Raw genomic sequence first — 69,973 nt, 5'->3', positions numbered from 1 at the left:
CTGACCTGGGAAAGGGCAAGATCCAGCATGAGTGTCAGGAGATCTGGCACCCAGCCTTGACCACACACAGGACTGGTCAGCTGGGTAACCCAGGGTTGATCCCTTCCCCTCCCACGGCTCAGGTCTCTCCAAAGAAGAAAGGACTAGAAGCCAATCATGATTTACCCAGCTACTCCCCTCAGAGTATGAGGGGAGGAGTGACACCAGCCCCTCAGGACTCTTATCAGAGGCAAGTGTGATAAGACAAGGACCTAGCGCACAGCAGGCACTCAGGAAGGTGAAATAGTCTTTCTTTGTCCTCCTGGGCCCCAGCTGAGACCCTGATGCCTACAAGCTGGAGTGGGGGCTGGGTGGGAAGACAGAACAGTGGGCCTTTCTTGGTCCTGGAGAGGGGAGGTGGCAGACAAGGGGATTTCCCCGGAGGTTAGTGCTCAAGGCTTCTTGGTTGTTAAATCTCTTGGTTTCTTCTTAGTCCCCATCTTACTCTCCTCAGTAGCATCTGACTCTTAGGCACTTTCCTTCTGGAAATTCTCTGTGCCCTCAACTCTCCTGGCTTCCTCCTGCCCCTGGGTGGCTCCTTCTCAGTCCCCTCTGCCCCTCTTCCCTCCTGTAAATAAATGTTGGTGCTCCTCAGGACTTGGCTTCCTCTCTCCCTACCTACCCACCCTCCCTGGGTGACTTCAGCAGCCAGATGTGTCCCAAGGATGCTCCGATTACCCTGTGACTACAGCCCAGGCCTATTTCCTGCCATGCCTCAGACCCACTTACTGACCCACATATCCACAGGCACCCCAGGATTCATTGTTTTAATACCAAATCTGTTCATCATGAAATTCCCAAGTGATGATGCTCATGTCAGAGCAATAGTCCTCAGAATCATCCCGGGTCACTCCCTCACATCCCAGTTCTGATGATAGTCATAATAGCTAATTTCAATCACATGGAAGATGTGGTATTACACTTAATATGTTCTAGGCCAAATTCCAAGCATTTTACATATAATAGCTCATGTTGCTCCTTATAACAACCCAAGGAGGGAGGGCATACTATTTTTTCATTTTACAGTAGAAAAGACACTGAGGCACAGAGCTACTTGCCAAGGACACATAAGCCATAAGTGGCAGAGCCTGGATCCACACCAGTCTGGCCCCAGTGACCATTCTCTTACCCACAAGTACTGCCGATAGGTGGTTCTGCCTCCTTCATATCTCCCACCTCTGACTCACCAGACTCCTTGCCTAGAACTTTCTCTGTCTCTCAGTTTTCTCAACAGCCTCCTCACTGGCCTCCCTGACTCTAGTCTTTATCCCTCCAGCTCAACCACTTCACTACAGCCTAGGTGATCCTTTTCAGATGCTGTGACACCATAGGTCCCAATTGCCCTCAGTATAAAGTTGTAAAACCATTCTCCTCAGTACGGTTTACAGGGCTTTCACCATAAATGTATAATGTGTGTTACAAACCAAGATTCACGTGTACTGACTGCTTACTGTGTGGCTGGCAACCATGTTAAGCACTTTGCTTGCACCATTTCATTAAATCCTCACAAAATCCCTTGGATAGGTGCTTTCACTATCAATATTTCTACTTCACCAACAAGGGAAACACAGAGAGGTTAATTCTGTGGCCCAAAGTCATAAAAGTGGAGAGACTTAAGGTCTACACCACCCTCTAATGGCTCCTGGGGAGGGAAGCTTTTATGATGAAGCACCTCCTGGGTGCCAGGCACTGTACGAGGCCCTTTCCCTGCCTGGATCCCCGTAGGCCCATTTCACCAGCCTCCTGTTTCCCTGCCCTACTTCTGTATTCTGCTGCTCGAGCCACACTGCGCATTCCCTCCACTCACTGTGCCATTTTGTCATCTTGTGCCTCGGCTTGGAATTCCCTGCCTGCGTGCCACAAAGACCTTCAGAAGGGCCCAGACCTGGATGCCTCTAGAATAGGGTGGGCATTTGGCTAGAATGCACCTCTACAGCTGCACTGTGGCTGAAATACTGAAATCCTCCTGAGTCACTTAGCAAAAAGCCACTCCCATGAGTACTCCACCACCCCCAGCTGCCCTAGCCCCTGCCATGGGATTCCACCTTCTCTTCACAGCACAGCAGGTAAAAGGTTAATGCCCAGCCCAGCAGTGACCCTCTAGGCATAGTCTCTGATTCCCTCAAGGACTGTGCTCATCCCTTGCCCTGCGGCCCCCAGCCCTAAGGAGCCCCAGTAGGGCCCGCCGAGGACCATCGCAGCACACACTGACCCACAGGCACCCACCAAAACTGCATGCCCATCCTGACTCCTACATATCTACCTGGAGAGGTGGCCCCCTTGGTGGCACCCTGGTCGGCAAGTGCCCGATGTCCATCTGGACCCATGAGGCTAGTGCTCCCCTGCAGTTGTCCCCACATGGCCACTTGTAAAAATGGCAGCCTCTCAGGGAGCTGGGGAGAGGTGCGAAGAGCAGGCAGAGGGCACTAATGGGGGCCACTGGAGGTGGCTGCTGGGACTGCTCTTCTGCCAGTATGGCAGACGCTCCAATGACTTGGGATGGGTGGGGCTCTCAAGGGTCCAGCAACATGTTCACCAACTTGGTTGAGTGCCACTTCCACCTAACAGAACAAATTCACTGAAACTCACTAAACGCCCACTCAGCAAGGACATTAGTTTTATTATTACTCAAGTGAGAGCTTTCATTTATATGGCACTTGTTAGGGGTGCCTGAGTGGCTCAGTAGGTTAAGCCTCCAGCTTCAGCTCAGGTCAGCTCAGATCTCACAGTTCGTGAGTTCGAGCCCCGCATCAGGCTCTCTGCTGTCAGCTCAGAGCCCCCTTCGGATCCTCTGTCTCCCTCTTTCTCTGCCCCTCCTGGGCTCTTGTGTGAGTTTTATCTCTCTAAAAACCTGTGTGCCAGGTGCCACTGTAAACACTTATGAACTTGCTTGAGTACTATAACTATAATCATCACCCCATTGTGGAGAGGAGTATGTTAAGGCACAGAGGAATTATTTGAAGTGTACACACCCAAGGAACATTGTTGATGTTGATGGATAGTATCTGCTTAAGGAGACTACAAATCACCTAACGACTCTCAGTTTATTGGGAGAGCTTTGAAAGATAGGGACATCTTCCAAAGATGATAGCTACATCAAAAGATCCCCACAGTTCTCTAAAAATTAACAATTTACTTGGAAATTATTAGGATAATTTGATGAAAGAACTGAGTCTTAACTTATTTCATTTTCAAGTTGTTTTAACATATGCTTTGGTTTAGAACAAATCCCCCTCTTGCCAGGTCACACAGCTCCATGGACATCTGGCCTTCTCCACACTTAACTGCTGCTGCCTCCTGTTGTGGTTTGAAAATCAAAGAAAATATAAAGTTGTTAGTAAATTGATATAGTATTAATATTTCCAAATGGTTGTTAAGTATGTTTAATATCATAAAAACCCTCAGCCCTTAGGGTGGCTAATTTCCCCCTGAGGTGACCAGAACTTCCTAGCCAGCAGCCAGCAGCCAGCAGCCATGGGCAGCTTGTCTACTCCAGCTGACTAGGAGTATTTTTTCTCTGTGGTCTACACAAACACTGTCTTCTCTCAGGCTTTTCTCTCTCTGGTACTGCCTTTCCTCGTCCTTCCTACTTTTGGAAAACTCCTACACATTCTGTAAGACTCAGCTCCAACACCACCTCTCTGGGAAGCCTTCCCCACCCAGCCCTGTCCAGATGGTGCAAAGCCCTTCCTGCCGAGTCCCACAGCTCCACAGGCATCTGGCCTTCACCACACTCAGACCAGGAGCATCCTTAAGGCAAGTCTAAGTCAGATGTCAGATTCATCTTTATAATGAATCTGTCCCCAGGGTCCAGCAAAAGGCAAGACCCAGAGGAGCCCTCTAAAATTTTGCTAAGCTGAACTGAATTGCATTAGTTTGATCCCTGCCAGGGTGCGACCTATTATGTTTCAGCCTCCCACCTCCCTGGGACATAAAGCTGGATGCCTGAGGCCTTGAGGGTATCCCTGGGTTTGCTTTGCTGGGGAGAGAATAAGGTACTGTGAGCCAAGAGGCCTGTAGCCTCGGGGGGAAGCTGGAGACACCATGGGTGATCTCACCCCACACCCCTTCCACTCCTCCAGCCAACCAGACACACACACCCCCGGGTACCCGGCCCAGTAGCCCCATATCCCAGATGCCCACCTGTATACCAACCAGATGCCCAGACGCACACAGAACCAGGTGTCCTCACACATCATACACCCATGTACATGCCCAACCAACATTCAAAACCAAACCAGCCACACATATCTAGATGTATATGCTCCAACCAGTAACACGACTCATACACACCCAGCCAGGCACACACAGCACAAGCACATAACCAAACACAAGGAGCAACACAGCCAAGCATACACTTGACCAGTACACAATAAAACCACAGCAGGAGACACACATAAGCAGGCTCTGGTGTGTGCAATAAAGGAACCCAAACCCACCACCACACACTGATGGTGCACACACACACACACACACACACACACACAGGAATCCTCTCCATCATGCTGATTCACCACAGCAACCCCATTAGCCCAGATTTCCTCCTCATCAACCAGGGAGGGGCAGCTACTCTCTGGGGGCAGATTGATTTATCCAACTAATTAGCCCCAATTAATATTAATACACATTCTCAGGAACTGCAGCAGCTCGGGCAGAGAAGCTGCCCCTTGGGGCCATCAATCACCATCTAGGGGACGGCAGAGGACACTCAGGAACTCCAGAGCATGGGGACGGCACCTCAGGCACTATCCACAGCCCCCACTCCTGGGGCTCCCAGAGAGTCAGCCACCATCAACTAAAGTTGGGGACCCTAAGATACCACCCCTTGTAGGGTAGTTGGGGAGCCCAGAAAGGGGCTGTCACATCCTCCAGGCCCCACAGCAGAGCCCAGGAACAGTGCAAGGTCAGCGGCCTCTCCTTCCCACCCTGCTCTCTTCCACCCTAGGCAGGATCTGCTCCAACACCCATATCTCAGTCCCTTCACCCAGCCACAACAACTGCACCAGTGCCTTGAAATGTCACCACCTAAGCTGTCAAAAGCCCCTTTTAAGACACATAGCTTTGGGGCAACTGGGTGGCTCAGTTAGGCATCCAGCTCTTGGTTTCAGCTCAGGTCATGATCTCACAGTTCTGTGAGTTCGAGCCCTGCATCAGGCTCTGTGCTGGCAGTGCGGAGCCTGCTTGGGATTCTCGCTCTTTCCCTTGCTCTCTGCCCCTCCCCCACTCATGCTGTCTGTCTCTTTCTCAAAACAAACAAAGAAATAGACTGTAAAAAAAAAAAAAAAAAAAGACACATGGTTTCCTGGGAGGATCCCATCTCCAATGACCACCCTGCGCTTTGCATCTATCAGGTGCTGTCAAACATCTGCAGAACTCAGTGGGGTGGGGATGGGAGAGAGACTATGTAGACCAGGGTTCCTGTGTCAGTGGGGCTTGGGGGTACTCAGGGGCTGGAAGAGACCTGAAGGAGACCTCCTGCCTCCAACTGCTTCCATCAGTTTATCTTATTTCAACAAATAGCTCAAGAGAACACCCACCATGTTACTGAGTCTCGTGTGGGCACTGGGAGAACAATGAAAACACACTGCCCCCGACCTCAGTGGGCTCAAAGGACATGGATGGAGTAGGAACTGACAGCAGTACAAAAAGCCAGCACGGGAAGAGCTAGGGGTGGGGGACTGTCCTCCCTCCCCCATTGCCCCAGGCTCCTTGTCTTCTGAAAGAGACAGAGTAAGGGTCCTGAGGTGGAATCCACCCATTGGGATGGAGGGCTGGGGGCCTCACGTACAGATATCCACCCACCTGCTGCCGGAGACGCTTTGCCAGTGCCTCCATCTGCTGCAAAGCTACCACTCTACGCCTCTGTGCCCTGGGGATCTTGTTCCTTGCTGGAGTATGCTGCCAGAAGAACAGAGCAGCCCCCAGCAGGGCCAGCAGGAGCAGCACCAGCATGGAGTAAAACAGCCAAGCTACCCCGGGCATCATGGAACCTGTGTGGATACAGCAACTGCCTCCTCAAGAACACCAGCTGCTTATTCTCCAGCTAAATGCTAGAGCGCCCTCCCACATCTGAGGCCACAGGGGGCAGGGGGCAGGGGCCACACCGGGCTCTACAGGTGGTAGAATTCAAACTCCTCCCACCTAGTTCTTACACCACCTTTTGTCCTGGGGACAAGAGCCCTTGTGCCTCAGGCAACGCAGAGGAATAGGCCTTGGCAGAGACAAGCCTGGAGAGGAGCCCAAGCGTGCAGGTCGGCAGGTGACCAGACTCTGGACAGATGTCCTCACATCCTTCTCCCCCATCCCACCTCTCAAACATGGCACCAAAACCATCGTCTAACCCAGGCCAGTTCTTAATGGAGTTGCCTCTGAGATTTCCTGCTGCTTCCAGGATAACCGCCAACCCCCCTTAAAGTGGTTCACAGGCTACATAGAAGTGGACTGAGCAGGTTCACTCTGGAGGGTGTCTGGGGAGCAGGCGGAAAAGAAAGGAGGAACCCTGGGGGAGCAGGCAGGGCTCCAAAGGCATCAGCCTGAGGGGAGATGGTGCAAGGAAGTGAGGACAGAGGCAGGCAGGTGTAGCCTCACCTCTGCCTCTGTTCCCCTAGCTGGGCCCTTACTGCTGACTCCAACACAAGGCCACATTCCTTGTGATTCCAGCCTCCCCAGGCAATTGGTTCTCCCTCCTGGACTCATCTCCCATCTTCTCTTTGTTCCAGGAGCTCCCTACAGGCAAAGGAAGCAGTGGAGAGGAGGATTGAGAGGCAAGGAGGTGCAAACGATGGGAAGATATGGGGCCCCAGAGCAGGAAGGATTGGTTTGGGAGCCCTTTGGCTCTTCTTGGTTGTTTTGGCCCAGTCCTGTCTCAGAGGGGAGACAGGAGCAATCCATCACAACTGAGGCTGCCAGTCCTTGGGATTAGGAGAATGATAGTTCCACCCTCAAGACCAGGAAGTTAGAAGCAGAATTGGCAGTGGGGGGGGGGGGGGAGTAGGGGGAGAGCAGAGGGGGGTGCCTGGGTGGCTCAGTACGTTGAGCAACCAACTTTGGCTCAGGTCCTGATCCCCAGCCCCATGTCAGGCTCCCTCCAACACCAGGCATCACACGTGCTCTGCTGTGATGTGTCAGGCTCGCTGCTGTCTGCGTGGAGCCCGCTTCAGGATCCTCTGTCCCCCATCTCTGCCCCTCTCTCTCAAAAATAAACATTAAAAAAATAAAAAAGGATTGGCGGGAAGGAGATGGGTTTGTGGTTAGTAATGTTGAGTCTGAGCACCTGGGGGCTGCCCAGAGCCAGATGTGCAGTTTGCAACTGACCTGTCATGACCCAAAAGGTAACCCCAAGGTCATCCGCCCTCTGACACTCTGCGTCTGCTCCAACGGGTCTCTGGAACTAGCCCCGCTCATTGGCAAACTCCCCGTGTCCTTCCTCCTTTTTTCTGACCATTTCCTTCCCCCATAACCAGGCCTCCCTCACTGAATCCTGGCTCTGCAGATGGCTCAGCTCCCCCAGGCCATCCGACACCTGCACTCCTTTACAGCACCCTGAACCTTGCTACATCACCCTTCCTAAAGTTGCACCCCTTCATTAGCATATCACCCCATTTTATTTCTTCATTGCACTTACCATTAACTGAAATTATCTTGTTTACTTATTCCTTGCCTTCCTCCATAGAAAGTAAGTTCCATGAAAGCAAGGACCTTGTCAGCCCTTTTCAAAGTGCCTGGCACAGGATAGGTGCTTGGTAATACTTCTTAAATGGACAAATGATGGCCAGGTTGAGCCCTCCATTCCCACCTTTATCTCTATGTGTCTCTGCTGGCTCCTTCCTAGCAGAATTTAACATGCTTAAGTCTCTCCCATCTTTAAAAAAAAAAAGAGTCTCTCTGATTTATAGCCTTCACAGCTGCTGCTCTTATGTCTTTCCTCCCCTCCCCACCTAAGCTTCTCAAGTCTTCTGCACCTTGCTGCCTTTACTTCACCATTTGCTCTCCTGTGCCCAACCCATCTTGGCTTATGCCAAAATCATCCTAACCATCTCTTTGATGTTGAATCAGCAGCATTTGAAGCCCTCAGCCCCATACTTCTTGAAATATGGTCATTCTTTGGCTTGTGTGACAATGCAGTTCTTGGCTTAAATGTCAATTCCTGCAGGAAGCATTCATACAGGTGCGCGTGCGCACACACACACACACACACACACACAGGCCAGAGCAGGTCCCACTTGGTTTATTCTCATAAAATAAATAAGAGGGGCACCTGGGTGGCTCAGCCAGTTAAGCGTCTGACTTCAGCTCAAGTCATGATCTCACGGTTTGTGAGTTCGAGCCCTGTGTTGAGCTCTGTGCTGACAGCCTGGGGCCTGCCTCAGATTCTGTGTCTCCCACTCTCTGCCCCTCTCCCACTCATTCTCTCTCTCTCTCCCCCTCCCCCCACTCTCAAAAATAAACATCAAAATGGGGTGCCTGGGTGGCTTAGCCAGTTAAGTGTCCAACTTCAGCTCAGGTCATGGTGTCACAGTTCATGAGTTCAAGCCCCGTATTGAGCTCTCTGCTAACAGCTCGGAGTCTGGGGCCTCCTTCAGATTCTGTGTCTCCCTCTCTCTCTGCCCCTCCCCTGCTCATGCTCGCTCTCTCTCTCTCTCTCTCGAAAATAAACATCAAATGTTTTTTAAATAAACACTAAAAAGTTTCTAAATAAATAATAAAGCATTGATTCTGCATTATTGCACTTCTAACAAGAGTTTTTGTGTAATTATGCATTTGATGTCTCTTTGCTGGTAGAACAAAAGCTCCATGCAGGCAGTGACCATTTCTGATTGTTTACCCTGAGTATACTGTGGGAAGCATCCAAAATGTTTAGTGGGTGGAGGGAAGGATGAAGGGGTAGGCCGATGGGTGAAGTGAATGGAGGAGGATTTGCAGAAAGCCACAGGTGGAATATAGACTGGGAGTTATTTGTCTTAATGAGCACTAATGAAGGTCATGGTGGTGGATAAGATGAACATGAAGGGAGAAAGCCTGAGGGCAGGGATTGGCTGGGAGGTTTCCTGATGGGGACAAGAGAAGGAAGTAGTCAGGTGGGCAAAATGGGTTCACTAATAATGAGTCATCCAAACCTCCATTCAACAAGCCTTTACCAGGTACCTGCTGAGTACCAGGCACCATGGTGGGTGCTGGACACACAAGAGCAAACCCCACATGCCCTGACCCCGAGCTACCTAAGACAACACACAGGTCACCACTCCCAAAGTTATGTGTGGGAAACTGGGGGAAGGAGCAGGGGGCAGTCCAGGCTGGCTGGAAGGCTCAGGACTTGATTATGTGGCTGTCTCTTAAGGGTGCAGCAGGTCAGATTGCCCTGGCAAGTGGCCTGCAGTGATACATCCCAGAGTCCTTCCTCAGCCCTGATCTGATCAATATATTTATTGGTGACTTAGAAGTTAAGGAGGTCTTGTGCTCAGACTTGTGGATGGGCAAGTTGAGAGAGCAGAAAGAGTGACCAACAGAATCCCAAAGGCTCTCAGGGCACCTGGGTGGCTCAGCTGGTTAAGCTTCTGACTCTTGATTTCATCTCAGGTCATGATCTCGCAGTTCCTGAGTTCAAGCCCCATGCCAGTGCAGAGCCTCTCTCTCCCACTCTCTGACATTTCCCCTGCCTCAAAATAAATAAACTTAAAAAAAGAAAATCCCAAAGGCTCTCAATAGGCTGGAACCCTGGGATGACCTAAAAGATGATGCCTTAACAGGGACAAATAACAGGTATACTAAGTGTTCTAAACTCCAATATCACAACCCCAGAGAGAGGAAGGGAAGGTGGAAAGGGACATGACAGACCTCCTGTCAATCTACCTTAGCAGAGGAGCACATCGCATGGACCTTGCTTCTGTCTCCAGTGTTTGTGGTCACCTAGCCCAGAACTTGCCACCCTGAGGGTGTGTCGTCCATGTTCTTGGAATTGTGTTACAAAAGCAGAAAGTACATGAAGTTTGGAGTTGGCATGTGGCTTCAAGTCTCTCTAAGTCTTTGGCCCTGGACAAAGCAGCAACCCTTTCTAAACTTGTTACTCCACCTATAAAATGGAAGTAAGAATTCCCATCTTTTTCCAATGGGATAATAGGTTATCAACTCCACAGCCTAACAGATGTTGGAATCTATTAAGACATGGAGTGCTTCAGAGTATGAACAGGAGCACAAAGAAGCCCTTCCCACTCAGCCTGCCAGTTGTAAAGTCTACCCTCGCCTCAGATAAGTGGGAGACCTGTAGGTGGAAATGTGAAGTAGAGCATTCCAGAAACAGCAAGTACAGTGAGCAAAAGGTGTGGAGGTGGAGGTGTGCACAGTGTCCCAAGCACCACCCGAGGCCTACATGGTTAGGATGTGGATGGGAAGGAGACTTGCCAGGTCAGGCAAGACCATATAGGTCACAGCCAGAAGTCTGACTGAACACAAGTAATACTAAAGGTTTCAGACATAATAAGATTTGTGTTTAGAAAGGTCACCCAGGAGCATCTGGGTGGCACAGTTGGTTAAGCGTCCAACTCTTGATCTCGGCTCAGGTCATGATCTCCCTGTTCATGAGTTCGAGCCCCATATTGGGCTCTGCACTGATGGTGTGGAGCCTGCTTGGGATTCTGTCTCTCCTCTCTGACCATCCCCTGCCTTTGCTCTCTCTTTCTTTCTCTCTAAAGAAATAAACTTTTGGGGCGCCTGGGTGGCTCGGTCGGTTAAGCGTCCGACTTCGGCTCAGGTCATGATCTCACGGTCCGTGAGTTCGAGCCCCGCGTCGGGCTCTGGGCTGACAGCTCAGAGCCTGGAGCCTGTTTCAGATTCTGTGTCTCCCTCTCTCTCTGCCCCTCCCCTGTTCATGCTCTGTCTCTCTCTGTCTCAAAAATAAATAAATGTTAAAAAAAAAATTTAAAAAAAAAAAAAGAAATAAACTTAAAAAAAAAATTTTTTTTTAAAAGAAAGGTCACCCAACTGCCATATGAAGGACAATTGGAGAAGACCAGTCTGGACCTGGGGAGAGGGGAGAAGGCTGAGAACAGACAGTAGCCATGTGGTGCCCAGGGTCTTGAGGCTGCTGGACTGGTGGTCAGATAGGAAGGAGGAGGTGGCTGGCTTATGCTGTCACTCCTCCATGCCTCAGCATCATGGGGCATCAGGAAGAGCTCTCTGCCAAGGCTCTGACACAGAGTAACCCAGGTTTTGATGCTAATTCCCTTACTTCTAGCTGTAGACCTTTCTGTAAAAGGGGACAAAGATGCCCACCACAGGGTTAATAGGAAGATTAAATGACATGATGACTATAAAGTGCCCAGAAAGTAGATGGTTCATAGTAGGTATATGGTAAGTATCATTCAGACTGTCCTTCTCTCTTTTTCCTGGTCAAAAGTCACCATAGCACTCCATGCATTAAATATTCAGGGTCTTCACCACCATACCCGTCTGCCTCTCTTCCTCCTTTGTTTCAACAAACACCCTCCAGAATGTGAGCTCTAGGAGGACAAGAATCTAGTATGTCTCACTAGTCTCTGCAGTGCCAGCACCCAGTACACTGCTTGGTCCCTAGGAGACGCTCACTTGATATTCACTGAATTAAGCACCTTATAAGTGCCACTCCACATGCCAAGAAGATAATGGTGAGCAAGACAACGTGCAGCTTTCAGGAAGCTTGTTTGAGTGGAGGAGACAAAAACCCACCATATAATTCCAGATAGCATCAGTGCTACAAAGTACAAAGGGTAACACATTAGACAGGGTCAGACAAGCTGTTTTACAAGTGGGTGATCAGGGAAGTGACACTGGAGCTGAGTGTTCCAAGCAGGGGAAACTAGTCAGCATAACACAGAGGCTCTGCAACAGGAACCAGCTGGAGATGATCAAGAAACAGAAAGGTACTCATGTGACTGGAGCACAATGGATGAGAGAAAAGAGCCACCCGAGATGAGGCTAGAGAGGTAAGCAAGGGCCCTATCCCACAGAGCCTTGTAAGACACGAGGAGGAGACTGGATTTTATTCTGATTCTGGGTGTGATGGGAAGCCATGAGAAGGCTTGAAGCAAGTGACTCAATCTGATTTACACTTTCAAAGCATTCCCACTGGTGATTGCATGGAAAATGGACTGGGGACCAGGTGCAGATGGAAGCAGGGAAGCCCCATTCGGTTACTGCACTGCCAGATGAGAGGCAGGTGGCATGGACTAGAGAGCTAGTGTAGCAGTGAAGATGGAACACAGTGGCTACTCACTGGCCCCGGGGACCACCTTCCCCACTCCTTGGCAGCATTTACCCCTTGTCTAACCTTTCTCTGAGCCCTAATCACCCAGGAGCAGATGTTTGAGTTAATGTCCAACCCCCAGAGTTAATGTCCAACCCCCAGAGTTAATGTCCCACAAGCCCGGGAGCCTCTTGAGGATGGAAGTCAAGCTTGGTAGAGCTCCAACACCACTGAGCACAGGCTGGGAAGGGCCACACTGGGGCTCAAAGGGTGAATCAACGAAGCAGTGAAGGATAGGACAGGTGCCTCCTCCCTGCAGCCTCAGGTCTAAAAGCACAAGGATATCAGTAACCAAAGAGAAAAGTGGGGCAAGAGGAGAAAAGTGGAGGCAGGTGGTTTTATGGAACCATATGAGACAAACTGACACTGCAGTTACACGGAATCAGGAAAAAATGCAGCACTACCTGACCGTCTCGACCTAGCTGTCTATGTGGGTTGGGACCTCTGGACATTCACTGGCTGCAGTGTCCACCTCCCCCACCCCTCAGCAGCATTTGACCCTTGTCTAACCCTTCCCCAGGCAGTGATCACCCAGGTTGCTGATGTGTTTGTGTTAATGTCCAACCACCCCCAGAAGCCCTGGAGCCTCTGGAGGATGGGAGTCAAGCTTGAACTGAGCACAGGGTTAGGCAGGGGCACCCACACTGGCCTCCAAGGGCAAATCAATGAAGCAGTGAAGGAAAGGACAGGCACCCTCGCCCTGTGGCCTTGTGTCTAAAAGCACAAGTTTATCAGTAACCAAAGAGAAATGGGGCAGGAAGAAGCCAAGGGAGGGGTACAGGCCAGGGCACAGATGATTCTGTGGAATGATATGAGGCAAAATGACACAGCAGTTACAAGGAATCTGGGCAAAGTGCAGCAAGTATCTGGCTGTCCCAATCTGGATGTCCATGTGATTTTGGTCTTGAAGTGTGAGGCCTCAGGCCGAGCAGGGATACCACTGTCAGACAGTGGAGGTGCCCCTGGCCATGTAACCTGGAAGGCAAAGTCCCTCCAAAGAAGTAGGAAAATCAGGGTGGAGAAGGAAGCCTTGGGAAGGCAGCTTACCCTGAAAAGAATCTGAAGTGGGCCAGATAGGGTTAGGACCCGCCTGGCCTGAGGGCTTAGGCTCAGAAACATCTTCTGCAGTAAGTAGGGGAGTTAGAGCTGGGGCCAGGGAAGAGTGAGCTCTGCTTAGTGGGGCCAGGAAGTCCCCAGACTAGTCATAGACTAGTTGCCCACCCGTCAGGCAACACAGTCCTGTAAAAGGTGGGCTGGCAGATTGGGCAGAGGTGAGACTGAGCTGAGACAGCTCACTTCCAACCCAACTGTCAATTCCCAAACCACCTCTCTGCCTACCCCTAGGCCACAGCCCTAGCTCAGGCCTCAGGCCCCCTTCCTCAGATTAGGATCATGAAGCAGCCTCCTTATCCCTCTCCAGGCTCTGTCCCCCAAGTCTGTGCTCTTTGCTGCATCTGTGTGATCCTTTAAGAGCTCCCCATTGCCCTTGAGACAGAAGTCAAGTTCCTGAACTAACCCCCAAAGTCCACCTTGATCTGGCCCCCACCTGTATCTCTGCTGCCTCTCCTGTACCCATTCAATACCTCCATCTACCAAACTTATCATGGTCTTTTGGGTGTGTGGCTCCTTATCCCTCGGATGTCCTCATCCCCATCTCAGCTTCTGGAAACCTTCTACACTCAATACATGTCTTCCTCCTTCAGGAAGCCTTCCTAGAACAATCCAGTCCTTGGCCAGCCCTGTGAGTGCTACCAGATCGCCTTGTCTCATGCTCTCTTCTCGAGGCCTATGGGCCCCCTCCCCACAACAGAGCCAGCTCAGGGCCAGCCCTCCAGACTCCCTGCTGCCCTATGCCCAGCCCTTTGCTGGCCGCCGAGGACAAAGATACAGCATTAGAGTCCCTCCTGTCAAGGAGAACCAGCATACTAAGGGAAGCAAACCCACCCACAGATGCTCACCACAGAGGACAGACTGGGAAGAAACAGTCCACCTAGTCCAGGGCTCAGAGGAAGGAGGGAAGGCCTTCTTGGGAAAGAGGGATCTGAGCTGGGCCTCGAAGGATTTAATGGTAGAGGAGCAGAAAGGGCATCCTTGGAGAGGGAAGGAGCAAAGGAAAGAAGAAGAGAAGGGCAATGCTTAGCAAAGTAGGGCTTTGTCTAAGTGAGGGGACAGGGGGATGGGTGAGGTGAGAAGCCTGTGTCCCTCCTGTGGGGGATGGGAACCATGAGATTGCCGAGGCTGGAGTAGGGCTCAACCCCCAATGCCCTGACAATGATGGCCAGAGAGCATACAGACTAGAAACATTTCTTGACTGTTACTGGGCTTTTGCCCATGTCACACCCACTGCCTGCCATGTGGTGGGTATGTCAGGGCAGAGGGAGGGATCAGAAGGGGGGGGCAAGGTCCAGACTCAGGGCGTCTGTGCTTCTTGTAGAAGATCAGGGGAGGGGTACATGGAAGCCTCTAGCCCAGGCTGAACATTTCCTCACAGGGTGGCAGCTGTGCCCAGACTAGGCTGGGCACAGATCAAGTGGATCTCAGGTCCCCAGAGCCCAGTGGGTGGCAGTCAGGATGGCTGCTTTTCAGGGGTCATCAGTCGCTCCACCTCCCGCATGAACCGCAGACACAGCTCTTCTTGCCAGGGCAGAGCCACACACTGCACGGCCACGGGCAGCCCCACGCTCTTCTTCACGGCCTGTGAGGGACACAGGTATCAGGATGGGAGGTAGAGGAGGCAAGACCCCGCGAGGGACCAGAAAGCACCCCAGCTGGAGAGGAGGGGCAGCATGGCAGGGCCAGGCTGCTGTCCTTCAGGGTCTCGCATGAAGAAAGGTGAGCGAGGGGGTGCCTGGCTGGCTCAGTCAGTAGAGTATGTGACTCTTGATCCTGGGGTCATGAGTTCGAGCCCCAGATTGGATGTAGGGCTTACTTAAAAAAGAAAAGGAAAAAAAATGCAGGCAAGGACTACATGCACTTATGCTGCTTCCTTCACAGCAGCCAGCATTGGGGTACGGGTGGGAGTCCAGGGGAAGGGGTACCCTGAGGGCCAAGCCAGGCCCTGTGGCCTCACCTTCTGTAGCGCCTTGTCCCAGATATCTCCAAAGTAGCCCCTGTAATGTTCCATCTGAGCCTCATCCTCAGCGGTCACTGTGGTGACAGGCACCACCCCCGCTGGGAAGTCCAGGCAGTTGTAGAGCAGAGTGTAGCTGACAGCCGCTGAAACACAACACAAGCGGCTACAGCAGGCCAGGAGACCTTCAATGCCAACTGTCTTCTCTGTACCCCAGCCTTTCATCCTGGGAAATGGCACCCTGCCTCCACAGACAGAGAGGGGCTCTCTCCCAGGGCCACAGAGATTCAGGTGAGTGACAAAGCTCAGGAATCCAGATTCAAGGTAGGCTGGAGAGCCTGCTGGGGCTTGCCCTGTGCCCTTGCCCATGAAGCTTCCCCACCTGGAATGTTGTTCCTATTTTCTTGGCTTATCTAAATCCCACCTGGACTTTAAACGCCACCTCCCCAAACCATAGACTCTGTAACTCAAGATCTCCAACTTCAGTAGTGCTGTGAACAGGGAGCTCATTCCCACCCAGGACATCCCACATGACTCCCATCTCTCCAGCCAGACTGTGAGCTCCCCAAGGGCAGGGCCCTCCCCAAGGGGTGTAGCCCTCCCCCAAGGCTCCTCTTCTGCTTCCCAGCAGCCTTCTGGGCACTGGGCTGAACTTCCAGAGGAGGAAAGGCAGGTGGGAGTGTCAGGGGTGTGGTGGGGCAGCAGGCCTCACCTGTGGCCCTGCCGGGAGCATTCAGGTTCAGAGCAGGGCCCAGCATGGGGGTGAGCAACACATCCAGGTCCAGTGCTCTCCACTGGGCAATCACAGAGTTGCGGTACACCTGGGGAGGATGCCAGCAGGAGCCCTTGGACCCAGCCCATCACAGGGACTCTCTAATGAAGGGACTGTGGCCAGGGTGGCTCGGGCCCCAGCACCTGCCCCTGGATCTGGACTAAGCCTGGAAGGGATGGAGGTCCTTGGGGCACACAGGCATGGCCACTCTCAGGCAGCATCAGTTGCTCCACCTCCCACACGAATCATAAACATCATTTTTCCTGCCAGGGTGGGGCCACGTAGTGCCAGACAGCACCAGTGGGGGTAAAGAGGCAGCCAGGACAGGAGCTGACTGACCCAGCCCCTAAGGATGAGCACCTAGGCAAGTGAGGATCACAGACCAGTCCAGGGAGCAAAAGGGGGAATGACAGGCTACTCCAGTGGACCAGAGGGACCAGTGGCCAAGAGAGCCCACTGGTAGGTGTCGTGTCCAACTCGACCCCATCCCCCACCCTACTCCACTCTAGAGGCTCTGACCTCACCTCAATCTCGTACTGCAGTTCCCAGAGCTTTCCAGCCGACCTAGGCAGAGGGAACGAGGTCACTGGCCATGGGGATTTGCAACATCAGACTCCTACTCCTAACACCCCCCCCCCCCCCACCAGATCTCAATCCTCCATGGGCACTTCTCAACTATGGGAGCTCTGAGACAGATGCAATACAAGGGAGAATTTCAAATCCCTAAGTTCATGTCCTGCTGAGAAAATCAGGCCCCAAGAGGGACTTAGGCTATGCCACTTCGTGACTTCACAGCACAGCCAGGACCACATCAGGCCTGATTCCCAACTACCCTTAGTACACAAGAGAGGCCAGAGCTGCCAAAGGTCCTAAATGCCTGGCAGTGAGAGAAGGGGCAAGTCCAGAGGATGTCAGGGCCTAAAAATAAGGCCATTTATGCCCTTTTCCCACCCGAGCCACTAAGGGGCAGGCAGGACCCAGTGAAGCTCAGTTCATGTCAGACCTCCAAGAGCAGCGTCTCTCACAGGTTCCCAAGTAGCCCCCTCTCCCCTGTGCCTCTACATGCTTCCTTTCCTGGTCCTTTCTACCCATGCGTAGCCAGGTCTTCTCGTCTCCAACCCATCCTTCCCGTGATCCCTTTCAGGCTCCTCCTCTCTAGCCAGACCTGGACCCTGAGAAGGCAAACTTCAAGGTCCCATCTGAAAGCCACAGAGGTTGCCACCCTGGCTGGGCCACTTCCACTCAGAAGCTACTTCCCCCATCTCTTCCTGTCAGAAACCACTTAACCCCAGGTCAGGGGAAGAGGGGGGTGGGATCTAGGCATAGGAAATGTCCTTACCGGGACTTCATACTGCCAAGAAAGGCTGCCATCCTTGGGAACTGCCAAAGGACAAACACAGTGTTAGTGACTCAGCTTTGGGCTGAGTGCATCCAAGCCACCTGTGCCTCTTTTCCCTCTGTCCCTTCCCCCAGGTCCCAGGTCAGCACCTCTCTTATTTATTTATTTTTTCAATATATGAAATTTATTGTCAAATTGGTTTCCATACAACACCCAGTGCTCATCCCAAAAGGTGCCCTCCTCAATACCCATCACCCACCCTCCCCTCCCTCCCACCCCCCATCAACCCTCAGTTTGTTCTCAGTTTTTAACAGTCTCTTATGCTTTGGCTCTCTCCCACTCTAACCTCTTTTTTTTTTTTCCTTCTCCTCCCCCATGGGTTTCTGTTAAGTTTCTCAAGATCCACATAAGAGTGAAACCATATGGTATCTGTCTTTCTCTGGATGGCTTATTTCACTTAGCATCACACTCTCCAGTTCCATCCACGTTGCTACAAAAGGCCATATTTCATTCTTTCTCATTGCCACGTAGTATTCCATTGTGTATATAAACCACAATTTCTTTATCCATTCATCAGTTGATTGACATTTAGGCTCTTTCCATAATTTGGCTATTGTTGAGAGTGGTCAGCACCTCTTTTAGCACACGGGCTGGCTGAAGATTGCAGGGCATGGGGTGAGGAGAGGAGTATGGGTGGGGGTTGGAGAGAAGAGGAGGCCATGCTCACCCAAACCAAGAGAGGCTAAGGCGAGAGGGGAAGAGCCCCAGAGGCCCCCTGCCAGCCCACCCCAACCCTCCACTCCTTGTGCCCTCACCAGAGGCTTTAGCAGGAAAGCCAGCAGTCCTTTCAAACACCTGGGTATCTTCAGAACTGAGATCAGGTCTCCCAAGCAGGGGTCCACGAAATCACCTTTGCTGGGAGACAAAGGGTCCAGTTCAGCATTTCCTCCCCAGGCCTCCCTCCTGGCTTGGGTCCAGTCCAGCACTCCCTACTCAGTGTCATCTCTTCAGTGACACCCTCTAGACTCCCTCTTCAACAGACTCTGGTAACCACTGGTCTCCAACCCCTTCACCTGCCTCCTTTTATTTTTTTTAAAGATTTTTCTTTCTTTTTTTTTTTTTCTTTAATCTCTACACCCAACATGGGGCTCAGAACCACAACCCTGAGATCAGGCAACCCCGAGATGCTCTACAGACTGAGCCAGCCAGACACCCTTATCTGCCTCCTTTTAAACACATGACTTGTTTCTGCCGATCGCTGGGATGCCTGGACTCCACTCCACACTGGAGTTCCCCAAGGCAGGACTCTGTGTCTCCCTCCCTGGCAAACTCAGCTTAAAGCAATAAGGACTCAATGAGGGCAACAGCTCCCTGGCCAGGGCTAGGCACTGAGAGTATCCCCTGTAAATGCTGATGCCAGCCTAGAGGTACAAGCGGAGCCGCCATGACTCTTGTTTCTGAGGCTGTCTCTAGCCCTAGAGTTCAGGGAAAGGTCTCAGGAGGCTGATCCTAAGGGTTCATTCCCAGGGCAAGAGTGAGGGGCAGCCCCTTCTGCTGAAGCCTGGACCATACTCAGCTATGAGAGGAAGTCCAGTCAGCCCAGGCACATGACCAGGAGGCACCTTCACAGATCTATCTTCCACTCCTATCAACCCTTAAGGACCAAAGGCTTCTCTAAACATGAGCTCTTTAAAGTCCCTTAAGGTAGTGGGGTGCCTGGGTGGCTCAGTCGGTTAAGCGTCCGACTTCAGCTCAGGTCATGATCTCACGGTCCATGAGTTCGAGCCCCAAGTCGGGCTCTGTGCTAACAGCCCAGAGCCTGGAGCCTGCTTCGGATTCTGTGTCTCCCTCTCTCTCTGACCCTCCCCCATTTATGCTCTGTCTCTGTCTCAAAAATAAATAAAAAATAAAAAATAAAGTCCCTTAAAGTAGGCCTGGCCCAACCCACCCACTCCTACTCTACAGAAGAGAAAACTACTGAAAAGGCAGCAGACTTGGCTCAAGTCAGATGAGCCTGGAGTCACAGCATGATGTCTAGATGTCTCCCTTCCTGCTTCATCCTGCCCTTGTCTCCCAATCTTCCCCAAATAGACAAGCAACTCCCCTGCCCACCTCCTACCTCCCAATGAGCTCCCATCAATTAAGCTCTGCTCAATCCAGCCTCCCCTTGAGCTGGTACCTTTCTAAAGCCTCCCTGGCAAAGGATCTCCAGGCTCAGTCTGCACAATTAGAGGGGCAGAGAGGTCCCTGCCCAGAATGCTCAGAGCTTCTTTGTGTTCAGCTGAGGCCTGTCCCCATCTTCTGCCAGATTGGCCCACACTGGGAGTAACAGAACCCATTGCTCTCTCTGGGTCTAATGTCCCCACCCCAGACCCCAAAGTCCATATCACTCACAAGTTCTGTAGGAAGCTGTGGCCACCATCACTGAACAGCCCACCTGTTGAGAGGATCTCCAGAGCATGGGGTATATTGCTTGGCAGGAAGGGGATCAGCTGCAAGATTAAGGAGTATAAGGCCCCCACACCTAAAAACCCTTGACTCCCACAACCGCCATGCTTCCCAGGCGGCCCTGAGGATGGACTGGACCAATCCTGCCTGCCTGGTAGCACCCCCTGGAGCCACAAAGGCAGCCTTACTGACCCATGAAAACTCCCTTAAAATGCATTACCATGAGAGAAGTCAAGCCAAGCCATACATGAACTAACTTGTCTCAGATAAGCAGAGTAAAGCCCCTTGGCTCACCACCCTGGGATGGTGGGAATCTCTGGACAGTTGTGCACCATTGTTTGTAGTTGATGAGAGCCTCCCATATAGCACTCAAACATCCCCAGCACAGGGCTGAGTTCATCACCAATCACTTAACCTAATTAATACGATCAGCCCTCTATCTATGGTCCCGCAGGAACACAGTTCCCATCCCAACCACAGAATAATCAGGGTGAGAGGATGCCAGGGACAGGCAGCAGCCATGGGTACCAGGAAGGTTTCCTGAAGGAGGGGCCACAACAGGACTTCCAGGTTCCCACAGCCATACCGTGTGGCCAGCAGCCTCCAGGCTCTGCTTCGTCTCCAGCAGGGCCCGCTTCATGGCCGGGGTTGGTGTGGTATAGTTGTCGGTCTCATAATACCCCACACGCAGGGGCTGAGAGCTTGTGTAGACCTGGGGGCAAACACAGGAGTCAGAATCAGGTCAAGAGAGGGCAGCCCAAAGTAGGGCTCCCAGGGATCTTTGAAGCTACTCAGCCCCAAACACAGCTGAGAAGCTGCAGCCTGGATCCCTGGAAAATGACTGTCTGAGAGGCCAGCCCTTTCTGCCTCTGACCCTTTCACAAAACACCTTCACAATGACTCTGCAGGAGGGGCCCAGCAAGGATGAGGGTTCCCACTGGTCATATGATGAAACTGAGGCTTCAGGTTTTGATAGGAAGACGGGCAAACAGGCCCAATACATACTGACAACACTAGGTCCAGAACCCAGGCATCCTGAGCCAAGGCCCTCCACTGCCTGTTTCAAGAATGCAAGTCCTGGCTCCCATGATAATTTGTTCCAGACCTCATAAAAGGGACCTCACCTCCTCCTTTCCTCCCTTTCAGAAAGGGGTTCATGAACCACTGGGTTGTTAGAATATCTTCTGCCAAGGAGCGGGAACTCACCCCACCAAGTCCAGATATTCTGCCTACCAAGAAACACCCAAGTTCTCCCTCAAGTTGTTCTCTGAGATGCGTCTCCTGTTTCTCAATGACTGCAGAAGAGGCTGGGGCCAGAAGGGGGGGCCTTTCCTCAGCAGAGGCCCCACCCCACCAGGCCAGGTTGGAAGCCTCAGGGTCTCCACATGCAGGCAAGAGCTCCATCTGGTGGCTGACTGAAGAGAAGCAGCTGACCCTGGCTGCAGACCCTTGAGGGTGGGTTTCAGGAAACAGAACCTCCAAGCCCTATCCACAATGCCAAGGGGCTGCTCTCTGGGCTCAGGAGCACCAGTGATAACCAAATTCAACCCCATGCCCCCCAACCCTGCTCACCTCCTCCTTGAAGGGCAGGGGGGGCACGGCAGCATCCAAGCGGAACATGTCCTCACACAGTAGCGCTCGCAGGCACAGTGCCAGGCTTTCCACATCCCGGGCCATGGGGCCGACTGACATTGGCACTGTGGGGCAGGGAGGGGAAGGAAAAAGATCACCCTACCCTAATGAGCTCTGAGGCACAAGCAAGGGCTGGGACATGGCCTAGGAGTGTGAGCAGAGACATGGAAGTAGGAACTCCCACCTAGACCAACCTGGCAGCCAAACACTGCCCCCAGGAGATGCAGGGTAGAACTGGATCAGGAGACCCCCCTCCACCATGGCACTGAGGGAACCCCAGACCTCACCTGCTACCTGTCCATAGACACAGCCCTTCAGGCCACTCTTGCTGGATAAGAAACACAAAATGTTGGAAACAGGAAATGGTCACCCTCTGCCCAACCTCAAACCCATACAGCAGCTTAGAACTCTCACCACTTTAGAAAGTAGGAACCAACACCAATGGTGCTGTGACATTCCCTCCCAGGAAAACCCCAGAGTGAGGGAATCCCTGCCTGGGGCCTAGAGAGGTTGAGAGCTAGGCCAAGATCATAGAGCAAGAGATCCAGGAGCTCCCTCCACCCACCACCCACACCATACCTGATGCGGTTTCCCGTGGGCTTGAGGCCACAGATGCCACAGAAGGAGGAGGGAAAGCGGATACTGCCTCCGATGTCAGTACCTAAGCCCAGGGGGGAGCCTCCACCTGCAATGAGGGCCCCTTCACCCCCAGAGGAGCCACCTGGGCTCTTAGAGGACTTCAGTGGGTTCAAGGTCTGGCCAAAGAGGGGATTACTGCAGTCATAGCTGGGGGAAGCAAGAAAGGGTCAGCTCAGGTCACACTGGTGCCAATGCCCCTGCCCCCACCCGGCACCCAATCCAACCTGAACATGGACTGAGGGATGTTGGTGTGCACGAAGGGCACAGCGCCCTGTAGCTTCAGCACCTGCACCACCACACTGTCACACTCTGCAGGCATGCTCTCGTTCAGGCTCAAGCCCAGTGTTGAGTCCTGGCCCTAGAGGGAGGGACAGGTGCCAAGAGGTGTACAGCTGATGGATCAGGGGCCCTTCAGCAGAGGGTCCACTCTTACCGCCATCTCACAGGCCAAGGCAGAGCACACCCATGGTCCCTCTCAAGGCCTCTGGACCTGATACTTCCTCTGAGGGCCCAGCGTAACCCAGGATGCAGAGCTGGCTGGCAGGGGCAGGGGTGGGGGTTGAAGCCTGATGTGAGGCAAGGGCATACCTTGTAGCTGAAGCACTCCTTGAGGCTCACAGGGACTCCATAGAGCAGGCCCCGCTTTGGGGCCTGGGACAGCTGAGTCTCACAGTCTGCCAGGTAGGTGGTCACACAGTTGGTCTCTTTGTTTACTTCCCAGGCCTGGAAGAGGGAGAAATGGACACAAGGCAAAGTGAGATTGGCCTTTTTAAAAAAAAAAAAAAAAAAATTGTGGTAGAATATACATAACATGAAATTGGCCTTTTAAAGTATACCCAGGGAAAAACCAGCAACATGGCCCGGAGCCAGGAGGGCAGAGAATAACTTAGGGCCCACCATCCATCTCACTGGGGACCTCTAGTCCCAACCTCACCCTGGCAGTCTCTGGCCTCAACCCAAAGACAGAGAGAGTAACTCCAGGGCCAGGGCACAAACAAGGCACGCAAAGGAGCAAGACACTGGCCTCAGATGCTCCCCAGAGGGGATGAGCTGGGAGGAAGATAACCTCTGGCCGCTCCACCTCCTCCCCTAAGCTATATCTCTGCCTGTGAAGCAGTCAGGAGGAACCAGATAGGGGTAGATCTCCATCTCAGCCCACACCGGGAGTCAGCACAGAGCAGGACTAGAGCCAGGTTCCAGCCTCCCAGAGGCCAGCATGCTCTCTCCTGCCCCAGGCCTGGCCCACACCTGCCCCAGCTAACCCTCCCCTTTCCCAGAAACTCTTGAATCTGATAATGAAGTCACATAGAGGAGTGACTGACTAATACCAATCACTTAAAGGGATGGAAGCCTGCCTAAAAGGAACAATGCACTAACAGTGGCCATCTGCCATGGGGTCTTTCCATAGCCCTCAAACCACATTCCACAAGGCCCTAGGGGAGGGATAGACCAGGGCAAAATGATACACAGCTTTCAGTAAATACTCCTGTCCCTGTGAAACATCTGAGGAAAATGGGTGTGGGTCCCATTGCCACAACTTAGCACATGAAATCGGTCTCCAGGCTACCCAAGGCAGGCAGGGAAGAGGCCAATCTGTGACGAGAATGCTCACTTGTGGGTGATTACGAAGGGCAGCAACTTTTCAGGGGCATTGACAGAGGAGACGCAGCACAGTCTGTCAAGACTGCCTGTGTCCTCCCGGCACAGCCAGTGCGGGGGTCTGCATACAGTCCTCTCTCCCCATACAGCCAATCTCCCTCACTCTCTGCTGCAGTCACTGACACCACTGTCACACACCCATCAGTCACCGGCATGCATGTCCACCTGCCTAGTGGTCATACCCACTGTCACACACTCTGTTTCAAGAAATTACACACAAGTCAACTCACAAAGCACAATTCTTTTTCTTTCATTTCATTTCAAACACATTCCTTGAACACTTACTGTACGAAAGCCAGTAAGTATTCAGCACCAATACAAAGACAAATGAGACAAGCTCTGCCCACAAGGAGCCACAGGGGAAAATGAAGGATAAGACAAGCCCTAGGACACCATGAGAAAATGTGTTAGAATGTTAGAAAGAGAGGCACCCGGGTGGCTCAGTCGGTTAAGTATCCAACTCTTGATTTCACCTCAGGTCATGATCTCACAGTCATGGGATCAAACCCCACATCAAGCTCCGTGCTGAGCATGGAGCCTGCTTGGGATTCTCTCTCCCTCTCTCTCTGCCTCTCTTCCCTACTACTACTCCTACTACTACTACTACTTCTTCTTCTTCTTCTTCTTCTTCTTCTTCTTCTTCTTCTTCTTCTCCTCCTCCTCCTCCTCCTCCTCCTCCTCCTCCTCCTCTTCCTCCTCCTCCTCCTTCTTTCTCTCTCTCTCAAAATAAATAAATAAACATTTAAAAAAAGAAAAGAAAGAAAGACCACTGAAGAGGGAACCCTAACTCAGGCTGGGGAGGGTCAGGAGAGGCTCCCTGGAAGACAGCCTCTTTCTCTGAGCCCTGAAGGTTCGGCCAGCAGTGCCTGTTGCCCCAAGAGGGGCAAAGAAGAGGGAGAAGAGAAGAGGGAGAAGAGGCTTCCAGGTAAAGGGAATCCCACAGTGCAAAGTGTGGCAGGCTCTGGGTGCCAGGGAACCGTAGGCAGCTGAGCTATTGATGCCCACACTCTGGAAGGCCTTGACCAGACAGGATGCCAGAGACTGAAGAGGAGCAGAAGAGCAGAATCTAAAGAACTGGAGACCTAAGAGGGAATCTGGCCAGGAGGCTGGGGCCCCACCATGGAGGGAGATGGTGGTGGCAGACCAGGGTGGCTGCGGGGGACGGGAGAATGGGGACAAGGGGATGGGCCAGAGAGAGCTATAGAAAGAGAACAGACCACACTTGGTGACGGATGGGGTGGAGGCGGGAGCGAGAGGGAAGTCTGGGCTGAAAGCCAGGCTTTTAGCTAAGACAAGATGCTCAGTGTTGCCCTCTCACCAGCACACACACAAAGTCAGCCTCCCTCTCCCTCTCTCTCAATCTCTCTCTCTCTCTCTCTTTTTCTCATGCACAAAGCTCCTGGCAGCCCCTGGCACTGAGGCCCCACCCTGGTCCCGAGAGAGTAACTCCAGGCCAGGTTTCCCCCCAGCCTTTGCAGAGAGGGGGAGGATCCAGGCAATCCCCAGCCTGGGGCCTTACCTTTCCGACGTAGGTGAAGAGTGCAGCCTCCGGGGACAGCTCCCCTCGGTGTAACTTCTGCACCAGCTGAGTCAGGGGCAGGGCCAGCAGTGCCTCTGAGTCCAGGTCGGGGTTCTGGGGAGACACCTCAGATAAGTACCCCCTTACCCCACAGGCCTCAAGTGCCTACAGCTGACACTTGTGGCCCATGCCCCTAAGTCCCCACACCTGCCAAAGCAGATGCTAACTGTCACATGCCAATCCACGACAGACATGCCCACCTGCAGCTCTGAGACCAGAAACTGTGGCCCAGCCTAGGCAGGCACTTGTCACCTATGGACAGGACAGATATACCTCTTCTAGGAGGTTATCAGACGGGGTGCCCTGGGAGAGGCCATGCCCAGTATGATTATTAAACCATTATGAACTACCACCACTGACAGCTGCCAACTGCACCGTGCTGCTGCTCTCTGTTCTGACTAAATCTTGCTACCATTCCCATTGCACAAATAAAGAAACTGAGGCACCGGAGCGCCTAAGTGTCTCAGTCGGTATAAGCGTCTGTCTCTTGGTTTCGGCTCAGGTCATGATCTCATGGTTTTGTGAGTTCCATGAGTTCCAGCCCTGTGTCAGGCTCCGTGCTGGCAGGGCGGACCCTACTTGGGATTCTCTGTCTCCCTCCCTCTCTGTCCCTCCCTCACTCTGTCTCTGTCTCTCCCAAAATAAATAATAAATAAACTTAAAAAAAAGGGGGGGGGAGGAAGGAAGGAAGGAAGGAAGGAATTAAGGCACCAAGTGGCTAAGTGCATCACCTAGGACCATACAGGTAAACTATAGTTCTCCGTCCACTCAGCATAGGCTGTCCACTGGCTGTCCACCTGCACCTAACCACTCAATCCCTGGCAAGGGAGATGAGAAAAAGAAGACACTATCCTGGGTGGTTGGGGCTGTAGCTAGAGGCTCACAACTAAAAGAGAGGAGTTTTTCATTCATTCCAGATACATATTACCAAGCACCATACTAGGCCTGGGGATCCAACAGTGAACAAAAAAGGCATGTCCATGCTTTGGGAAGCAAGCATGTAATTAACAAGTAAACAAGAATTTGAGATAGTAAGAAATAACTTGAAGAAAATAAAACCTGGTGTGGTGAGTGGGTGGCACACAGGTAGGTAGAGGGTGGTCAGAGAAGAGCTCTCTGAAGGAGGAGGGACATTTGATTGCACACCTGACTGCCAGACCTTGAAGGCTCCCAGTCTCTGGGGTCAGCCTTTGCCTGAAAACCCAGCTTGCTCCCTCCTCAAAGGTATTGAGGCAATTAGTAAACACGGTCAGAGAGAGGGTCTCTGAATCACAGCCACCACTTTCCACCCCCACTCTCCTCTGCTCTTGCCAAGGTCACCAGGGACTTCCTGGTGACAAATCCAAGAGATACTCCACTCTGATATTTGTTCCATGTCTCACTGAGGTATTCAAAGCTATTGAGACCACATACCAGCTCTCTTCAATTGCCTCCTGGGCATGGAGATACTATCCTCCCTGGTTTTACTCCCGTTTCTCTGCTACTTCTGTCATCCGTTTATTCAGTTAGTCAACAAACATGTTCTGAGTACCTACTATGTGCCAGGGACTACGTTAAGGGCTATGAATTTAGACGTAACCAAGACAGACAAGTCCCTGCTTTCAGAGCCTACATTCGAGAAAACAAACAAGTTAACAAATAATGGACAGATCATGGGAAGTATGAGAACACAAGAACAGCTGCTGTGATGGAAATAAGAGACGACTGACTCAGATGGGATGGTCAGGCCTCTCTGAGGAGGTGACATTTCTTTGTGTGATTTGAAGGATGAGAAGGAGCCAGATGTGGGAAGAGACACGTTCTTCTGGGTACCTCTTCTTCCCTCCCTGATGCTGGGAGAAGTGAATCCTTCTCGTGGCTTCCACTCCAGGTTCTCCACCTAACCCACGGCCTCCTGACCCTCCACCCAGCCTAACCCAACTGAGCTCTGGTGCTCAGGGGCTATTCCCATTGCCGCCCACCCTTGTGTCCTTCTCCCTGAGCTCGCTGCTCCCCCACTTTCCACCGTCTCCTGTTCCACGTACCCTTGTGCAGGGAAGGGCTGAGTCCATCCAGGTGTTAGAGTGCAAGAACAGGCCAGGGCCCTTCCCTCCCCCTCTCCCCCGCATCCAGATCCAATTAGTCATCCTGTCCATCCTTTCTTTCCTGGATCACACAGGGCCACCTTAGCGGTTATCAAGCCCAAGCCATCTACCCACCCTTCCTGCCAGGCCAGCCAGTGCAAAGCAGGACTGGCTGCTCCTTAAGGTCTCTGTCACACCACAAGCTCCAGAGGTATTCCAGGAAGTGCTTCCAGGCTGTGTTCCTGTCAGACTCCTCCACATCCTTCCATGAGATACCACCTACTCACACCCTCCACACACACCCACCACAGAGCCTTTGTACCCCGGAGTTAACAGCAGGAACACTCTACCCCCTTCTCTTTTTCTTAATTTATTTTTTATTAAAAAAATTTTTTTTAACGTTTATTCATTTTTGAGAATCAGAGAGAGACAGAGCATGAGCAGGGGAGGGGCAGAGAGAGAGGGAGACACAGAATCTGAAGCAGGCTCCAGGCTCTGAGCTGTCAGCACAGAGACCAATGAGGGGCTTGAACCCACAAAACGTGAGATCATGACCTGAGCTGAAGTCGGATGCTTAACTGACTGAGCCACCCAGGCACTGCTCTACCCGCTTCTCTTAATTTGTTAAATAGATATAATACTCACTTGGGATTTTATATATATTTATATATATATATATATAATTATGTATATTATATAATGTAAATATAATATATATTGTATATATATACATAAATATAATGTAAATATAATATATATATTGTATATATACATAAATATAATGCATATATAAAATATATAATGTAATGTGTGTATATATATATATACATATATATATGTAATACAGGGAGCCACAAAGCAGAAAAAAATAGCAGAAAGAAAGGCCACCTGACCCTGCCTTGGGGGATTGGGAAGGCTTTATTGAAGAGTGATACTCAGGTGAAAGGTAGAGTATAGTTGGCCTGGCAAAGAGGGGTAAGTGAGGACAAAGAATGTTCCAGACAGTAAGAACAGCATGTGCAAACTGCTGTGATCTCTCCCCACATACACTAGATAATCCCTGGTGATACATGTTTTAAAAACATATACAAAATGAAAGCGCTGTCTCTCTTCCAGCCATCCAAGATACCAAAAGGAAAGAAGGCCAAGGGGAAGAAGGTGGCCCCAGCCCCTACTGTTCTGAAGAAGCAGGAGGCCGAGAAGGTGGTCAATCCCGTTTGAGAAAAAGCCCAAGAATTTTGGGATCAGACAGGACATCCAGTCCAAAAGGTACCTCACCTGCTTTGTCAAACGGCCCCACTACATCCAGCTGTAGTGGCAAAAGACTACTCTACAAGCATCTAAAATTGCCCCCTGCAATTAACCAGTTCACCCAGGCCTTAGACTGCCAAACGGCTCCTCAGCTGCTAAAGCTGGCCCACAGGTACAGACCAGAGACAAAGCAAGAAAAGAAGCAGAGATTGTTGGTCCAGGCTGAGAAGAAAGCTGCCAGCAAAGGGGATGTCCCCACTAAGAGGCCGCCTGTCCTTCGAGCGGGGGTTCATGTGTCACCATCTTGGCAGAAAACAAGAAGGCTCAGCTGGTAGTGATGGCACATGATGTGGATCCCATTCAGCTGGTTGTCTTCCTGCCTGCCCTGTGTTGTAAGATGGGAGTTCCCCACTGCATCATCAAGGGGAAGGCCAGGTGGAGCATCTGGTCCACAGGAAGACCTGCACCCCTGTCACCCTCACACAGGTTAACTTGGAAGACAGAGGAGCTCTGACTAAGCTGGTGGAAGCCATCGGGACCAATTACAATGACAGATATGATGAGATCCACTGCCACTTGGGAGGCAACGTCCTGAGTCCAGAGTCGGTGGCTCGCATTGACAAGCTAGAAAAGACAAAGGCTAAAGCACTGGCCACCAAACTGGGCTAAGTAGACGCTGTAGTTTTCTGTACATTTAAAAGTAACAAAAAGTTCTTTCAGCCAGAAAAAAAAAAAATATATATATATATATATATATACACACACATACATACACAAAATGAAAATGAACATTCACCCTACCCCTGGGACCACCCTGCCCAGTCCCTCTCTGAAAAGGAAACCATAGTTAATGGTTTCTAATGAAAACTCACAGGGACAAAAAAGTTTATGAAAAGCTCACCATGTATGTAATTGTTTTCATATATTCTATTTTTGTACAAAAGGACTATGCTATATACACAGTACTTACTACACCTTGCCTTTCTCGCTTGCTATTTTCAATAGCAAGATTGCTTTTTTTTTTTTCTGATTACATAAGTGTGCTCATTATAGAAAAAAAAATGCCTAAGAGTATGGGGAAGAAAGTAAAAATTAGCTGAGAGCCCACCACACTAGGAGACTTGCCACTGAGAGTGTAGTCACCACCATTTCCCACCTTGCTACAAGGTGCCACAAAGTCCCTGTGAGCCTCAGCTTGAAGCTATCAGCAGGTTCTCTCCATTTTCAAAAAAATTAGCACAAATTTTAATTCTGTCCTATGTTCTTCCATGTTGACAGCTGATGACAGCACCGCTAACAGCTATTTTTAAATCTTCAACTAGTTATCAGGCAGCTGAGACATTTTTTCTTTCACAAGACACCAAAGAAAGTCTGCACCTCCCGGAGGCCAGTCTACAAACACAGGGGAAATTAAATTTGTACGGAGAACGCAGGGAGGTGTACAAATAAGTTGTAACTAAGCATTCGGCCACCTAGTAGCATATTCTTTCTCAAGGGAGGGATACTATAGCCATCATTGAATCACTGCCCCTCCTCCAGCTGTCTCTCTTTGAGTCCCCTACTGTCCTAATTTCAGCTGTTCTACATTATCCTCCATGTCTTTTTTAGTTTCCCTCATGGTTTTTATCACCTTTGTTCTATTTCAAGATATCTTTTCCATTTGGTCACACAGGCCACCGATAGTGGTCTCGACAAAAACTGCATTCACCCTCAACTCATCTACTGAATCATTTTGTTTTAAAGTCAGGTTTCAAGCTGGGCTTGGAGAAGGCCAGGAGATGGAACCACACATCAGGTCCAGTTGAAGGAAGTGGCATTTGTTAAGACCGGTGAAATTCTGGCAAAAGGGTTTGTAAGAGATTTGTTTTGGGGGTAAGACCACAAGTGCAAAGGCACAGAGGCATGAGCAGGTGTTCCGGCTTATCTTTTCCAGCCATAAGATTCTATTGATGGTAGTTCTTCTATTCAGGCTAGAAAGGATACTGACACTCATTCAGGGGGCAGGGTGGGAAAAAAGTGGGCAAAGAGTCGTTACAGGTTAAGCCTCACGTGGTCAACAGAGAGTTACCAGAAACAGGCCTCGCTCTCCAGTTGCTCTATAGTCGAGAGAGGTGAACCATTTGTGATGATTCCGGAGGTGATTAGGATTCCCCCTCCTCCAGCAATGCCTGGGAACACTGGTGGTATCTAGGCTCCCAGCTAGCTTTGTCAGGAGTCTATCAGGCTGGAGCTGTACTACCTGCTGCTGTATTCCCCTGGGGCCTGCCCAGGGCCCTGCTTACCTCACTGCCCCTTACTATTCGGGGCAGGCCTGAAAAAGCCCCAGAAGAAAGGCTGCTTATACAGCCTCAAAACCCACATTCCCATCATCCAGAGACTCCAGAGCCAAGCAGAAAGGCACCTTAGGGGCAGGAGAGAGGAAGGAGCTCATCCCAAGGTTCCAAGGGATTGAGTTCAGCTAAACCACCTACTTCTCAACTGCCCCCAAGGCCTTTCAGAGTTACTGTTATCAAGACCCTTGCTGACTGCTCCAATGAGACTCCTGAGATACTTCTCCTTTTCTCCTCCACAGTCACTGGAAAATCATAGTGTACATTTCGCTGTTTACCCACCTGGAAGAGCCAGGCTTTGGTGTTCTGACACCAGGCTCTCTTGCCCCGGCGAGGGTATGTAAACAGCTTTTTGTATTTCAGGCCCATAACCTCTACCCTGGAAATTTTGGTTATTCTCTTTTTTTTTTTTTTAATGTTTATTTATTTATTTTGAGAGACAGAGAACAAGCAGGGGAGGAGCATAGAGAGAAGGAGAGAATCCCAAGCAGGCTCCACACTATCAGCACAGAGGCCGATGCGGGGCTCGATCCCACAAACCAGGAGATCATGACCTGAGCTGAAATCAGGAGTCTGACCCTTAACTGACTGAGCCACCCATGTGCCCCTGGAAGATCTGGTTCTAAAAAAATAATGAAAGGCGGTTGCTCCAGAGGGGACCTGTATAGATGCTGGTGTTTGGAGCTGAGGTGAGGAAGACCTACCCTTCTACCACGTCACACCCCTGCCAGCAGGTGGGTGTCTTGTGATTGGGAGGGGAGTTCAGTAGGCAGGAACAGTGGGCAGACTGCTGAAGCTGCCCCTGCACAGTTCTTGCCAGCTGGCTGCAGTTCGGGTTATTGCTAAAGAACTCGGGCCTCAAGAGCAGCTGAGGGTCTCCAGGGTGAGCCAGGTGTCACTGCAAGGATCCCTGAGTGGGGCACCTTGGAACTCAGCCAGAGAAGGAGGACTTAGGCAGTGAAGAACTTGTGCTCAGGTAGGGTCAGTGGCCAGTGTGGACTGAACATCTAAAAACTGACTGATGGTGGGCTTTTCAGCAAGCTTGATGAATAGAGGCTGGAACCAGATACATATTTATTTCAACAAATAAATAAATATGATATATCCTGGCCCAGAAATGGTGTGGAGTAAATCCATACCAGCTAAAAGACACCGTGATCAAGGCTGCACCCTGGGCCTGGCATCCTAAGGCCTGGTCTCCCTACCTAATATCCCCTCCCTGCTCTCCTCCACTGGAATGAGGCTGGAAAGTACCACTGGGCATGTAGGTTCTAGTTCCAGCTCTGCACCCAACTCTAAAATCACAGCATCTGCTAAAAGCAATTTTCTGTGACTCCCTCCCTGACTCCCACCTAGGCACATCCTCCTGACACCTGCTGTGTCCCCAGTCCCCTGGAATGCTTTCCCACCTGCCAGATCTGAATCCTATCAAACACAAAGCCTCTCAAACAATCGTGGCAAGTTTTTCCTCTCACAGTACATAAGAACTTCTCCCAGAATTTATCATTTTGACTTCTAACTGGGTCCAGCGTCTCAAACACCCTGAGCGAAAGCCTCGTCTTCTAGGCCCCTCCCCAGCACCTATGCACACACGGAGCTGAACCAGAATGAGAAAAGCTTGTTGACAGCTCACCCAGGGAAGGGCTGGAATTACACTTGCTTAAGGAAAAGGGCCTGTAAGGGGTTAGAGCAGGAGCTGGGGAGACTTCTATTCCAGCCCACCCCTCTTTGCACTTGGGCAAGTCCTTTTCTGGCTCTCTCTTAGTATCATCATGCACAAATCAATGACTTTAAACTATAAGCTTTCCGGATTCCCTTGGCCATGACTCTGTGATTACAAAGTCTTAACCTGAGCATCATATTGGTTCCCATGCTTGCATTTTAGCTTTCTAAAAGTCTTGAGGGGCACCTGGGTGGCTCAGTCGGTTGGGCATCCGACTTGGGCTCAGTTTGTGAGTTCAAGCCCCGCTTGGGGCTCTGTGCTGACAGCTCAGAGCCTGGAGCCTGCTTCAGATTCGGTGTCTCCCCCTCTCCCTGCCCCTCCCATGTTCATGCTCTGTATCTCTGTCTCTCAATAATAAACATTAAATAAATAAATAAATAAATAAATAAATAAATAAATAAATAAATAAATAAATAAATAAAAGTGTTGAAATTCTTTGGCACCGAGCAAAGTTCCTCTCTCTTTGACCCAGTGCGGGTCTCCCAGCCTCCCCTCGGCTCTACCTCAGAAAGAGTATGGAATGTATTAGGGCAAAGAGAGGTTCCGAACGTAAAACCTGCGCGGCCCTCCACCTGCCCCTCCGCGCGCCAGTGCGGCTGAAAATGCTGCTAGGGATACCCCACCCTGTGCCTCCCCACACACACCACGGGACCCGAGCGGTCACCTGGAGGCGGAAGCGCTGCGCCGACTTATCCATGGTCTCCAGAGCCGCCCGCTGTTTGCGTCGTGCCCTGGCCCCCGCGTCCCGCGCCGGCCGACGACTTGACCAGCGCAGGGCCACGGCCGCTGCAACGAAGCAGCAGGCCAGGGCAGCCACGGAGGCGCCAGGGAGCTCGGTCCACAGTTCGTCCAGCACCATGATCTCCGCCGCCAACTGTGCGGAGAACGGCAGATGAAGGATCAGCACATTCGCATGCCGCCGCAAAACCCGGCCTGGATCGGCCTAGGATCCCGCGCCCCCTCTGCGGGAAAGGGGGTTGGAGGACGCGCGGCCGCTGGCCCACGGGGCAGCGCGCCGTTGCTTGGCAGCGGGCCGGAGGCGGATGGTGCGCAACCGTCAAGGTGAAGCCCGGCGACAGGTTTAGGGTCACTCCTCGCGTTCTCCCGCACCCGGCCGGGAAGGGCGCTAGGGGCAACCGTGTTCCGCGCGCGCCCTCGGTAAGCTTACGCCCAGCGCACCTCACAGCCCCAGCTTCCCGGAAGACGCGGCCGGCAAGAGCCCTCTGCGGGGGAAAAGCCGGCCAAGAGGACGAGAGCAGCGACCGATTGGACTCGAGGACCTGATTAACCCCCCCGCAAATAGTTCAGTCGCATCTTTCTTGGAGACCCTCCCAGGATGCTCACCTCTCCCACCCTCACAGCTTCCAGGGGCACAGGAAGTTTCCCTGGGGAGCCCACCTGCCTCCCCCTCCCTTTCCCCAAATCAGGGACCACCTGTGTCTCACTCAAGGCTCTTCATGGCCAGATCATTGATCACTTGTCCTTTTGCTCAGCCACCTCCCCTTCTCCAGTCATGGGCCCTCCTGGATTTTACATCCAGAGAGCAGAAGGAACACCTGACCAGGAGTCTGGGGACCTGGCACTCTTCCAAAGAGGGGATGGGGTGGGGGGTTAGATACACAAACAAAATACTCCCATCCAGGCCTCTATCATAGGACTTTCTGTTTATGTGTTTTATGTCATTTGTCCTCCCAACAGACCTATGAGGAAGGCATTTTTATTAACCTTATTTTCTAGATCAGGTAACTGAGGACAAGAGGGATTAAATGACTTCTGTGGTCACACACATGGCTGAGTGGGGACTCAAACTCAGCTCTAATCTCAAACCATTGCTCTTAACCATCAAGCAGTACTACCATTACTGCCCCTGGAAGTGAAACTCTGTGGGATGTGGTGTGGGAAAGTGCTTTGTGGCTGGAAATGGAGCCTGCTGAAACACTCCGCTGTTACTCCAGTTCTGTGTTTACTTCTCTGAACCTGTGCCTTAACCTGTAAAAGGGGGGTGGTTATAATGCCACCTTAACCTGTAAAAGGGGGGGGGGGGGTTATAATGCCTACCTCACATAATTGTGAGCAGTGTGTGAGGTCCTTTATGATTGGTGCCTAGCACGTAGTAGGCCCTGCAGAAATGTCTGAATGAATGAAAGGCCCACCTGTAAAAAGCCTAGATGTGTTAACCTTAAAATGAAAACTATCAGTTATTTTAACAGCAAAGTGGCGTATTCTGGAATAGCAGAGAGTTGCAACTCCTGACAACTAAGCCTGGCAAAAACCACAGGCAAGTCTAGGAAACAAAGGAGAGGAAGTTCTTTTACAGAGGAAAGGAGGAAGTTAGGAGGGGCTATTAGAAAGAAAAAGTCCATTGAAGTAAACTGAGAGTTTGAAGTATAGTGGCTTTTCATTGGCTGAATTGTGGCATTGTCTCATTGGCTGGGCAGTTGCTAGGGAGAAAAAAACCCTTTTTCCTCCAGCTGGGTAATAAAATTTTATAAGGTGTGTCCCTTCCTGTTGGGCCTGCAGTTGGGGAGTGATAGAGCATGAGAACTCTTCCTTCTGACTCCACTTTTTTTTTTTTTAAGTTTATTCATTTATTTTGAGAGACAGCAACAGAGAGGATGAGTGGGGGGAGGGGCAGAGAGGGAATCCCAAGCAGCGGCACCACCACCCCCTTTGCACTGTCAGCATGGAGCCCAACTTAGGGCTCAAACTCATGAACCATGAGATCATGACCTGAGCTGAAATCAAGAGTCAGACGCTTAATGAACTGAGCCACCCAGGCACCCCTTTGACTCCACTTTAAATGAGGTTTCCTGGGCCACCTAGCTGGCTCAGTTGCTACAGCGTGTGACTCTTGATCTTAGGGGTTGTGAATTTGAGCCCCTTATTTGGTGTAGAGTTTACTTAAAAATAAAATAATAAATGAAGTTTCCTTTTATTAGTTCTCACAAATGATATTGGAAGAATCCGGACCTGAGGGTCTTGTAAGTCACTGTCAGGCTCTTGAGCATATTCTGGAGGCATTCAAAGCCTTGTGTTTCTAAGTCTTCAATCCCAGTTGAGTGCTGCTGAGTTCTTACTTAGCACTCATGGCCCTTTTTGTAAGTTTTCCTGGACCTCAGTTTCCCTAGGAGAGCTGACAATGCAGGATGATGGAAACCCCAATCTGAAATAGGTCTTGCAAGGTCATCTCACCCCATCTCCTGATGGAATAAAGGGATTCTATTCCTTGACTCAACCCTTCGCTTTCTGGGTGACCTCGGGTAACTCAACTTTCTTTCCCTTTTGTAAGGTGAGAAGCATTCTTTCCGACACACACTCCCTCTCACAAAGGAGAAATTAAGATTATAATTATAGCAGGAGGGCGACTGGGTGGCTCAGTTGGTTGTCAGACTTCAGCTCAGGTTATGATCTCATGGTTCATTGGTTGGAGCCCCACGTCTGGCTGTCTGCTGTCAGTGAATGGCCCGCTTTGGATCCTCTGTTCCCCTCACTTTCTGCCCCTCCCCCGCTCACGTTCATGCTCTCTCTCTCTCAAAAATAACTGAATATTAAAAAAATTTTTAGTTATAAAAAAAGATTATAGTTATGGGGAAACTAAAGCCATTCTGAGGTTTAATCACCAAGTTTATAACCTGCTGTGCGTTGGACCAAAATTTGCAGGGCTTCTTTGTTTCATTTTTTAAGTTATTTGTGAGAGATAAAGAGAGAGAGAGAAAATCCCAAGCAGGTTTCACACTGTCAACATGGAGCCTGATGCAGGGCTCCAACTCACAAACCTCAAGATCATGACTTGAGCTGAAATCAAGAGTGGGACACTTAACTGACTGAGCCACCCAGGTACCCCAAGCTAAAATGTGTTAATTTAGGAACTCCATTAACAAAATCTTCATTTGTATTTCTTTGCTGTGATGTTGGTTTCTCTAAGTACTAGCCTCCTGGGGGCATATTAAGCAGGATTTAATTTACAGAAAGGATCTGAAGGATCTGGTGGGGTCTGGAAGCCACGGCAGTAAGTTCTGGACCAAGTCGAATGCATAGGTCATGGTAGGTGACCACTTCATTCCTCTGAGAGATCATCCCTTCACCTTCTGACATTCTGTGGTTCAATTCAACAGACTGCCACCAGCCCCTGCTACTTATTTGATAGGCCTCTTGCGGTGAGCTGGAGAAAGTGAGGCAACTACCAGACCTCAGATCTGGCCTCGTGGGGCTCAAGGTTTTGTTGGGAAGGAAAAAACATGCATAGGCCAAGAGACAAAAGATATACTTTGGTGGAAAAAGCAGAGATCATACTGCATAAACCCAAAGAGCCTTTGGATGCTGGGCCCTTGTGCTGAACAGCCCTTGGGGAATCAGATAGTTCAGAGGTATATAAAGTTTGGCTCTGGAGCTAGAGTGTCTGGCAACCCATCCCTGTGGTGTGACTGTGCCCCAGTTTCCTCACCTGTAAAATGAGGACAATAATGGTACCCCCCCCCCCATTCTCTAGTACTATTATAAGAATCAAATGAGTTAATGCATGTAACAGAACAGGACCTAGCATATAGTAAGCATTCCATGCATGTTAATCATTATATTATTGTTACTATTTATTTAAAAAAAAAGAGAGAGGGGTTTTCTGGCCTGAGAAGCCCAAGCTCAGGAACCAGACTGCTTGAGTTCAAATCCTGTTTGCCACTTGCTTACGATATCACCTTGAATAAGTCGCTTTAACCTCTTGTGCCTTAGTTGCCTCATCTACAAAATGGGGAATAAAAATAGTGACCACCTTACAGAATTGAGCAGATTAAATGAGTTAAATCAAGGAAAGAGCTTAGAACAGCACCCAGCCCATCGCCCATTGTAAGAGTTCAATAAACAGTTCATTAGTAAGCAGAAATGTGATGCAGTCCTACCAGTGTTTGGGAAAGGCAGTTTGGAGGAGCGGGAGGCGGAGGCCATGGAATGGAAGAGCAGGGAAATTCGAGGATCCCAAGTGGGGGATGGGTTTCCAAGGCTCCAGCTGTGTTATCCAAAAGGCATCTGTAAGTCAGTCAACACCATACCATCCGTGAGCCAGAACAGCAAGTACCTGCACTCAGCCGTCAGTGTCAGTCCCTCGGTCCCTCAGGTGGGTTCCCTGAGCAGGGTCAGTGTGTCCCTCCCCCATTAGTTGGTGACCTTGAGCAACTCACCCTTGTGTGTGCTCAGTTGTCAGGAAGACAGGTAATACCCTGCCTCACTCCCTTGGAGGTGGGGGCAGGGTTGCAAGAAGGGGAAGGAGAGCTTGCAAAAGGGAAGGGAGCTTCTCAGATTCCAGAAGGTTTGAAGTCTGTCTTTGGTTCTGAGGGTGAGAACAGAGTGTGCCCCGGTTGCCAGTAACTTCTCTGCTTCCCCGTTTCCTTTCACTTGTGAAACTTGCCTCAGTACTGAAGGGGTGGGCAAGAGAGGGACTCAGCCCTGCTTCAAGGAACTCCCACTCCCACAGGTGAGGTAGGATACCAATCTCAGACGTACTAATCATGGGGTGCTTTATAATTCTCAAAGCACTGTCAGGTCTTTGACATTAGTTGTCTGGGCCTCCCTACCACTTTAAAGACCCCCACTACCCCTACACTCTCTTCTAAGTGAGAGGAGTCCATCTCCTGTGGTAAGCTTACTACATAAATGATCCCAGTACTACACCCCTTTCTAGATCTGTGCTTTTTGCAAAATAACTTTGTACCTCCTCCCTTCAGTAGGTGGAATCTCTTTCCTTACCCTCGTAAACCTGGGTTTACCTTTGTGCAAGGAATGCTGTGCTAGTCTGAGCCTAGGCTGCAAGAGAATTTTCTCTCTTTTCTGGTATCCCGCCACTGCCAAGAGAACAAGTCCAAGCTAGAGGATAAGGCCATGTGTGGGGGGAACCTACTCAGGCCAGTTGTCCCTGCTCAGGCCCTCACACAGGGGAGAGCACCCAGCCAAGATAAGCAGGGTCACTTACATGCAGATACATGCATGAGCCTAGCCAAGCCCAGCTTAGTTAGCTCAGCGGAGCCACCAACCAACTGGTAGACTCAGAATAACAAATGCTGTTTAACCACTAATTTTGAGGGCAATTCGTCACATAGCAATAGCTGACTGATATACCTCCTGATCCCCATTGCCCAGATGGATAACCGAGGCCCACAACCAGTGACTTGCTCAGTGCTGCATAACCATTGAGGGGGCCCAACTGTGAATCAAACCTGGATCTTTGAGACTCACTGCTGCCTCTGTAATATGGACACAGACATCTAGACTTTAGAACTGTTATTAAAAGTTCCCATTCATTAGCTTGGAAACCCATCAACCACACCTCACCTTATTTCTGCTTTTGTCAACTTGTTTTAACCCATGCACTCTTTGGATATACACAAAATGCTATGCTTTCTACCTCCTAAATTTATTGGAAACTGTGGGGTAAGTTTCTTTACCATTGTGCATTTGAGTTTCCCCATCTGTAAAATGGGGATATTGGACTACCTCATTGGTTAGGAGGATTAAATGAGTTCATGTTAGTCACATGTTCAGAACAGTGCCTGACATCTAGCAAAGGCTGTATAAAATAAAATAAAATAATGTGACTAGAAATGAGCCACAGCAGTAGCAATTTTCCTAGGGGAACGTTTCATTTTGATCCTGAAAGCTGCATATTTTTCACTTGGGTCTGGTGACATCAGCATGAGTGTGGAGTCAGCCCATATGCCATAAGCTTTCTCTCCAAGATAGTGTGGGAGACATCTCGAGGATGACAAACCAGTTTTTGAAAACCAGGCATGCAGAAAAGCACATGAGTCCCTTCTTGAGAAGCACTGGTAGGCCATTATTATACATTTATCTCTTATTTCACAGAGGGCATATTCTTGGTAGGTTGCATGTAAATCAAATCCTAACATAAATCTATGTTAAAGCTTATCTGGGGAATCATTCTGCAAAGTGAAGATGGCTTTTTTTTTTTTTTTAAGTTTATTTTGAGAGAGAGACAGACAGACAGAATGAGCGGGGGAGGGGCAGAGAGAGAGGAAGACAGCAGATCCAAAGTGGGCTCTGTGCTGACAGCAGAGAGCTCAATGTGGGGCTTGAACCCACAAACCATGAGATCATGACCTGAGCCGAAATCCAACACTTAACCAACTGAGCCACATAGGTGCCCCATGAAGATAGCTTTCGTAAAGCAGATCAGGATCCCTTTAAGGGACATTCAAAATTTTGACTAGAGATGGATTGAATTTCCTTGTGTCTAAAACAAATGTGTCCACCTGGGTTTCCCTCAGAGGACTCTGGTCCTTCTCTCTTCCCAGGAGAAGAGAGGTATAACCCCCCCCCCCCCCCCCGCCCAGTTTCCAGGGCTGGCTGCGCTGAACCTCAGAACAATGCCAAGAGGTCTCTTACTTTCTCTCACTTGGCTCTTGCTCTTGGCTCTTGTGGGAACCTGTGCAATTCCTGAGTCTACCAAAGTGAATGCCCTTGAAATCAGAAGGTACGGGGCTGTTGTCTGCAATGACTCTGATGTCACTATGCTGGCAGCCTAGACATGTAGCTATCAACTCCCTGGCTTCTTGCCTAAGGCAACAACCTGCTTAGAGCTTCTTTCACAAACAGGGGCATCTAAGAGAGAGAGAACCCACAGTTTTAGCAGATGCCCACATTTGGTTCTGTGAGCTGGATGAATATATGGATAGGGTAAAACTCAGTATCTGATGGTTCTGCCAGGCTGTTGGAATAAGCACAAGTATGAAGGAAGGTCCTAACTAACTTCTTAGCCTTCCTCAGACACCTTAGGCCCCAGTGATGTCCTGTGCCTTTGAACATACTATTCCCTTGTCTTCTAATGTTCAGTGTTCCTCCATACTCTTCCTCTAACCACCCCCACCCTGCAACACACAATGCCTCACAAACTTCTATTCATCCTTCAAGATCCAATTCAGAGGCCTCGGGTTCCAGATGGCACATAAAGTACATGCATTTACCGTCTCCATTAAAATAACAGAAGAAAAATTCTTTTAAAAGATAAACATGAGCTTTTAGCAAACCAGGGAAAAAAAAGTAAAATTCTTAGAAGATAGAAAGCAGGTGATATCAAACTAAAGGAAAAGGAGAAGCTGTTAAAGACACCAGAGGGAGCTCTGGGGAAGATCCAAGCAGGAATGGCCCTGATGACAGTCATGGGAATACACAGAGTACTGCTTGGAACTGCTGCAACTCTGGGGGCTTTTCCTGCCCCCCCCCCCAATAAAGTAACAGTCCAGGTTCAAGTGTGGTGAAATACTCTATAAATAAAGTGCCCCGGTCTGGGAAGGACAACCATAAAGGGCATCAGGGTTTGAAAGGAACAGAACAGAAAGGGACTGAGTGACTCTGATCCCCTAAACAGACAAAAAGGGGGTTGGGGAGAGAAGAGGACAGTGATTTTGTAGGAGTCCTCAATTACCTGCCCACTTCTTGGTCATACTCCTTCTCCTGATCAGTTAGCCCTCTGGATCAGGGGAAAGGCCTCCTGGCAGGTAATCCTACCCAACTCAGTAGGAAATGCACACCACCAGCACCTTTAGTAACTAATGTTTAGTCTTTCATTCATTCCCACAGGTACAGATGATTGAGTTCACCACACTTCCCAGTTTAGAGCACATTATCATCATTGATCCACCCAAGTCCCTCTCACATTTTATCTATTCTTGCTATCTTTGCTCCCCAATCTTATTCTCCTCCTAACCCACCCAGGCAACCACTGATCTGCTGTCTGTCACTATAGATTGCTGTGAATTTGATATTTTCTACTGTATTCTCTTTCATTAAAAATGAGGAGCTGGTTGGCACACCTGGGTGGCTCAGTTGGTTAAGCGTCTGACTCTTGATCACAGCTCAGGTCTTGATCTCAGGGGTCGTGAGTTCAAGGCCCATGTTGGGCTCCATGCCCAGCATATTTTAAAAAATAATAAATAATAAAAAGGAGCTGGCCTATACCTATGGCCGTAGTCAAGATAGACTAAGCTATACTTCAGGAACAACACAAACTCTCAGTGGCTTAACACAACCACAGCTATTTTTCACTCTCACCACATGTCTAATTCAGGTCCATGGGGGGCTCTGCTCAACACAGTCGCTTGGGCACTCAAGCTGATGCAGGTTCCATCTCAACAAATGTTCCCACGACCACTGTAGCAGGAATGACATGGCAGATCAGATGCTCACATTCAAAGCTTCCATCCAGAAATGTGGAAGAAAAACACCATTTCTGCTAATATTTCATAAAGCAAGTCACATGGCCATGCCTACTTGCAGAAGGAGTGGGGAAGGCAACTCCTCCAAGGGTGTCTATGAAAAGTCCCACCACACCCACAGAACTGACTTCATGACCATTAGTCAATCATTGTTGTGAACCGTAGTTCAGAAAACACTAGTTTAAAGGTTTCTTATGTTGATCTGCAACCTGGCCCACTACAGATTCCTTCCACTGGCCCCAGCTCAGCCCCCTGGGGATACTCAAAACACCTCTGCACACCCTGCTTCAGAACAGTCCTATTTAGAAATGGCATCTCTCCTCCCTAGGCCTTCCCCTCTCCTGGCTTAATACCCTCAATTCCCTCAATTCCTCTTCCCAGGCTGAGACTTTCAGTTTCCTCTCTATCCTGGCCACCCTCCTCAGGCTCTACCCATTTGCCAGTGTACCTCCTAACATGTCACCTCAAAATGTGGTCTGAGCAGCTTGACATTCAACAATTCCCATTACTCTGAGGCATGAAAGCTGAGTAAGCTTAAGGATGGGACTGACCTTCACAAGAGTTTTTTTGTTAAGCCAGTTGTCTAATTTCCTCATTCTGCAAATACTACTGATAATCAAATTCCCAGCGGGAGGCCCATGGATATTTGATCAGATCATTTTCTGGCTTAATAATCCTGCAACAGCTTCCAATTCCTCAGGATAAAATACCCACTCCTTCAAGTGGCCTGCAAGGCCCTGGTGCAGTTGGCTTACACCTGCTTCTCTGACCTCGTATTTCACAGCCATCCCCTCCTACTAGATTTCAGCACACTAGACCTCTTTCAGGTCCTGGAATACACCCTCTCTTGCCTCAGGAGCTTCACAGTCACATGACCTGTTCTCTTGCTCATGCCCCACATCCCCGCTGCCTAGCTCACTCCTCCTCATCCTCAGGTCTGTTTAAACCTCTCTTCCTCCAGGCTAGGTTAGGTCTCCTGGGTGAAGATACTCTACACTTCTCTCAGTACTTTGCTCACTTATCATTCAGTTGAAATTCGTTTGTAATTACTTGCCTAGCTTGCCCAGTAGATTATATATCCCATGAGAAAAAGGACCTTGTTTTGTTCACCACTCTCTCTAGTATCTAGGATTGAGCCTAGCACCCAACAGATACTTGGTGTGTGCTACTACCTAATTATATATCAAGCATTCTAGATTAGGGATGCAAAGATGCATACTGGCTTCCTACCCCAAGTAATTCCTAATCTAGGGATGGGTTGAGGAGAGAAAGCAAACATGGGAGGAACTACATTCATAGTATATATAGAGGGCTGGGAAAGCAGAGAGGAAGGAGCAACTCAGTCTGCTATAGAGGGATCAGGAAAGAAACTTTAGATTATGTGTAATTTTTGGAAAGTTTCTTAAGTGGTCTAAGCTTGTTTCCTGATCTATAAAATGGAACTAAAAAGAGTACCTCTCAGGGGGTTTGTGAGGATAGGAAACAATGATGCCTATAAAACAATGCTTAGCATCAGCCTGGGACAGATAACTGTTCGAAATGCAAAAGTGATTACTGTCACTGCTATTATGAATTAGGCATCAAGGGTAACTGCAGTTCCTGGCTTGGGCAGCAGGGCCCATGGTGGTGCTATGTTTGGAGATGAGGAATGCAGATGGGAAGAAAAGCAGGTTGGCGGGAGAGTGATTTGAGTTAGCCACTGGGGTTCTGCTTGCCGCCCCCCGCCACCCACCCCCCGCCCCGTCCTCTTCTAAAGACCCTCAAGTTCTGAGACCTTCTTTTTTTTAAATAATTTTTTAGTGCTTATTTATTTCCTGTTGAGAGAGAAGGAGAGAGGGCACAAGTGGGGGAGGGATGGAGAGAGAGAGAGAGAGAGAGAGGGAGACACAGAATCCGAAGCAGGCTGCAGGCTCTGAGCTGTCAGCACAGAGCCTGATGGAGAGCTTGAACCCACAAACTGTGAGATCGTGACATAAGCTGAAGTTGGGATGCTTAACCGACTGAGCCACCCAGGTGCCCCATCAAATCCTGAGACCTTCTAATCCAAAATTGGATTTTGGTTTTTAACTTTTTTTCTCAAAGGTTTTTAACTTAGGGCTTATGGATGGTCTTTGGGGAATGCCCAACCCCCTGAGATTATGTGCAAAATGTGTGTTTCCCCTGAGAATGCCAAAGTTTTTACCAGTCTCTCAGATAGATTTATGACCCCTGCCCACAACAAGCTGAAAACCACAGACCCAAGCTATCTCTCTAATGTAACCTATGGCTGCCCCAACATTTATGGCCCCCTGACAAGGATGGGCTGTTTTATGTCACACAGAAAGAACTCACAAGCAAGACTGAGGCAACATCGCTAAGCTTCTGGGTCTCTAGATATCTCCCACAACCCATATCAAGTCACATTTGGCACTCATAGTTTGCGAGCTTGGTTCTGTACCCTCTCCTATTTTTGGCCATCTTGTGCACAACATTGGATTAATCATAATCCTTTTGCATGACTGCTTTTATCATTTTTATCATGTACAACACACTTTTTTTTAACATTTATTTATTTTGAGAGAGAGAGAGAGACAGTATGAGCAGGGTAGGGGCAGAGAGATAGGGAGAATCTGAAGCAAGCTCTGGGCTCCGAGCTGTCAGCACAGAGCCTGACACGAGGCTTGAACTCACGGACCGCAAGATCATGACCTGAGCTGAAGTTGGACACTTAACCGACTGAGCCACCCAGGTGCCCCACACAACACTTTTATGCATAGCTTTTAACCAATTTAGTTGACAATAATGGAACTATATGGTCCCTCCAGCTCTACTGTATCCACCTTACCTGTGGGAATCATTATCCTGAATCCCACAGTGAGAACCATTCTGTACTTCTTTTTACATAGTTTTATTGTATATATGTTCTTTAAAAATGTCTTTAAATTCTTAGTTGTATTTAACTCTAATAACACGGGAGAGATGCAAATTAAAACCACAATGAGATACTCAGACAAACCCACTAGAATACAGTTTAAAACTTATAATACCAAGTACTAGCAAGGATGTTTGAATCACCATGATCTGTGTAAGGAACCTTGCCTTTGGGAGAGCTCAAATGAGAAGTTCACAGGAAGGGTTTTTATACTACTCTGGCCATGTAATCAAGCCAGATATATGTAACCAGTTAGGCCAATTGTAAACCATCAGTAAAAAAGTGACCCTGGGAATCATCAGGGGAGCTTCAGCATTTAAATGCCACATTGGAAATTCTAGAATAGACAAAACTATATGTTTTACAGATAGTGACAAAAGCAGATCAGTGATTTCCTGGGGCCAAGGAAGGGGGAGGGGATTGAGTGCAAAGGAGCACAAGCAAACTTTTTAGAAGATAGAATTATTTTCTGTATTTTGATGGTGATGGTGATTATATGATTATCAAAATTCATTAAATAGTACATTGAAAATTGATCAATTATATTGTATGTAAATTGTAACAAATTTTTATAAGTTTTTAAATTTATTTTTTATTTTTTAATTTTATTTTTGAGAGAGGAAGAGAGAGAACACGAGCCAGAGAGAGGGACAGAGGGGGAGAGAGAGAATCCCAAGCAGACTCCACCCTCAGCATGGAGCCTGATGCAGAGCTCGATCCCACAACCCTGGGATCATGACCTGAGCCAAAATCAAGTCAGATGCTCAACTGACCGAATCAACTAAATCAAACTGAAGCCCCTCAGTTTTCTTTTTTTTAAAAAGGGCATGATGCTGGGCGCCTGGGTGGCACAGTCGGTTAAGCGTCCGACTTCAGCCAGGTCACAATCTCCCGGTCCGTGAGTTCAAGCCCCGCGTCGGGCTCTGGGCTGATGGCTCAGAGCCTGGAGCCTGTTTCCGATTCTGTGTCTCCCTCTCTCTCTGCCCCTCCCCCGTTCATGCTCTGTCTCTCTCTGTCCCAAAAATAAATAAACGTTGAAAAAAAAATTTTTTTAAATAAAAAGGGCATGATGCTACATTTAATCTTTTGGGACTAAACTTTTTCATTTAATATTTTATTGTAGTAAAGATTCATTCATATTGTTATGTGTCACTGTGGTTCATGTTTTGACAACCATATAATATTCCATTGTGTGAATATTCTAATTTATTTTTCCACTCCATTGCTCATGGGCATTTGGGTTTCCTTTTGGGATTTCTATAAACATTCTTATACAAGTCTGCTATTATACATGTATGAGTTTCTCTTGATTTATCCCTAGTATTGAGACAACTGGGCTGGAGGGCAAGTAAATATTCAATTATAGGAGATAACCAAACTTTTTTCCAAAGTAGTTCTCTGCTTTTTCTATTTGGGTCAGTCTATCATCAATTTGATTGGGACTCCCGGAGCAAGAGACCCTCTCTTCTTGAATTATCACTGCTTAGCATTTAGTTAGCACCAGGCTGGATACCCAGGAGGTAGGGCAGAAGCTTAGGCACCTGAGGCCTCCCAGGCTCAGCCAATACTGAGTGCAGAGTAAACAGCAGACAGGGACCACATACCATATATGGAGACTAATTAAGGTCCTACTCCCTCGAGCTCCGTCTTCCTAGCTTCACTTGATTTTGAGTCTGGAAGATCTTCCAGGGCCCTCAGTTACAATGCAAATCCCAAGAGAAGAGAGGGCTTAACCTTATCGAAAATCCTTCTCAGCTGACACCTCTAATACCCAAACAAGAATTAGCAGGAAAGGCATAAAGAACAAAATGAGTGACAAAAAGAGGAAGAGGAGGGATAACGAAAGTGGGAAGAACCAGGAACATAAGTATTCTGAAATTATGATCCCTTTTCTGCACAAGAACCAGTTTTTCAGGAAAAAACAAATTTTAATTAAAAAAAGCAATATTTTGCAAGTGACCAAGCAACTTTTAATATCCCTGCCATTAAAGGGTTACCTTCTTTACATTAAAGTTACAAAAACAACATAACTAGCATGCAGCCAGCAGTGATGTAATATCGACCCAAACTTCATACACTCTGGAAGATGAGGCCCTGTGACACTGGGGAAGAGCTCAGGGATTTGGGGGTGGGCCGAACAATGGAAACCAGAGCTTGGCCACAGACCAGGAACAAGAAAAACAAAACCAAAAGCATAACAGAAGAAGACACTAGGAGCTGCTGAGGTGCTCAGAAAGCAAAAGGAGAGCTGCATGAAGAAGGATGAGGGGGTCTCACCTCCCACAGTCCCAACTGCTACACCTCCAACAGCTCCCTGGCTGAGGTGTCACACAGGAGCTCAAGGAACACTTGCTAGATGAATGAACAGAAGAGGAGCACAGCTCTGCGGCAGAAGCAGCTTCCCCAGCCACCTTGGGCAGCAGTGCTGCGGACAGCAGGAGGAGTGGCTTCCATTGTGCAGCTTGGGAGAGCTTTCTCGGTATAAGTAAGCAGATTATCATGCATTGGCTTAACGTTTTTAGTTGCTTGTTCCTTAAATTAGATCATGGGCCATCTGAAGAAATTAGGAAGGCTTGTTTGGGCCCATTGGCTGCTGAAGACTGATCACACAGAACTCACTTCAAATGGGAGAGGTGCTCTGTAACCAGAGGTCTGTAACCAGGCTGAGTTCCTGGGCTTTGGACCCCTAGGAGCTAGTGCTCAGTAGCAGCAGCTGGTACAAATGAAACTAACAGTACTTGGACTGACATGAGGCCCCAACTACAGCCCCAGCTCTATGGAACTTCAATAATTTTATTGGCTAAATGCTTCTCCCCAAGTTTACAGCTTAAAGTGTGGGCCTGCTCACTGGCTCCTCTTCCTCCTAAGCCCCTAATCGGGCAGGAACCTTTAGCACAGGCTTAGAAATGGGGGAAGGGGGTACAATAAGTGAGTGAGAAACCTGCTGATGCTCCATAATTGGACAGCAGGACAGAAAAACTCCTACTTTCTAATGCTGAGAATTGTCTACACAAAGACTTGAACATGATGGAGATAGGACCCAGAGTGCATCTTTGCCACTGGTCTTGGTTTCTGGTGCCCCTATGGAAGTATACCCTTTACCTTCCTACCCCAGGACTTCGGGAACCGGGTGATGCTATGTCAGCCTACACATTTTGCAAAAGTACATAGGCCCAAAATTGGCCAAGAGGTTTGGGATTACCAGTTCCCCAACCTGGCAGGATGGGAAGAAAGAAAATGTGTCCATGAAAAGCTTTCGGAAGTGACTCAGGTCTTCCACCTGAACCTTGATGCTGTATTGATTGGCCAGGAACTCAATGGTGCCTTGCACCACATACTCGTTCTGTAAATGTGAGAGTGAGCAGGTGGAATAGACAACGTGGCCTCCTGGTTTGGTGGCAAGGAGTCCAGCCCTGAAACCAGAAAGAGAGAAAATCAGTGACTACTGAGCTTCCCAGAAGCAGAAGGACAACAGGAGGAGCTAGAAGCAGGCACAGTGGAGTCTACTGTGGGATGCGCAGCTGTGTTAGCTTCTGAAGTCTCTCCCCCAAAGATACCACCAGAAAAGTCGTTCTCGAAAGAGAGCAGCAACCCAACCTTACTCCATGGGCTCTCCTCTGGAAGCAATCCCCTGAACTCTGACTCTGGTTATGGGCCAAACCCTGGTGCTAGCTGTGCACTGAGTCCTTACCAGCCCTACCGAGCCTTGACTTCAGTAACTTTTTTCAAGCTTTCAAACTTGTGCCACTCACTGGGACTGAGACTAGCGTGGAGGTAAGATAACGTAAATGAATCTGTGCCACCCACCCTGCTATGTGTGTCCTACCACCTAGGGTTTGTGTGTTCCAGAGAAAGGCCATCCTATCATATCTGGAAGTTCCTCAATCAGAAGACCCTTCTGTGGGTGATGGTGTTGGCAAGAGCTCGCAGTTCCCCAAGTGACTGGTCCCCTGGAGCACTGTGGCACAAAGTCCTCAGTTTTTGTAAATCTGTTACTCACGCGAGCAGCTGCATCTGAAGCATAGGCAACATCTGCCGCTCCTTCTTCCTCGACCGCTGAAAGATGTTGTTCTCCTCCTCATGAAGGGAGTGGCGGTCTGTGGTACAGGGCACATCCACCAGCACCTACCCACAAGTGTTAAAGGGTACTGTGTTAGAGCTCCTTACTGGCTCCTCTCCCTTAGGCCCTTGCTCTGAGAGGTTTCACTCAGTGCTCCCTCTGCCCATCCTTCCATTGCAGAGTACCTGACAAAGCTTCTCACTTTAACCTGGTAGACAACTGGGAAATAATGAGTGGGAAAAGAGTATATTTAGGTATACTCATGGCTAGTCAGAAAACCAAAGCCAATACCCAAGTAACCATAATTAAATAATTGATATCAACCTAGAAAGAAGGCCTTCCCTTTTTTTTAGAGATTTTAAGTAATAACTACATCCAACATGGGGCTCATACCTACAACCCTGAGATCAAGAGTTGCATGCTCTTGGGGTGCCTGGGTGGCTCAGTTGCTTAAGCATCTGACTTCGGCTCAAGTCATGATCTCACAGTTCGTGAGTTCGAGCCCCGTGTTGGGCTCTGTGCTGTCAGTGCAGAGCCTAGAGCCTGTTTCAGATTCTATGTCTCCCTCTCTCTCTGCCCCTCCCATGCTCCTGCTCTCTCTGTCTCAAAAATAAATAAAAAAAAAAAAATTAGAGAGTTGTATGCTCTACTGACTGGGCCAGCCAGGTGCCCTTCATGGTTTAGGACTCTGTCCTTGGCTATTTGAATGAAATATCCAATTTACAAAATGATACAATGCCCAGAAGGTAGCTAATATACTGAATAACAGGATCAGGATTCAAAATTATTTTATGCTGAAACATCATATCCAATATGGAAAGTTTTAAAGTAAGAAATATAAAATCATCCATTCATTTACTAAGAGCCTATACTCTGTGCTAGGCACAAGAGACAAAAACAAAAATTAAAACAAAAGAAAAAGTCCTATAATTATGTTTCCAAAAAAAAAAAAATTCATCTATGGAAGAGAGCTGTGAATTTTACTTGAGAAATAACCCTTTTCCCACTCAGTCAGGTTCAAACTCTTTCCTGTTAATTGTCTCCAATGAAGACACTACTGATGACTGTGAAGAAGGCTGTGTTCTCTCAATCACCCACGGAGAGCTGGTGAGGTCCAGAAATGGCCCTACGTCCCCAAATATGGAGGGCTGGATCTTACTCACTCAGGGTCTGCAGCTGAGATGGGAAGGCCAGATTCTACTAGCTCGATGTCTCAGGTCAGGAATCACTCACCCGGTCATAGGTGTCCCCCTCCAGTTCTCCCCACTTCCTGCCATCCCATGAGGTGACTCGAACTCGATTCCTATCCCTGATATCTTGAGGCACATAGCTGTGAAGAACCTTCTGTAGTCTGACTGTTCGAGAAGTGGACAGATCATTGGCAGCGAGATTGCCTGTGGGAATATAAATTTTAGCATTGTTTTTCTAATTCTGAAAAACAAATACCATCGGAAACTTGATAGGGATTGCACTAATCTATAGATGGCTGTGGGTAGTCTGGACATTAAAATGCCTGTGAGAATAAAGAAACTTCAAAGCCATCGCCTAACAAAACATCACACCAGCAATGGTGCTGATGGAGAATCAGACCAATTCTCAGGCACAGCCAATCAATGCAGGCCCCAGGGGCAGGGGCAGGGGCAAGTGGAGAAGAAACGTTTACTATGTGCATGGCACAGTCCTAGACACTCGAGAGCAGGAGTTGCAAAGGCAAACACTTACACCAGCCAGAAAGGATATGTAAATAAATAAAGCAGACCAAGTATGAATATTTCTAAACAAATATGCTCTCTCCTACTTTTCTTGAATCACGTGTCTCTCTCTACATCTTTGGCAGATGCTATACATTATTTACCAAAAATATATTCTCTTCCCATTCCTTATTAATAGAACTCCAGTTTTATTTGAGGTAGAGGGGAGCGATGTGCCCCATTTCCCAGCCTCCTTTTATAACTAAGTATGACTATATGGCTAAGTTTTGATCAATGAGTTACAGGCATAATTATCGTGTGGGATTTCTGGGGAGATGTTCAAAAGAAGTTAATGCAATTAGATGTGCCCCTTTTACCCAATCTTTTCTTCCTGTCTTGAACTTGAATGTGATAACTGGAGTTCTAGGAGCCATCTTGAGCCATGAGGCAATCCTAACGATGGAAGCCAGAAATAAAATAGGTTGCAAAAAGAAAAAAGGAGCCCAAGTCCCTAAGACTGTGTAGACTCCATACCAGCCCCGGACTGCTGATATCCCAGTTCTCTTATGTAAGAGAGAAATAAACTTCTTTAAGCCAATTTGTTGATTTTCTGTTTTATATGACCAAACCTAATCCTAATTAACTTACCATCTGTCTTTCACTTTCCCTTTTGTGACAGGTGTGAATTCAAAAAAGAGCTCACTGGGGCACCTGGGTGGCCCAGTCGGTTAAGCGGCCAACTTCGGCTCAGGTCATGATCTCGCAGTGCGTGAGTTCGAGCCCCGCGTTGGGCTTTGTGCTGACAGCTCAGAGCCTGGAGCCTGTTTCGGATTCTGTGTCTCCCTCTCTCTCTGACCCTCCCCCGTTCATGCTCTGTCTCTCTCTGTCTCAAAAATAAATAAACCTTAAAAAAAAATTAAACAAAACAAAACAAAAAAGAGCTCACTTTGGGGCACCTGGGTGGCTCAGTCGGTTAAGCGTCCAACTCTTGGTTTCAGCTGAGGTCATGATCTCATGGTTCGTGAGTTCAAGCCCTATGTCGGGCTCTGTGCTGACACCACAGAGCCTGCTTGGGATTCTGTCTCTCCCTCTCTCTCTGCCCCTCCCCGCTCGTGCTCTTTCTCTCTTTCTCAAAATAAATAAATAAAATTAAAAAAGAAAAATAAAGAGCTTAATTACTTTGTTCTTAGATCTCCTATAAGAAAAAATATTACTGTAAGCTTGATAACAAATGATGACTGATACCTGGCCTCAGAGTCAAGGAATGAAAAGGAGGCAGGAGCTGCGGTGAAGAACTAGAGAGTATATACCTTATCCACTGGGACTGGTCACTCCCATGAACAAGCTTAGTGTTCCCACAAACACATAGAGTCCCAATTTTTTTTTTTCAACGTTTATTTACTTTTGGGACAGAGAGAGACAGAACATGAACGGGGGAGGGTCAGAGAGAGAGGGAGACACAGAATCGGAAACAGGCTCCAGGCTCTGAGCCATCAGCCCAGAGCCTGACGCGGGGCTCGAACTCACGGACCGCGAGATCGTGACCTGGCTGAAGTCGGACGCTTAACCGACTGCGCCACCCAGGCGCCCCAGGAGTCCCAATTTTTGAGGGCACTCAAAGAAGTAAAAATTGGATTCTCTGCTCAGGAGGAATTTGCAGAAGGCCAGGAACTAAGAACAGAAAAAGCTGGGTTCCAGTTCTGGCTCTATCTCCAACTCAGGTAAAAGTTAAGTTATTTCATCTCTTCAGGACTCAATTTCCTCCTCTGTAAAATATGAGGGCTAGACTAGGTAAACTCGAAATTGCCTTTGTCGACTGGAATCAAGGACTCGCTTTGGTGAGGGGCCAGGATGGGGGTAAGGTGCTGGTAATTTAGTACACCTTAGAAAAGCAACTCTCAGTTACTTCTCCTTGGCCCTTCTCCCGCCTCTTAGTTCAAGTTCCTCTTCTTCCAAGTAACCCTACTTCATTCATCCCCTTTCTGATGGATTCCTACAGCAGTCAGTCAGATCAGCACAGCCCAGCACAGAGGCTGGGATCTCCTGCACTGGACTCATTAAACCATATCAACGCTTTTTCTCCTCTCCCTCTGCACTTCCAGGAGTAAGATCAAATGTGCAACCTTGCTCAATCACCCATAGGGTCTACCACACGACTGGAAGCTAACCCCAACTATGCAAGTTGGCTGACAAGAACTGAAGAGAAGGGCCCAGGTCCAACAAAAAGGCTAGGGCACAAGGCAAGAGAAACCTGGCAGGGTGAGTGGAAAAACCACAGTCCTGCTCTGGGTATTTCTCAAATCCCCAAGGAAAAAGTGTTGCCTGTTTTAAGGCAGGATGTCAGCCAGTAGATGGCTGAAGTGAACTCTTATGGTACACATAGCCCAGGCTGGTGGCTGCACTACTGCGATTAGACTTGGGCCTATCCCCAGGGAATTCATAATCTTGAAGAGGGAGAAGATGCATACCCGGTAAAGCTCTGATGCAAGGCTAATGTGCTAACAGTTGCTAGGATACTGCCCATGGTAAGGGAGCATAGGAGACAGAGGCGTCACTTTGCAACCAGCCCCTAGAGGTCATGAGGGAAGACTTTCCAGGAGGTGGCACACTTGAGCTGGGACTTGAAAGCTAAAAGGATGTAAGCAGGCCAGCTAGGATAGGACGGAGGGTATTCTAGAGAGAAAATGGAACATGAGCAAAAGATGGAGGCTTATTCAAGAAACAGAGAGTAGCAGGATGTGGCTGAAGCATATAAAGTCTGAGGAAGAATGACATAAAGCTATAAAGGGTGGCTGCAGCCAGATCTTATTGCTTTAGCTGGCAGACTAAGGAAATGGAACTTAGAGACAAAGTAAACAGATACAGAGCGGTAAAAGTGTCAGGTATAGACTGGTCAGGGCCCCACTTTAGTCTGCCTCCAGAGACCTTGCTCTGCTCAGCAATCTTCTTTGGCCAACTGACACAGAGAGAGAGGAGAGACAGCTGCAAACACAAATACTCCACCTTTGCAAGCAAGCACTATACTCCCTCTGACCTTGAGACCTGAAATCCCATCAGATTCAGTACGCCCCTGACTGGGTGAGGTAGGGAGCCCTCACTGCCCAAGACACCAGCCCTCTGACTTACGGCAACAGCCAGTCTGAAGCAGTGCTAGTGTCTTTCCCCCAGGGGCCGCACATAAGTCAAGCACAGTGTCACCAGACTGCAGGCCAAGGGCCAAGACAGGCAGCAAGGAAGCAGCATCCATCAGGTAGTAGTCCATGACACCCAGGCTGCCAAGCCTACAAGAGAGGAGACCACCTTATAGTCAAACTCCAAGTCAGGAGACCCACTGGAAGTCAAGGCCACCAAGTCCATGCCCTCGGGGGTTACTGAGTTCTACTCACCAAAAACTCATTTCTAAGACCCACACTCACTTATTCACTCACTCATTCATCCACACAGCAGGCAGAGTGACCCATTTAAAACACAGATCAAGGGGCACCTGACTGGCTCAGCTGGTGGAGCATGCAACGCTTGATCACAGGGTTGTCGGTTTGAGCCCCACATTGGGTGCAGAGATTACTTAAAATTAAAATCTTCAGGGGCGCCTGGATGGCTTAGTCAGTTAAGCAACCAACTTCCGCTCAGGTCATGATCTCACGGTTCCTGAGTTTGAGCCCAGCATCAGGCTCACTGCTGTCAGCCCAGAGCCTGCTTCAGTTTCTGTCCCCCTCTCTCTGCCCCTCCCCCGCTCACTCACGTATGGGCACACGCATGCTCTCTCTCTCTCTCTCTCTCTCTCTCTCAAAAATAAATAAACATTTAAAAAATACATAGTGGTACTCGGGTAGCTCAGTTGGTTAAGCGTCTGACTCTTCAGCTCAGGTCACAATCTCACCATCTGTGGGTTTGAGCCCCACATCAGGCTCTGCGCTGTCAGTGAGGAGCCTGCTTGGGAATTCGCTCTCTCTCTGTCCCTCCCCCACTTGCTCCCTATCTCTTTCAAAATAAATTTTAAAAGAATAAAATAAAACTTAAAAAATAAATAAAAATAAAACAGCACCCCTCCCCCACGCCCATCACTTCCTATCTCTCTATGTGACACTACTTTTCTTTAAGGCACTTATTGTTCACTTTATATGTACAGGAGTGTGTGTGTGTGTGTACTCTCCTCCTCCTCCCTCTTTAGAATAAAGGCAGAGACTTTGTTTGTTCACTGGAATAACCTCAGCACCTGAAACACCACCTTGCATACAATAGGAGCTCAGTCTTATTGGGTTACATATTAAGATACAAAATGCTTTCTGGGTTCAGAGAAGAGTGCCATCACTTGTCCCTCTCACAGTTACCTGAGTCAGGCCTGATGAAGAAATAGGCCCTATTAGTCGAAGAAAGGGAGGGATGGAGGAAGAAACAGGAGCATTCCAAGAGAAGAGAAAAGACCAAGCGAAGGCACAGAAGCATGCAAACTCATACCTCCTTTCAGAAACAATGAGAAATCTTCAGTAGCAGAAATACAAAGTGGAGGAGATTGAGGTTGAAAAGCAGGTAGAGGCCAGACTGTAGAAAGCCTAGGACCCTATGCTAAGGAGTTTGGACTGTAACCTGGAGGCAGTTACCAGTTTGTAAAGAAAATGACATGATCACCTAAATAGAGTTTTAGAAAGCTAGGTAGGCTAGAAAGAACACATTAGAAACAGACACCAGTGATGAGGCTGTGATGAAAGTCCAAGTGAGAGCCAATGAGGCATGAAGACAGGCAGGATCCATGTGGGTAGAGAGAGGGACGACAGACAATAACCTAATGGTCACTCCCAGACCATTCCCCTGCCTGAGACACAGCTCAGCCATTGGGGACAGACTCAAGAAGACAGAAACCTGACCTTTGCTGCCCTGACAAGAAGGCTCTGGGAGAAAAATGTGATGAGACATGAGACATAGCAGCACTGAGGGTTTGCTATAAAAGCTATAATCCCCGGTCTTGAGGTTGTAACACCTTCGCAGATAGGCTCAGACTATAATAGGATACCTTCAAAATCAAATCATGCCTGGATTGTCCCTGAAGCTGTGTGCCCATTGCCCCTGCAAAAGAGAATGAACCAGCACTGGTCTACAAAACTCATTCTCATCCAGTTCCTTCCTTTGGAAGTGTCACTCAACTTTTTTTTGGTTCAGACAGTTTCGAGAATCTGCTGAAAGCTACAGTCCCTCTTTTCAACAACAACAACAACAACAAAAAGCACAACAGTTTTTCAGACAATTTCAGGAGGTTCCTGGACTCCCTAAATACATCCTTGACCTCCTGAGAGGTTAAGATTCCCTTGATTTATAGGGAGCCTATCAAGATGAGAAGGAAACCCAAACCTCACTGAATAGAAGCCAAGCACCCTAGGCAACTTAGGAAACCCTGCTTAGTCTGTGGTTCTGCCTAAGACCAATGCCTCCAAACCGGTCTCTAATCCTGCCCCAATCTATCTTCCTCCCACCCCAATTTATTACAGTGATCCTCCTGAAGCATAACTTCGATGAGAATGACACAGACAGTAAGAGATACTGTTTAGGAGTGCTCTACCGCAGGTACTACACTAGGTGTCTCGTATACATCACTTCATTCAGGCCTCACCACAGCCCTGTGATGCAGCAGAACCCAGGATCCAGAGTCACACTGGCTGCATCTCAAATCCAGCCCAGGTGCTCAACAGTTGTGTGCCTTTAGCAAATGACTCAATTTCTCTGTGCATCAGTTTCCTCATCTGTAATAAGAGTACGTGCCATATAGGATTATTGTGAAAATGAAAGGAATTAATAGAAGTCAAGTGCTTAGAATAGCAGCTGCCACACAATGAGCTATAGTACCAATACCATCATTTTCCAGATTATTTTCCAGGAAAGGAAACCAAGAGTCAGTTATTCAAAGCTAATGTCCAATAAGTAATGAAGGTAGAATCCAAATCTAGGTTTTCTTGACTCCAAAGCCCATGCTTATAACCACTGTGCATTATTGCCTTTCCCCTACTTAGAAACCCTTTCCACCAGTTCTCTAGAACAGATCTTGGCAATTTACAGCAATATGTACTAAAGAGTGCATCGTCTGAAGCCATTCAGCCCTGGCAGGTCTAGCCATTTATAAGCAATCCTGGGCCATCAGAAAAATCCCCTTCTCCCAACCTATAAGCTCCTGGCATTCAAGATTCCCATACATGGCCCCCCACATACTCTTCCAGCCTTACCTTCTAGCTTTACTAAGCATGTAGCCCTCCCTCAAGCCAGCAGCTAGAGCTATTGCAAAAGCTTCCTAATTTACTTCCCTATTTCATATTTGATACGTAGCCTCGCCCCTCTTCAATTTGTTTTCCACATAGCAGCCAGAAAAATATCTCAAAAATTCAAATCTGGTTATGTCATTCCCCACCTTAACACTTTTCATGGCTCCCTCTTCCTTTTAGAGAAAAAGTCCAAAATCGCTCATGGCTTAGACTTTCAAAATTTGGCTCCTGCCAGCTTTTTTGGCCTGTCACTCCCACCCCCACCCCCACCCCCATGCCACCAGCTGTAATTCCTATTCATTTTCAGGTCTAAGCTTAAATTTCACTTCCTCAGAAAAGACTGCATTAGATCTCCTAGTTATAATGCCTCATAGCACCTTGTACTTTTCTTTTGTGGCACTTATCACAATTGTAAATAGTTTCTCAATACTTATCTTCCTCACCAGACTGTAAGGTCAATGAGGGCTTTTGCACCTGTAACCCAGGCACTTAAGAAGGCCTGGCATTTGGTAGACAATAACTATTTACTGAATGAGTGAATCAGTCCTTCAAAGATCAATTCCCATATCCTACAACTAACATTGAGCTCTCGTTTTCTCAGTTTCTAAAGCACAACGTAGCATTTGATCGCAAGAGTCTTTTTCATCCAACTTTATATAAATCCGAGCACTGGATCAGAAGACCAGGAGTCCCCTCACCACCACGCCCCTCTGGTACTTGGTGTCCCTAGCAAGTCCCACTTGTTCTTTGGTACCATGAGCGTACCTGTCCCACTCACTTGGATGGGTGGCTGTGAGGGCAAAATGAGAAAGCCCTTATAAATAATACACACTTTAACTGTGGAGGGTGTTAAGTGCTCAAGTTAGAGCACTCTTCGATGGGAGGTAGCGGAGAAGAGCAGGTTCAAAGTGCAGGTTTTGGGGTCAAACTGCCTGGGTCTAAGTCCTAGCTGCATCACCTGTTATCCAAGGAACCTAAAGCAAGCAACTTCTCTGCACCTCAGTCTCCTCAAATATAAAAGAGGAACAATAATATTACCTACCTCAGAGTGCTGTTGACAGAACAAAAGAAGATCATGGATAATGCACACACAACACTTAGAAAAACACCTAGCATGTATAAGCACTCAGTAAATATTAGCAATATTAGGATCCTCATTAAATGGGACAAAAGCTGGGTCTCCTGCTGTCTACTTCCTGTAGACACTCAGGATGGCCCTAGCCATGACTCCAGATCCTACCTGGCAGGGGGGAACCGGCTGACATCCCCTCTGGTGAAAGTGAAGCATCGAAGGTTCGGGCTGCAGGTCCCAGAGGCTAGGGATGGAGTTGTAGTTTGGCCACTCTCAGGCTCCAGTTCCCCATGGGAGATGGAGTCATTCACAAAGTCCCTGGCACTCAGCTTCTCCAGCTTTCCACTCACATGATCCCAGGCAGCAAAGTTATTGACCAGTGCACCATACTTCTGCTCTGAAAGGAGACTGACCCGGATGGATGGCCAAAGATCACCAAATTGCACACTGTAGGTCATGTCAAAATTCTGCAGAGCCAGTTGAGTGGCAGGAAATTTGGGCTCTGTGGCAGCCTAAAAGGAAAAGAACAGCCTTATTGGTCTTCCAGCCTTGCCTCTCCCCTCCCACCTAACCTCACCAATACCTCAGAGCCCTGCAGCCAACATGGTTCCAGCTAGTGCCCACTCCTGCCTTTGCATCCTAACTCTGCCAGCTAGAAGAGAAGTGCGAGAGAGAAAAGTAGTAGGGAGTCGGCCCTTCTGTCTCAGTGTTGTGAGAGAAAGCAAGCTGTAGCTCTCACAACAGCAGGTGGGGTCACCAAGAAAGGCGCGGGGCACTCCCTCAGGCCTGGGAGTAAGAAGAACTTAAGACAATGGCAGCTCAGGATAGGACTCTTGAGGGGGGCCTACCGAAGGTTGGAAGAATCTATGAAGGCCCCGGGAAGCTTCAGCCTTAAAAACAAAAGACGAGGGGCGCCTGGGTGGCGCAGTCGGTTGGGCGTCCGACTTCGGCTCAGGTCACGATCTCGCAGTCCGCGGGTTCGAGCCCTGCGTCGGGCTCTGGGCTGATGGCTCGGAGCCTGGAGCCTGCTTCCGATTCTGTGTTTCCCTCTCTCTCTGCCCCTCCCCCATTCATGCTGTGTCTCTCTCTGTCTCAAAAATAAATAAACGTTAAAAAACAAAACAAAAAAACAAAAAAAAACCAAAAGACGCTTTCTCTCTGAACAGTCCTTCCATCTTCTAAAGCATTTTCTGGTCTCCTAGCTTATGTGAGCACCACAACAGATAGCTCGGTGGGATACAAAAAAATATCAACCCTCCACATTCGATGGACAGGTATAAGGTAACTTACCTAATGGCATGCAGTGGCTGACACCATAATGCTCAGAATCACAGGGTTGAGGGTCATTCGGGGAGTTCTTACACCCCAGGAACATGGGATAAAGGGAGCTCACAGAAACCTTGAGGTGTGAGCCAAAATGGGGACTTCTATGGGGGTAGCAGAGAGAGACATGAGTCAACCTTGCAGAGCATAAACACAGATTACGAGGAAAATGAAGACCTCAGCTGAGGAGTCCTCAGGTCGATCCACGTTGCCACAGCTGGGCACTTGCTATGGCTGGCAGTCCTGTTATTGTCTATGAATTTTGCTCTGGTCTGCATTTTTGATTTGGTCAGAACTCTTCCTCTGGCCCTCATTTCTTGCTATGACGAGGACTCTTGCTCCCACCATGACTTCTGCTATGGTGGGGACTCTCACTCTGGCCACGACTTTTGCTGGGACAGGGACTCTTGCTCCGGCTCCTGCTGTGGGAGGGACTCTTGCTCTTGCCTTGCCTTTTGCCATGGCAGGAACTCTTGCTTCGGCTCCGACTTTTGCCATGGAGGTCACTCTTGATTTGGCCCTGACTTTTGCTACATGGAGAGCTCTCACTCTGGCCCTGATTTCTGCTATGACACTCGCTCTTATCCTGATTTATGCTTTGGTGGGAACTATTGCTCCGGCTCCGACTTCTCTTTCGACTAGGACTCTTGTTCCGACTCTGACTTCTGTGAAGATGGAGACTCTTGCTCTGACTTCGACTTCTGCAGGGGTGGTGGGTATTCTCATTCTGGCTCTGACTTCTGCTTTGGCGGGAACTCTTGCTCTGGCTGTCACTGCTCTGGCATTCACTAATAACAGTTAAGCTACGGCTGACATTAGTGCTACAGCTGGAAGTCTTGGATGAAGGCAAAGGACAGCCGAAGGGAACCTGGGGGCACTCTTTGCAGGAGACTCGAGGAGCCACAGAGTAGACGTGGAAGCCACAGGGCATAGTATCGGGGTGGCACCGGGTTTGGGGGCCAATGGGTAAACTTTGAGGATCAAAGGGTGTTCTCAAAGGGATAAAAGAATAGATGTGGGTGGAACAAGGAGGTGCCACAGACTGGCGATAAGGTTGGGCTGGGCCCCTGGAAGTGCTATAGGTGCCACAGGGGGGCACCATGGGCAGTTTATGACACTGAGAGGGGCAAATGGATTGATTGAGGGAAGCAAGGAGTGGGCAGGGATCAGGGGTCGAGGAAACCACAGAATATATATGGGTACTGCATGGGGGTCCTATGGAGAATCCATGGGGGCTGCTCTGAGCATAACTATTGGTTGAGACAGTACCAAAAGGAAGGCGAAGGGGAAGACAAGTGGGGATAACAGGTTTGAGGGTCCTAGGGATCACAGTAGGTAAGGTAGTTCCTTGGGGAATTTCTTTGGGGCAGGGATTTGAGCAAGTGGTAACGGATGTCACCATACAAGAAGGACCAGAAGGGCAGGACGGTGGTGGAGGGGAGGCGCTGGCCTTAGGGGCCCTGGGCTGGTCAAAAGGAGTGTGCTGGAGAGGGATGACCAGGGAGCGACATCTGTGGAGAGCACATGGTTGTTTTAACTCTGAGGATTTGGGGGACTTCACTTGGGGGCACACTGGGGTAGGGAGAGGGGGTTCATTACAGCTTCCGCGGGGGGGTGACTGGGATGGAGATATAAACTGGTTGCCCAGGGGTGAAGGGAAGGAGAAGACAGTATAAGGACAGCAAGAGGAGAGGGGAAGAGGTGGTTCCTGGGGACAGGGGGGACAAGGAGGACAAGGAGGACAGGGAGGACAGGGAGCACAGGGGGCACAAGAAATCGGGGTGCCTGGCTCTACCAAGAGGTAAGAGTTCCCACTAATCTCCCAGGTTAAAATGGACTCCAAGCAAGGCTTTATGGGAGCCTGGGACGGGGGTGAGCAAAGAGAACCAGTACTCTTAGGGGATAGGCGGATGGCACAATAAGGGCTACCGGGGGCAGGTACATGGGCCTCTGGAGAAAAATGGGAACAGTGATAAGAGCTCTCCTGAGGTGAGCTGGGAGAGCCAGATGTACCTGCCTGAGAAGAAAGTGGGGAGCCACAGAAATTTTTCCTAAGGGGCAGGTCAAGCTGTGGTTTAGGCTCACAAGAGTCTGGAGGCTTAAGGTGGACATGGTAAAAGCTGCCAGTGGGTGGGGAAGATGCTGGAGAAAGAGGAGGGTCATTATAACTTCTCCCTGAGGACCAGGGAGAGAGCAGAGGGGAGATCCCAGTTTCCAAAACCTTGTGAGAAAGGAGTGGGGAAGCTAGAAGTCTAGGTGCCGGGGGCCGGTGAGCAAGAGGAGGTGACCTAATGGGGGTAGTTCTCAGGGGCCTATGAGTAAGAGAAGGTGACACGATGGGGCAAGTTCCCTGGGATCCAGGACCGGTGGAAGGTGAAATCATGGGATCTGTTCCTGGGTGCTGATGAGTGACAGAAGGTGGAGTCACTGGGCCAGTTTCCAATGGCGCATGAGGGAGGGTGGGAGAAGTCACTGGGCTGGTTCCTGAGGGCCGATGAGGAAGAGGAGGGGAAGTCACAGGGCTGGTTACCAGGGCTGAAGGGTATCCACAGTAACACAGGTAAGTCTGTTGGTCAGTGTAAGGGCTTCGGGGACAGGGACTCGGTGTTCTCAGGGGACTGATCCAGCTGCAATAAGGGCTCCGTGGACGAACAGAGGGTGACCCCAGAAGGCTGCGCCGGTCAAAACAAGGGCTCGAAGGGGGCGAACCCGAGATAATAGGCTCACGGCAGTAAGGCCTTCCAAGGAGTGGATAACAGGGTTCAAAAGAACATCTCCCAGGGCGCAGGGGAGGCTGTGGAGGTGGGGAAGGGGACGGTGGGGGCGGGGAGGGAACCAGAGGGGGTAGGGAGGCGGGCGTGGCGGTTATGGAAGAAATTCCAGGGCTACAGCTGAGGCCAGAGAAAGGGTCTCTGGAGAGGTGAGGAGATTCCAGGGGCTGAAGAGAGTCGCTGCATCCTTTGCCTGGGTCTGGGTAAAGGCCAGAAGTGTGGGCAGGGTGATCGCTGTAACCTTTCCTGGACGCCAGAGGCACCTCGAGGGTGAGGACAGGGTTGAATCCTTTCCCAGTGGGCGGCGGAGACCCAGGAAGGAAGGGGTTGTCGCTAAGACATTTTTCGAGGGGTGAGGGCGGCCGGGCCGAAAGTTCTAGGAGGAAAGGCGGAGACGAGGTCATGCAGGGAGGGATGAAGGGGGGCGGGGTAGGAAAGAAGGGGAGGGCGGGGAAGAGGGAGGAAGGGAAGTGTAAGGGATAGTGGGGGCCAAGGGGAAAGTAACCAACAGCAGGGGAACACGTGGTGATGACATAACTGAAAGAATGAGGGCGGAGGTGATGGCGTAACTTAGGGGGGCGGAGTCGGGGTACAGCGGACATACTAAAACAGCCGAAGATTTGTGACGAAACAACAGGGCAGATAGAGGCGATGACGTAACAGATGCGAGAGGGAGGAGCCTAGAGACGGCCCCTGAGGGGCGGGGAAAAGAGGCTAAGGGCCTTCCGGAGGGGCTGGAGTAGTGAACCTATCCGACAGTGGCGGGAGGTGGCAGGGCTAGAGAAGTTTCCCGAGGGGAGGCGGCAAAAGACCGCTGTCACTGTTTCCTCGTGGGCCAGCGGCTGGACCTTACCCATTTCTTCTTATGTCGATGTCTCCGCGGGATGGTCGCGAAGTGCGCACGCTTCAGCACGCCCGGCACACCCCTCACTACCAGCGCAGCCATATCAGCGTGCACCGCCGAGTCATTCCGCCCGGAACCGCAAGGGCAGACCCGCGGGTTCCGGGGAGGTGGGGGCGCCACTCTGGACGAGAACAGGAGGGAATTCCGGCGGCCTCAGGTTCGGGGCTCAGCACACCTTTACAGCTCAGGTGCAAACCGAGCCCCGCTCCTCCAGGGATTTTCTGTGGGTTCTGGGAAAGAGCAACCATTCTCTCGGAATGGCGTCTCTGCCTGGGTGCTTGGAGCATTGGGAAAGACTCCGTAAAGGCTCCTAGCCCAGCTGGGGGATCAGAGAAAACCGGGAGGTGGCAGTTGGCAAATGGGGGCGGGAAGGGCCTTCTAGGCAGAAGTTGCACGAGGAAAGATCCTGAGGTAGAGAAAAATGAGGCCAGATTTGTGGGCAGAGGCAGATTTATACTGAAGCTAACCAAGCTTGAAATTTCAGAACTTGCCATTTGCAGTGCCCCTTGCAAGACCCTGTACCTAATTTTGTATTGTTTTTCTTGAAGAGGACCTCTCGGATTCTGTAAGCTGTAGGTCCCACAAAACTTGACCCCCTCATAGGGAGACGGTAGAAAGGAAGGACGTGATCAGATAGGTGGGTTTTGTTTTGTTTTGTTTTGTTTTTTAAAGTGTATTTATTTTGAAAGAGAGAGCATGAGGGAAAGGCAGAGAGAGGGACAAAAAGAGAATCTCAAGCAGGCTCTGGCGCTGACAGAGTGAAGCCCCACACGGGGCTTGAGATCTCACCAACCGTGAGACGTGAGCCGAAATCAAGAGACCAAGAGACAGTCACTTAACCGACTGAGCCACCCAGGTGTCCCCTCAGATAAGTGTTTTTAAAATGATCATCTGGGAGCTTACTGGTTGGTGAATACACGGAGGTGCTGGGAGAGAGCACGGAAGCGCCCTGTCTTTCCCTATGTGCATCTCCATCTGACCGTACCTGAGTTACATAGTTTTATAATAAGCCAGTGATCTAGTGAGTAATGGGTTTCCCGAAATATGTGAGCTGCTCCAGCAAGTTAACAGAGCCAAGGAGGGGCTGGTGGGGAACTCTGATCTCTAGGCAGTGGATCAGAAGTACAGATGTGAGCTGTCAGCCAGTGGAGCTTAAGTATTCAAAAGTAATCAGCCACCATTTCAAACTCCCATCAAAAAGTCCTATCACTTTCAGAAGGCAGGAAGTTTGGGTACATTTTTACTGAAGTTACAGTAATGAACTTCATAATGATGAAGCAAGTGTGAATTTTAAGACAACAAACTATCTCTTCACTACCATAGAAAATTAGAAGTAGTGAAGAACCTTGTAGCACTTTGAGCTTTTCCAGTATTTTATGGATTGTGAACTGCCAAAGCTACATATGAATGAGGGAATTTTTGACCTTTGCTAAAACTATATTCTTCTTGATGTGGGTTGTAAAATTCCACTGAGAAACATACACCTTTATTTCCACATTTACAAGGCAGGAGGAGTTACCAAAACTTTAAATATCACAAATAGAATCTTGTGTTTATCACTAAAAAAAGAAAAATCATCTGACAGTTGATGACCGGAGTAGGTAGGATTATGGGAGGTAGATCAGATGAGAGAAGACAGTTCTGGATTAGTGTGGTGCCAAGGAAGATACAAAAGGATTCCCCGGCGCCTGGGTAGCTCAGTTAAGTGCCTGACTCTTGATTTTGGCTCAGGTCATGATCTCACGGTTTGTAGGTTCGAGCCCCACATCTGGCTCTGTGCTGGCAGTGTGGAGCCCACTTGGGATTCTCTGTCTTCCTCTCTCTTCTCCTCCCCCGCTGGTGATCTCTCTCTCTCTTTCTCTCTCTCTCTCTCTCTCTCTCTCTCTCTCTCTCACACACACACACACACACACACACACACACAAGTAAAATAAATAAACATTTTTTTTTTAAAAAGGAAAAGGATTGATTCCACTTGTGATTAAGAGAGAATTGATTGATTGGCCCTATCTATCTAAACTAGTACATGCTACACCACCAGTTAATAACTGTCCTCTTAACCTGCCTTTATTCTTATAACTTCTGTATTTTTTCATATAGTCTGCTAAATTACAATTTGCAAAAGGTGGGAAACATAATTCTTACACAAAGATAAAGTGAGTGCAGGCCAAAGATTTTATTCATCATAATAAACTACTCCTCCGTTATTATCCTAAATAATGAGGGAACCAGTTAGATGGTAAGATTTGTGCAAATGAGAATTTGAGTTTCAGCTATTTAGATTATCAAAGGAATGCTGAAATGAATTTGCTGATAGTTGCAAAAACATTAAAATCTTCAGTAATAAACTATAATGTTTGGGACTATCACTTATACCAGATGGAAATCAATTCCATCTCTACTGATCAAAATCCATTTGCATTACTATGGATAGGAGTAATTTGCATTTGCCATTGGTTTTTTACAAGCTAACCTTTACCCCTACAAAGTTGTGCAATAGCCTAGTCAATATAAAGTCAATCAAAGGTATACTCTAGCACTACAATGAAAGAGCACCCAGTAATTCTCTTCTGCCCATTTACAAGTTCTGGACCAATTTTCTGACCGCTCACCAGAATGTAAGATTTTAAAAATCAAATCAAGGATTTTGTTTAATTCATTGTTGGATTATCAGCACCTAGAGCTGTATATGGTACATAGTTGGCGCTCAGTAAATAGTCATTGAATGAGTGAGTGAAAGATGAGAAAGAAGTTTGTAACAGGGACCTAGCAGTTGTAAGATGGAGGGAGATGTGTGCATAGAGAAAAGCCTTTTTTGTTTTATTAAAAAAAAATTTTTTTTAATGTTTATTTATTCTTGAGAGAGAGTGGTGGAGGGGCAGAGAGAGAGGGAGACACAAAATCCAAAGCAGGCTCCAGGCTCTGGTCTATCAGCACAGAACCCGATGCAGGGCTCGAACTCATGAACCGCGAGATGACCTGAGCCGAAGTTGGACGCTTAACTGACTTAGCCACCCAGGTGCCCAAAGAAAAGTTTAAAAAAAAAAAAAAAAACAAAAACAAAACTCATGACATTTAAATCCAGATAAGGATCCAGTGAAGAGAGATTGAATACACTAAATAGGAGTTATCCCAGCACACCTCTTCTCACAGATTTATACCGAATGTGGAGTGTCAGGACCACAACCACAGTCTCCCTGTGAAGGGTCCTCCAAGCCTCAGTTTACCCATCTATAAAATAGGGAATCAAGAGAGAGAGGGTTGGAGTAGATCAATGATTCTCAAACCTTTGGGTCTTGAGACACTTTACACTCTTAAAACTTAAGAATTATTAAGCTTTTTATTTGCTATCAATATTTGCCAGATTAGAAATTAAAACAAAATATTTTAAATATTTACTCATTAAAAATAACAATAAACCCATTGCATGATAATATACGTATCTTTATGAAAAAATAGTTATATTTTTCTAAAAGAAATTTAGAAGAGTGGCATTGTTTTACAAATATGTGGCAAATTAATGTCTGACTTAATGAAAAGCTGGATCTTCATCCTCTTCCTTTAGTGTGTTATATGTTGTTTAAGTATATATAGAAAATCCAGCCTCACACAGATAGGTGGTTAGAAAAGAGAGGAGTATTTTAATAGCATATATATATATATATATATATATATATATATATATATATATATATATACATATATATATATATATGACATATATATTGGATATTCTTTGGTACTATCTCAAAATTGGACAAGTGGTAGTTTTCTTAAAAGTTAGTAGCAGGGAAAAAAAAAGTCAGTAGCAGGGGCACCTGGGTGGCTCAGTTGGTTGGGTTGAACATCCGACTTCCACTCAGGTGGTGATCTCAGGGTTGGTCAGTTCAAGCCCCACGCTGGGCTGGCTGCTCTCAGCCTGTCAGTGCAGATCCTGCTTTGGATCCTCTGTCCCCCTCTCTCTGCCCCTCCACAGCTTACACTCTCCCAAAACTAAATGAATATTAAAAAAAAAAAAGTTGATAGCAGTGTAGAATCTGAAACCATATCTATAACTTTTCATACTCTGTTACATTGAGATCCATTGATCTATCTTGTAGTTAAAATGACTCTTTTGCCTAAGCTTGATTTGTCACATCATACAGTGGTTATTTGGAAATTATCAGGGTCACTGAGTTATGCAGAGCTTACAAATGCTTTCACATTCATTATACAACATCAAAAATCATATTTGTTAATATCACTACTGATCTCATCGAAAACTTTATATGTTAGGAAAACTTTTAAGCTCACAATAATGGGTACCAGTTTTTTTCAAAATCCTAATTTTATTTATTTAGTTATTTAGTTATAAATGTTTATTTATTTTTGAGATAGAGTGGGGAAGGGGCAGAGAGAGGGACGGAGAGGATCCAAAGCAGGCTGTGCACTATCAGCTGTCAGCAGAGCCTGATGCAGGGCTTGAATTCACAAACCATGCGATCATGACCTGGACCGAAGTCCGATGCTTAACCAACTGAGCCACCCAGACACCCCTTTATTTATTTATTTATTTACTTACTTATTTATTTATTTATTTATTTATTTATTTATTTATTTAGGTAATCTCTATACCCAGTGTGGTTTGCAGACCCACAACCCTGAGATCAAGAGTCACACGTTCCACCAACTGAGCCAGCCAGGTGCCTCTCAAAATGCTAATTTTGCTTGAAGGCAAACATTTTTTTTAAAATGTTTTTTTGGGGCACCTGGGTGGCTCAGTCGGTTAAGATTCCAACTTCAGCTCAGGTCATGATCTCACAGTTTGTGAGTTCAAGCCCCGCATCAGGCTCTGTGCTGTCAGCTTGGAGCCTGGAGCCCATTTCAGATTCTGTGTCTATCTCTCTGCCCCTTCCCTGCTCGTTCTCTGTCTCTCTCTTTGTTCTTTTTAATGTTTCTTTTTTATTTTTGAGAGAGAGTGTGAGTGGGGGAGTGGCAGAGAGAGAGAGGGACAGAGGATCTGAAGCACGTTCCCTGCTGACATCAGATCCCGATGCAGGGCCCGAACTCATGAAGCACAAGATCATAACCTGAGCTGAGTCAGATAGTTAACTGACTGATCCACCCCGGGTGTCCCTAAAATTAGCTCAATTTTTATCTTTGGCGACTGGTACTATCAATTGTTTGAATTGACAGTGACAGGCTTACTTTTTTCACTTTTTAAGAAAATGCTAGTTATTAAAATACAATTGATTTTTGTCTGTTGATCTTACATCCTGAGACCTTGCTAAATTAAATTATGTTTCAGTAACTTTTTGAAACTATTTTCACTTTCTCTGTGCACAAGGTCATGTTTTTTATAAAGACATTTTTACTTCTTTCCAATCTGTATGCCTTTTTTTTTTCCTTTGCCTTATTTTACTGTTTATGACTTACAGCACACCATTGAATACAGGTGGTAGTAGTAGATTGCCTTGTTCCCATTCTTGGGGGAAATCACTCAGTATTTCATCATTATATATGATGTTATATAGGTTTTTTTTTTTTTAAAACAGATGTCCTTTACTAGATTGAGAAATTTCCCTTTCTTAGTTTGCTGAGATTTTTTTTTTTAATTATGAATGGTTGTTGATTTTCTTCAAATGCTTTTCCTGTATCTATTGAGATGATCATATGATTTTTCTGCTGTATTGTTAATATGATGAGTTATATTGCCTGATTATCAAATGATGAACCAACTTTGCATTCCTGTAAAAAAACATACTAGTTCATGATGTATCATTATTCTTTGTATATATTGTTATATTCTTACATCTGTGTCCACAGAGAATATTGGCCTGAAATTTTCTCTTTCTGTAATATCTTTGCTTGATTTTGATATCCAGGTAATGCTGGATTCATAAAATGAATTTGGAAAGCATCCTTTACTCCTTTTTTTTTCCCTTCACTCCTATTTTCTGAAAGAATTTTTATAGGATTGGTATTATTTCTTCCTTAAATTATGGATAGAATTTACCAGTGAAGCCACGTAGAGTTGGGTGTTTGGGTGGCTTTGTTTTTGTTTTTTTGTTGTTGTTGTTGTTGTTTTTTTTGGGGGGGGAGGGTGTACAGGGTAAGGTGGAAAGGAAGGTTTTTAATTGTGAATTCAGTTTCTTTCATTGACATAAGGCAGTTATATTCAACCAGAGATGATATCCCTTCCCCAGGGAACATTTGGTAACATCTGGAGTTATTTGGGGTTATTATAACTAGATGATGCTTCTTGCATCTAGTGGGCAGAAGCCAGGGATACTGCTGAAAACCTTATCCCCCACACAAAGAATTATCTAGTCCAAAATGTAAGTACTACTAAAATTTGAGAAACCCTGATATAGGGCTATTTGAATTTTCCAGTAGCAGTTTTAACAATTTGAGTTTTTTAAAGAATTTGTTTCACATAGGTTGCCAGTTTTCTTCACATAAAGTTGTTCAGAATATCCCCTATTACCCTTTTAGTGTTTGCAGCAGGGGGCATCGAACTATAGCCACAAACCAAACTCAGCCTCAGCCAATATTTCAAATACTGTTTTATTTTTACACAGCCACCTTTCATTTACTGTGGCTCTAATAGAGATGAATGGTTGCTCAAGAGATCATATGTCCCACAAATCCAAAAATATTTACTGTCTGAATGTTTACAGAAAAAGGCTGCTGACCCGGTTTGTAGGATCTATAGTAATGTCCTCTCTCTCATCACTGATACTGGTAATTTGTATCTTCTCTCTTGGGTACTTTTGTCAGCCTAACTACAGGTTTATTTTGTTGAATTTTACAAAGAACCAGGTTTTGGTTTTATGGGTTTTCTCCTTTCTCTCTTTTTTTTTTAAAGTTTATTTCTTTATTTTTGAGAGAGAGAGAGAGAGAGCAGGGGAGGGGCAGAGAGAAAGGGAGACAGAATCCCAGTAGTCTCTGTATTGTCAGTGCAGAGCCTAT

General features: G+C 48.4%; 3 protein-coding genes and 1 pseudogene across 6 annotated transcripts in view; 1 reads left to right on the top strand and 3 right to left on the bottom strand.

Annotated features, from left to right (window-relative positions):
- LOC121017615 (vitamin D3 hydroxylase-associated protein-like) overlaps positions 1 to 6,021 on the bottom strand; it is a 38,918-nt gene extending 32,897 nt beyond the window's left edge. The window contains exon 1 of the mRNA XM_040455954.1: positions 5,842 to 6,021. Within this exon, the coding sequence (XP_040311888.1) occupies positions 5,842 to 6,021 (180 nt within the window). The remainder of the gene's footprint in view (positions 1 to 5,841) is intronic.
- Positions 6,022 to 13,019: 6,998 nt separating this feature from the next.
- FAAH (fatty acid amide hydrolase) lies at positions 13,020 to 33,695 on the bottom strand. Its single transcript, XM_040470104.1, has 15 exons — positions 33,486 to 33,695; positions 25,395 to 25,508; positions 22,805 to 22,939; positions 22,441 to 22,574; positions 22,157 to 22,363; positions 21,865 to 21,905; positions 21,518 to 21,642; positions 20,532 to 20,657; positions 19,892 to 19,989; positions 18,313 to 18,412; positions 17,498 to 17,538; positions 16,683 to 16,722; positions 16,099 to 16,207; positions 15,387 to 15,532; positions 13,020 to 15,011 (listed from the first exon to the last, which is right to left on the bottom strand). Exons 1-15 carry the CDS (start codon positions 33,678 to 33,680, stop codon positions 14,883 to 14,885), a joined length of 1,740 nt encoding a protein of 579 aa, XP_040326038.1. The 5' UTR covers positions 33,681 to 33,695; the 3' UTR covers positions 13,020 to 14,882.
- Positions 28,425 to 29,448, top strand: LOC121027063 (60S ribosomal protein L7a-like; annotated as a pseudogene).
- Positions 33,696 to 46,009: 12,314 nt separating the features above from the next.
- Positions 46,010 to 63,431, bottom strand: NSUN4 (NOP2/Sun RNA methyltransferase 4). 4 transcript variants are annotated; one of them, XM_040470109.1, is made up of 7 exons: positions 62,972 to 63,064; positions 59,315 to 59,451; positions 58,193 to 58,536; positions 53,831 to 53,985; positions 50,247 to 50,407; positions 48,954 to 49,078; positions 46,010 to 48,366 (listed from the first exon to the last, which is right to left on the bottom strand). In XM_040470109.1, the coding sequence occupies exons 3-7, from the start codon at positions 58,480 to 58,482 to the stop codon at positions 48,090 to 48,092; spliced, it is 1,008 nt and encodes a 335-aa protein (XP_040326043.1). In that variant the 5' UTR covers positions 58,483 to 58,536; positions 59,315 to 59,451; positions 62,972 to 63,064; the 3' UTR covers positions 46,010 to 48,089. The 4 variants fall into 4 exon arrangements, with proteins under 4 accessions (XP_040326043.1, XP_040326042.1, XP_040326039.1 ...); XM_040470108.1 differs by lacking the exon at positions 62,972 to 63,064 and adding an exon at positions 61,878 to 61,991; XM_040470105.1 differs by lacking the exon at positions 59,315 to 59,451 and having other exon boundaries at positions 62,972 to 63,431.
- Positions 63,432 to 69,973: the final 6,542 nt, after the last annotated feature.

Source organism: Herpailurus yagouaroundi, unplaced genomic scaffold, assembly GCF_014898765.1.
Source record: "Herpailurus yagouaroundi ecotype Mexico unplaced genomic scaffold, PumYag 77, whole genome shotgun sequence".
Lineage (NCBI taxonomy): Eukaryota > Metazoa > Chordata > Mammalia > Carnivora > Felidae > Herpailurus > Herpailurus yagouaroundi.
The sequence above is the reverse complement of the archived record's forward strand: the minus strand, read 5'-3'. Positions and strand labels throughout refer to the sequence as shown.

Excerpts from the sequence above, each read along its gene's own strand:
- FAAH (XM_040470104.1), bottom strand. The coding sequence starts at position 33,680 with ATGGTGCTGGACGAACTGTGGACCGAGCTCCCTGGCGCCTCCGTGGCT. Across the intron at positions 22,364-22,440 it reads ATCCCTCAGTCCATGTTCAG|CTATGACTGCAGTAATCCCC; the intron begins GTTGGATTGGGT and ends TGCTTCCCCCAG. Across the intron at positions 21,906-22,156 it reads CCCACGGGAAACCGCATCAG|CAAGAGTGGCCTGAAGGGCT; the intron begins GTATGGTGTGGG and ends TTTCTTATCCAG.
- NSUN4 (XM_040470105.1), bottom strand. The coding sequence starts at position 63,064 with ATGGCTGCGCTGGTAGTGAGGGGTGTGCCGGGCGTGCTGAAGCGTGCG. Across the intron at positions 53,986-58,192 it reads AGCCGGTTCCCCCCTGCCAG|GCTTGGCAGCCTGGGTGTCA; the intron begins GTAGGATCTGGA and ends CCTCTCTTGTAG. Across the intron at positions 50,408-53,830 it reads GCTTCAGACTGGCTGTTGCC|GCAATCTCGCTGCCAATGAT; the intron begins GTAAGTCAGAGG and ends ATATTCCCACAG.